The 71,013-nt window shown below is 33.4% G+C and overlaps 5 protein-coding genes, 1 long non-coding RNA gene and 1 other non-coding gene across 14 annotated transcripts in view; 3 read left to right on the top strand and 4 right to left on the bottom strand.

The window, feature by feature from the left end:
• The window catches only part of LOC105776933 (serine/threonine-protein kinase BLUS1), an 8,537-nt gene extending 157 nt beyond the window's left edge, over positions 1 to 8,380 (top strand). The window contains exons 1-23 of one of the 7 annotated variants that reach the window (XM_052622176.1): positions 1 to 214; positions 632 to 1,212; positions 1,343 to 1,597; positions 2,034 to 2,158; positions 2,286 to 2,330; positions 2,445 to 2,526; positions 2,639 to 2,707; positions 2,776 to 2,940; positions 3,037 to 3,102; positions 3,511 to 3,579; positions 3,696 to 3,839; positions 3,959 to 4,029; positions 4,306 to 4,563; positions 4,848 to 4,930; positions 5,028 to 5,098; positions 6,330 to 6,443; positions 6,544 to 6,586; positions 6,671 to 6,717; positions 6,813 to 6,839; positions 6,928 to 6,989; positions 7,066 to 7,117; positions 7,285 to 7,328; positions 7,896 to 8,380. The exon at positions 1 to 214 is cut by the window's left edge and continues 157 nt beyond it. In XM_052622176.1, coding sequence (XP_052478136.1) covers positions 1,045 to 1,212; positions 1,343 to 1,597; positions 2,034 to 2,158; positions 2,286 to 2,330; positions 2,445 to 2,526; positions 2,639 to 2,707; positions 2,776 to 2,940; positions 3,037 to 3,102; positions 3,511 to 3,579; positions 3,696 to 3,839; positions 3,959 to 4,029; positions 4,306 to 4,563; positions 4,848 to 4,930; positions 5,028 to 5,098; positions 6,330 to 6,443; positions 6,544 to 6,586; positions 6,671 to 6,717; positions 6,813 to 6,839; positions 6,928 to 6,989; positions 7,066 to 7,117; positions 7,285 to 7,326 — 2,058 coding nt within the window. In that variant the 5' untranslated portion in view covers positions 1 to 214; positions 632 to 1,044 and the 3' untranslated portion in view covers positions 7,327 to 7,328; positions 7,896 to 8,380. Of the gene's footprint in view, positions 215 to 631; positions 1,213 to 1,342; positions 1,598 to 2,033; positions 2,159 to 2,285; positions 2,331 to 2,444; positions 2,527 to 2,638; positions 2,708 to 2,775; positions 2,941 to 3,036; positions 3,103 to 3,510; positions 3,580 to 3,695; positions 3,840 to 3,958; positions 4,030 to 4,305; positions 4,564 to 4,847; positions 4,931 to 5,027; positions 5,099 to 6,329; positions 6,444 to 6,543; positions 6,587 to 6,670; positions 6,718 to 6,812; positions 6,840 to 6,927; positions 6,990 to 7,065; positions 7,118 to 7,284; positions 7,684 to 7,803 lie in introns of those variants that run through there. The other 6 variants (XM_012599910.2, XM_012599909.2, XM_052622175.1 and 3 more) reach the window with 6 other exon arrangements.
• An 848-nt stretch (positions 8,381 to 9,228) lies between these two features.
• LOC105776935 (uncharacterized) lies at positions 9,229 to 10,250 on the bottom strand. The gene is made up of 2 exons (XR_001128147.2): positions 9,849 to 10,250; positions 9,229 to 9,734 (listed from the first exon to the last, which is right to left on the bottom strand). It is a non-coding gene; the product is annotated as an uncharacterized LOC105776935 (long non-coding RNA).
• A 631-nt stretch (positions 10,251 to 10,881) lies between these two features.
• Positions 10,882 to 10,953, bottom strand: TRNAP-UGG (transfer RNA proline (anticodon UGG)). Its single transcript has one exon. It is a non-coding gene; the product is annotated as a tRNA-Pro (tRNA).
• Positions 10,954 to 11,154: 201 nt separating this feature from the next.
• LOC105776449 (monodehydroascorbate reductase 4, peroxisomal) lies at positions 11,155 to 15,631 on the bottom strand. The gene is made up of 7 exons (XM_012599104.2): positions 15,394 to 15,631; positions 14,004 to 14,055; positions 13,429 to 13,509; positions 12,911 to 13,029; positions 12,386 to 12,605; positions 12,158 to 12,276; positions 11,155 to 12,036 (listed from the first exon to the last, which is right to left on the bottom strand). Exons 1-7 carry the CDS (start codon positions 15,511 to 15,513, stop codon positions 11,305 to 11,307), a joined length of 1,443 nt encoding a protein of 480 aa, XP_012454558.1. The 5' UTR covers positions 15,514 to 15,631; the 3' UTR covers positions 11,155 to 11,304.
• Positions 15,632 to 26,122: 10,491 nt separating this feature from the next.
• LOC105776448 (peptide deformylase 1B, chloroplastic/mitochondrial) lies at positions 26,123 to 30,328 on the top strand. 2 transcript variants are annotated; one of them, XM_012599100.2, is made up of 7 exons: positions 26,123 to 26,386; positions 26,471 to 26,609; positions 27,120 to 27,312; positions 27,866 to 27,976; positions 28,702 to 28,764; positions 29,341 to 29,461; positions 30,053 to 30,328. In XM_012599100.2, exons 1-6 carry the CDS (start codon positions 26,170 to 26,172, stop codon positions 29,440 to 29,442), a joined length of 825 nt encoding a protein of 274 aa, XP_012454554.1. In that variant the 5' UTR covers positions 26,123 to 26,169; the 3' UTR covers positions 29,443 to 29,461; positions 30,053 to 30,328. The 2 variants fall into 2 exon arrangements, with proteins under 2 accessions (XP_012454554.1, XP_012454553.1); XM_012599099.2 differs by lacking the exon at positions 30,053 to 30,328 and adding an exon at positions 29,604 to 30,043 and having other exon boundaries at positions 26,128 to 26,386.
• A 2,005-nt stretch (positions 30,329 to 32,333) lies between these two features.
• On the bottom strand, positions 32,334 to 37,463 carry LOC105776446 (isocitrate dehydrogenase [NADP]). Its single transcript, XM_012599096.2, has 15 exons — positions 37,172 to 37,463; positions 37,016 to 37,059; positions 36,826 to 36,935; positions 35,756 to 35,793; positions 35,534 to 35,611; positions 35,179 to 35,232; positions 35,000 to 35,101; positions 34,809 to 34,897; positions 34,579 to 34,682; positions 34,380 to 34,448; positions 34,183 to 34,298; positions 33,872 to 33,906; positions 33,633 to 33,775; positions 33,189 to 33,311; positions 32,334 to 32,769 (listed from the first exon to the last, which is right to left on the bottom strand). The coding sequence occupies exons 1-15, from the start codon at positions 37,437 to 37,439 to the stop codon at positions 32,673 to 32,675; spliced, it is 1,470 nt and encodes a 489-aa protein (XP_012454550.1). The 5' UTR covers positions 37,440 to 37,463; the 3' UTR covers positions 32,334 to 32,672.
• Positions 37,464 to 54,057: 16,594 nt separating this feature from the next.
• On the top strand, positions 54,058 to 56,900 carry LOC105776445 (cysteine-rich receptor-like protein kinase 46). The gene is made up of 8 exons (XM_012599095.2): positions 54,058 to 54,468; positions 54,642 to 54,960; positions 55,056 to 55,181; positions 55,266 to 55,402; positions 55,501 to 55,711; positions 55,867 to 56,110; positions 56,192 to 56,342; positions 56,550 to 56,900. Exons 1-8 carry the CDS (start codon positions 54,058 to 54,060, stop codon positions 56,898 to 56,900), a joined length of 1,950 nt encoding a protein of 649 aa, XP_012454549.1.
• The last annotated feature ends 14,113 nt before the right edge of the window (positions 56,901 to 71,013 follow it).

Here is a 71,013-nt window from a genome sequence, read left to right as displayed (position 1 = left end):
TATTCGATCCGAGAACCTGAAACTTCGAGGTCTTTTTTTTTGTTAAAAAATATTTAAATGATGGTATTTGTGGGACAATAATTGTCATCGCCGAATCGAATCGTGGTGTGTGTAAAGTGATTTCTTGTTTCATATCGTAATGAATTTTTGAAGACGAAGAAATCAAAATTTGAGGCTGAAAACTGGAAAAGAGAACTCTCGTATGAAAGAGGTGGTAGGTGGAACTTCCATTTTTTAATGCATTTTTTTATTGTGTTTTCAGATTTAGTTGTGATTTGAATCTACTGAAACCCTAGGGTTGAATGACTTTAGCTCATGTTTTTGGGAAGTTGTTTTTGAATTTATCTTTAGTTTTAGTTAAGTAGTGGAAATGTAGAAATCTTGGAGTGATTTTATTAATACTTTAATATCTGACAGTTAATTCATTTGAGTTTGCAGTGGTAGTTACCATTTTGGTGCTTTTTAAGTTTATTTTTTTTAATTTAAGCTAGAATTACAATTAAATTGCCTTTTATTCATATCTTTACTTTGTTTCCCAAAAAAAAAAATGTGTTTTTCATTGGATTGTTTGGAAAAAGTGTTTGTGCTAGTAAGAATTAACAACACTCTCTTTCTTCGGCCTTTTTTACAGGTTAAAACTACCTTCTCTTGTTATTTCCCATACATTTTGGTTATTTGCTAGTTTACACCCAAATTTCAGCTGGCTTTGGATATGACTTATTTATAGCACTTTTCTGGGTGTCCTATCTGAGAGTTTGATTACAGAGTAGTTGGTGTAATATGTAAGACTTTTTTTGTTATTTACTAGGTTTTAGGGGTTTAAACTATTTCTGAATCCGAGGAAAAGGACGTGTAAGGCAATTATCTTGATGAAGTTAGTAGCATTGAATACTGCTGTGCACTAAAGGAGAGAAGAATATGCTCCCAAATTGGAAGAAACCCCACATTGGATTGATGCTTCAATATTTAGTTGAAATATTGTTTTTGATAATTGGGATATCTAGGAGTAAAGAGGGTGGTAATTGTATGCTATAAAATGAAACAATGGAGCACCCTTTGGAGAAGCGATATCCAGTCAGCGCACAAGATTACAAGTTATACGAAGAAGTTGGAGACGGTGTCAGTACCACTGTGTTTAGAGCTTTATGCATTCCACTTAATGAGATTGTTGCTATCAAGGTTCTTGACTTGGAGAAGTGCAATAATGATCAGGTATTTATATATATATATTTTGCTTACAAATGTATCTTATTATAAGTTCCATCAACCCCCCTGCATAAAATGTTGACTTCAAACATATTATTTCTGTCATATGAATGGGATTTGTTCATGAGTGATGCAGGATGGCATCCGCAGAGAAGTGCAGACCATGAGCTTGATTGATCACCCTAATCTCTTACCAGCACACTGCTCATTCACCGCTGGTCACTGCCTTTGGGTTGTGATGCCGTACATGGCTGGGGGATCCTGCCTGCATATAATGAAATCCGCTTATCCTGAAGGTTTTGAAGAGCCTGTCATTGCTACTTTATTGCGTGAAGTTCTTAAAGCTCTTGTTTATCTTCATGCACATGGGCACATTCACAGAGATGTGAAGGTTTCTAATTGCCCCTTCTTGTTTTATTTTTATACTATTTGTTTTATTGTCTACTTCCTCGGCTAATTTATTTTCAGAGACCAGGCTGATTAGTTATTGACCATGTTTGATTAATATAGACATTGAGGTATATTATATGACAAGTAATATGAAAAGCTATGGTCGTTCTTATAATGTAATTGACAATGTGTTAGAAATGCAGGAAAATTTGCTTCTGTTCTAAATATCCAAAACCTTATGATAATAGTAGAATGCAATTGAATGTATTAGCTACTATTTGATTTTACTTATTATTGTTGTTTCTCTGACAAGGGTAATATTTGTGTTAAGTATGTGAACTGTATACAACCTGTTATCTGCCTTTGTCTGTTTTATTCCTCCTCCAGGGTTTTTTTTCTCTGTTATTCTTATCTACATTCATAACTTCTATTTGCAGGCTGGGAATATTTTAATTGATTCTAATGGTGCTGTCAAGTTGGCAGACTTTGGGGTATCAGCATGCATGTTTGATAGTGGAGACAGACAGCGTTCAAGAAATACTTTTGTTGGAACTCCTTGTTGGTATTTGTTTTGCCTTGGCCATCAACTGTCTGGGATTTTAGTTATATTGATACTTTTGTTACGAAATTTGGATTTTGAGAGTTGACAATGACTTCAATGTGTCTCCTTATCATTGCTTTTATATCAGGATGGCTCCAGAAGTTATGCAGCAACTGCATGGTTATGACTTTAAGTGAGTCAGTCACTTTTCTTATCTATACTTCTTTTCTTTTCATTTCCTTCCATTATTTTTCTTTGTTATACCTTTTTAATCATTCTGTTTCATTTTCTTCTTTCCTGTAAACAGAGCAGACATCTGGTCTTTGGGAATAACAGCTCTTGAACTTGCTCATGGCCATGCCCCATTTTCCAAGTATCCACCGATGAAAGTAAACATCTCAGTTTTCTGATTGTTAAATGAGTTTTTTATTGCATGTATTTTGTGGTTTCATTCTTTTTTTACTTCTTAGTTTGATTGTGTACTCCTATTTTTGCTGGCAGGTTTTGTTGATGACCTTGCAAAATGCTCCTCCTGGCCTTGACTACGAAAGGGACAAGAGGTTCTCAAAGGTTTGTGCTATTTGATTGTGTCCATGTCAATTTTTAATATCATTCTGATAATGTTATACTTTTGGTAGTCTTTCAAGGAGATGGTAGCTACTTGCTTGGTGAAGGACCCAAAGAAACGTCCAGCATCCGAGAAGCTTTTGAAGCACCATTTTTTTAAACATGCACGCTCCTATGATTATCTTGTTCATACCATTCTGGATGGCCTTGCTCCATTAGGTGAAAGGCTGCTAAAGGTCTCTTGCTTACCTTTATTTATTTATTTATTTCATCTGTTATTTGTTTAAGATGGGGGATTAATGTAGAATCTGATCTGGTCTCTTATATCTCAGACAAAAGAAGCTGATCTTCTTGTACAGAATAAAGCTCTCTACGAGGACAAGGAGCAATTATCACAGGTAAATACCGGAGTTCTTACATTTGTCAAAAGTAACTGATAACACTAGGTTATTTCCTGTCGTACTAGTATTTTAGGTTTTTGTATTCTAGCGCTTTGTTACTCCAACTCTTAATATTTTCTTTAAGTATCAGTGTCCAAAACACATCTTGATACAAGTATGGGGATATGACCTCTAAATACATGAAAACAACTTGGAAATTTTGAACATACCTGTATTTGGATCTCCCACTTGAGTCATAGAAACATAATTTGAGGCTATCAGCTCCACATTCATCTCAGGTTTTAAGACTAAGATAAACTATTGCAGCTACTTTTAGTTTGACGGTTAATGCCCATGTATATCTGTATGTCAAAAAATATGATAATATTATATAACTTTGGAGATGAATTCCTTTTACCTTTGCAGCAAGAGTACATAAAAGGAATCAGTGCCTGGAATTTCAACCTAGAGGACTTGAAAAGTCAGGCTGCACTTGTAAGTAGTTTTAATTTCCCATGTTGATATTTTTACTTCTATTATTTATTTGGTCGTAGTCCAAAACTGCTTTATAATCTTAATCTCTTTAGAAATGCTGACTGCTCTACCTGCAGATACAATATTATGATGATGTGTCAAATGCAGAAGATCAAGATGGAAGCATGAAGCAAATGGAAAGGTCTGATGTAGAGGGATTATCAGAAGAGAGGATGTCCCCAGAAACAGTTACTACTTCCATTGCTGCAGCTAGCCAGGAGGTATCAGTTATAACCCAAAAATGATTTCTGTATAATTAAAGTTGTTCCCTTCAATCCTTTATTGATGCGTTGGTTAGGCTCGTACTTAAAGATTTATATCCTCCTTTCACTTGTTTCAGGACAGGCTAGGTCTCCATGATTTGGAGGGTTCTCTCGCTTCATTTCCTATTCAACCTCTCCAAGCTCTCAAGTATGACATTTTTGTGCTTGCATGACCTTGCTATTGCAAACAATTCATTGTTATAACATTATAGGGAATATCATTTTTCATATTCAAAGAGATTGGGAATCTTGATAGAAGTTTAATCTTCCAATTTTATTTTTATTTTTTGTTAATATTCTTCTGCATATATTTTAAGAACATATATGGCATCTCCTGGACTAATTACTGTCCTGTTTATTGGAAAGAGGTACGCTACTGTTTGAATTGTTTTTTAGTAATTGTTTATGCATTTAATCGGTGCAGAGGCTGTTTTGACATTGGTGAAGATGATAAGGGTGCAAACGGTTCAAATGGAAAAGGTTTTACCGGATCAGAAAGTGAACAATTAATTATAAAGTCATCAAGAGCCATGGACCAAAATGCTGGAAAGAATGAGGGCGAGGATTCTAGGCAAAGTAGCTCTCTACCACGTCAGGCCATTCCAGAGTATAAAACGTTTAGTGGTTCACTAATGCCTGATAACACCTTTTCTTCTAGAAAGGTTACAGGAGATGAGGACAGGTAACTCCGAGCTGCAAACTGTTATCATTAAACATGATAGAGCTTGAGTTATCACATAGGAATCTCTTTTTCCCCATTACCAAGCTCTAGATACGAGGAGGTTTTGAATTCTATAGATTGCAAGACAAGCTGAATCCTAGATGCATGATCTATTATGCCGGGTCTTTGTTCTTTACTTGGTCATTAATTCTGTTGTTTCTATGGTTGCATTGTTGTTGCCTTTACTTGAGAAGTTTTTATGTCATAATCTATGCTAAATTGGGCTTATTGGAAATGTTCTGAAGGAACTTTCCGCAGCTTAAATTTCAATCTGACCGCAACTACAGTGGTCCATTGTATCGCCAGAGGAGAGAAACAAATAATACTGGTATTCCTGGTTTATTTTCTTCCTTTCTACTTTTTAGTTCTTATTTGTACTCTAACGAACTTGGATTTTCTTTTTTTTGCTTCTCATTATGTATCAGACAATGCATCGGAGAGTGCAGTCGTTCAGCGGGGACGCTTTAAGGTGACTTCAGCCGATCTCAGTTCTAAGGTACATTTGCAATGTTATGAGATGCTTATCTTGTGTGTTTAAAGAGACTTCAGAACCTGTTGGGTGCAATTTTATGTTTGTGCAGTAACATGGAACTTTGTTCTGATCAAGTGTTTTTACTTGAAATCAGCAGCATGGTTAGGAATATATTGCATATATCATCCATCTTATATCTTGCTAGCTGTAATAATACACTACCATGAAATTTGTCAGCGTTGATAAACATCTACGTAGTTTGGTCACCGTTTTTTGGGCATCATGTAAAATACTGCATAAACAAAAATGACATACATCTAATGCCATCAACTGTTATATTATATTGAATAAATTATACTTTTGCAAAACTGTTATGTTAATGATTCCACAGCTGACTTCTGTTTCTTTAAATATGGTTGACTTGTGGTACACATGCATTTTATTCTATTTTACTCCGACTCTTCATTTTCCTTAGTGTATCTGTGCCTGACACATTTTAGACATGAGTACAAATGTATGATCCAAGTATATGGAAAAACTTGGAAATTTTCTAGTATACCTATGTCATACACATGCTGACACTCACCCTCAAGTTTGAATATCATTGATTTCATGTGTTTGTCCTGACGGATGCATGTTATCTAATTTCAAACTGTAATTTTTTGTGGAAGGTTTATTTGCTTTGGACCTATGTTACTCAAAGTCAGGTGTGTGTCAGATATGGGTATGTAACTAACATGAGCACGGATATCCTAAGTTTTTTCATGGATTTTAAAGACCTTTGAAGATCATATCTCCATATCCATGAATCAGACACGAGTGTTGGATATGGGTAATTAAAGAAAAATGAAGTCCTAGCAGCATATCTTTCGATTAAGTATATCCACTAATATCTAGATCTATACCTCTTGGAAATTGTGATTTTTTCTTTCTGATTGCAACCCATAACTATGTTCTCTGACTCTTCATTTTGCTTGAGGCATCTGTGTCCAGCATATATTTGGGTATATGCATGGAGATATGACCCTCAAAATACTTGGAAAAAATTGAACATACCTGTGTGGAACATATACCCATATATGAAACTTACACCAAGTCCGAGTAACATAGACCCAGACAGTGCTCCTTCAAACTGTCTTCTATGGTGTCTATTTGAATGTATGTTTCAAGGTGAAAGAATAATAAGAACAGAACTTGGCAATTTATCTTTTAGGTATTGACTTTGTAACCATTGCCATTATTTTGTCTCATTCAGGGGGCTACAAACTGCATTTTTAGCCCATCTACTGGAGGTCCATCTCCAAATGTTACAGCTAGTGCAATTCTCTCATCTCTACAATACATTTTGCAACAGAACACTGTGCAAAGGGTATGTTTCATTTTATATGTCCATTCTCGTGTCATAGAGATTACCTGTTGTAAAAACAGGAAGTATGAGGTTAAATTTGATAATTGCTAATTGCTAACAGGAAGAACTTATTAGACTGATCAAATACTTGGAGCAAACTTCTGGTAATGCCTATTTTGATTGTTCGCACTTTCTGCTGCTTAATTGTGGAATTACGAGGTTAAATTTAACTTCTCTTGCTTATACAGGTAAGCTTGGAGACTTGACAGAGGTTGGCACCAATGAACTTTTGCAGGTAATTATTCAACCGTAACTTCTTATTAACCGTGTTACTTTTCTTAACTAATGTTCCATAGTGTTCACCATGTTACTTTTCTTAACCATGAACAGTTGGAGCAACATAGCATGGGGTTACTGGTTTGTGCACTCCCATGCTGAGACGTTTTCTTGGAAAGTTTGACCTTATTAAAGATTTTATTTGTCTCTGTCTTAATTGTATGTTCAGATACCACCTTCTTCTGCAAGGGAGAGAGAACTGCAATCTCTGCTGTTTCAGCTGCAACAGAGGTATTTGGTAAAGCATAAACATTATTGATTGTCTTTGTTAATGCTCATTTTACTGAACCTTTATTTCCATTGTCAGAATCGGGGACCTTGCCGGGGAATTGCAAAATCAAAAAGTAAAAAACTTGCAGGTTTGCGTGTTAAGCTTGAATATTTATTTAGTCTTGCGTGTTAAGTTCTGAAGATTAATCATGCGTACTAATTACTTGGTCATTTGTTTTGATTACCGTTAAATTATTTGTTTCTTCTATTGATGGGAAACTAGAGTTCATTTTTACTTATTATCATCACCTTGCAGTTAGAGAAACAATTACATGCTTTGGGCAACAACAAAGTTTGAAGGTGAGATGGTGCTGTTTGTTGTATTTCTAGTGTATTGCCTGGATTTTGTGATGCCATTCCTCGAATCCCAGGTAACTTACTGTAATTTATTGACAGGATATTGTACTATAGTCTACAGTCTAAGTTGTAAAAGTAGTATATTTTTAAACCAGAGATGGTTATCAATTGGCAATAAGGAAGGCTTTTAAGTAACAAGATGGATGCGAGAAGTTAGATGCCTCCTTAGCATGAAATACGCTGTCGATTCATGTATTTGTGTCGTGGTGTCTAGTATTTTTTTTCCTGTGTTGTCATGTAAATATAAACAAGATAAAAATTATAAGACACATTAAAAGTATATATTGTATGCTCGTAATCCCATCCTTCAGGCAATGAAATACAGATATCCTCAGATTTTGGTTACTTAATATTTGTATATATATTGCATCCATTGAACAGTTAACTAAGGGCTACCTCTCATACTGTATGATAGCAGCAATAGGAGCTTGCATGAATGTATTACTTCGCATGATATCTATCTGGCCGCCCCTTGGCATCGAAATGACTGACTTGAACCTACTACAACAGTACTTTGATGTAGTATAGTGCTGGGGCTGGGCTACTATCCAATTCACCTAAGATGTAGTTGTTCCACTTCTATCTGCTATTCAAAAGGCTAGACATGTTGACACCCTGTTCTCTGCATTTAAAGAAAGATTGGAGAGTTTGGATAATAGAGGGAGCGTGGAGTCTTCTACAAACCTAAATCATATTATTGACCTTGTCCTTGACAATATCAGCTCCTCCGAAGAGGCCCTTGTCCCTTCCATCATCCCCATCCCCTGGAGGGAGAGATTATACAACTCTGTTAATAGCTTGCTGTCTTGGACCTTGTTGACTCAGAGTTCCTTATAGACCCCTGTTATCAAAGGTGTTAGAGATGAAAGAGCATAAATTACTGACAAGATACATGGTCTTATGAGAAATCCTTTTTCTCCTTTCAACTTATCTCTCTTTTTATGTATTTTTGTGATAGGCTTAATGGGTATAAATTATATTGAATTTTTTTAGTATATTAATTATATTAAAAAAAATGAATTTGGTTTTATTATTATTGAACTTAAACCAAACTTAGCAACTCGAGTTGAATTCAAATATTTCACTGTTTTGCTTGAACAACTTACAAATTGTTAATTATATAAATTCGATTATTTAAATTTGGTTTTGGTATATTAATTATATAAATTCGATTATCGTAATATTTTTTTGGGTAATTAATAACAAAGTCCTGCAAAGCTGAAGGAGCTTGTACAGCTTAGAATGAAGGGCACTAGCCTAGTTAATAGGACAACAATTTATACAAGTAGGTCTGCCACCTAATCTTTCACCCCCCCTTTTTTTTCCCAGAAAATTAAGTCAAGTATTTCAATTGAGTTCCTCGAAAGATGTAATCTTCAATAGTTACATATATTCAGTACTTACGAGAGTTGCAATTAGGACTTTTTACGATCGTTTTCAATAATAACAGTGTTCCAATTAGTACAGTGAATCAAAGATGAACTAGACTTAATTGTAGAGGTTCAACCATTAAGACGGACCAAGTCCTTATTAGTTGGATCCGGCCAAAATTTGAGCACAGTTGATTTTCCCCATATATGACGATCTTGACAAGTCATCAACATTAGAGCGGTTGGTGGAGGGAAGCAAGACTTTGCATTCATCAAAGTCAACACGAATGAGTCAAAGATAGTGTTGGTGAGAAGAGAGTTTCCGAGCTAAGCATCCTAAAGTTGGTGATAAGCTTGCCAGCCTTCATCAACCAAACCATTACGGCTTTTGAGTGTTACAAGAATGAGTCAAAGACAGGAAGATCACCCTACTTACTTTTAGAATTTCAAATAAGACTTGTAAATATAATCTGTTTCCTCTTATAAAGTGTACCTCTTTATTGCATCAATAGTGAATTACAAAATCAAAGTTTTCTCTTTAATTTGTTCTTTCACAAGGTATCAGTTTAAAAACCCAAGCTCTTGATGTTGCTTTTTATTTTATGGCCTCCTCAACTGTGTCATCCATCTTGCCAAGCGTACACAATCAATTGCCTATTAAACCAGACCCCCTTTTATCTTCACTTTTGAAGGGCATTGGTTGTAGTGTGCCAGCATCCTGAGACCTTTTTTCATCAATATTCTACGACTTCCAGACCTTATTTATTTAATTATTTATTGTGATGCCTCCTCCCTTTATTTTTTTAAGGAATGAGGTGTTCCCTTTATGAATATTTTCAGGTATCCCCTCCTTACAGTTGCTTTAATGGCATCCATCAAGTGAAGGTAGTCGTTTGTGTTGTGACCTATATTATTGTGATACAATCTCTCAACCGTAGACTTCTTTCTTTAATGACAAGAGCACGTGAGTTTAAGTATACTGAAATGCATTTATACTTCAATTTAAGAGTTGAGTAAGAATTATAAATAATTCTGGTATTATATTAATAATAATAATAATAAAGAATGTAACGAAGAATGGCATAGATGATACCTTTTTAAATATTCCGAGCATCGATAGTTTTGATACCTTATTGTGGCCGTATTTTTCCTCCATTCAGCAGCGCGAAGGTTTGGTTGCCCCTCTAAGTTAGGACTATGTTGACGTCTTTAAGAGGTCCCAAGAAGATTCTTCTTCTTTCCTGGGTTGCTTTTAGTCCTTCCTGGAATTGAGTCATTTTAGATTATACTGTTAGAAATCTTCTCTCACTCCTAGATCTCAACAATACCCTTGACAATATATTAAGGTGGTGGAAGAAAATTGTAAAGTATAATTGTTATTTTATCGCTGAAATTATGAAAAGGATAGATAATAAGTTTTTAGAATATTATTTTGATTTTGATGTTTGGGTCCACCTTGTTGGTGTTGATAATGGATAGCATATTAATTTTTTTGTTCTTGACAATAGCTCCCTAAGGGGAGAGATATAACTTTTTGTTAAGTTCCCATCTATGCAGTTAATTATTATAACAATTAAGTTACATAAAATATTGGGTAGACTACTTTTGTGGTTCACATCATTTATAAGGTTGGAGGTATAGGAAGTTGAGACAATGTTTGTGCTAGAAGCAACCCAAGTTCTTCTATATGTTGATGGAATGTATTTATAAAGTGAGATTGGCTTGGTATAGGTCTCAATCTTCAAACACTCTACTCAATAGGTGCAGATTATTAGCTATGATCACTATTGAAACCAACTTGACGTGATTAAGTAAAATAATGCCAAAGCTATGATGAGATGCTTTTTCTTCAAATATTTTTTTGAAATTGCATAAATTGTACATGATATTTAGTGAGATTAGGACTACCAAATCTTCATGTTGTTGAGTGATACGGCGAAAATCAAAGTTAGGTTAGGTATAAAAGTGAACTTATTTTTCAGAAAGCAAAGGAGCTGAACTTGAAGCTCGAATCTAGCTTTAGCTTTAAAATGAAACTCAACCTCCGGTTCGATCGACCGACCCCTTGTTGAAGCTGTTTCTGTTTGTTGGCAATTGAAAAATATGTATATCCAACAGGGAAAACAGGGGCGTTCCGAGAATCGAACTCGGGACCTCTCGCACCCAAAGCGAGAATCATACCACTAGACCAAACGCCCCGATTGACCCATTTTCTTACTATATTTACAATATGATAGTTCATTTGACTACATATAAATACGTACGCGGAGTCAAATTTTAGAAACACCATATAAATTAATGCATAATATGCATATATTTAATAAATAAATGTAAGATGTTTAGACAGATGCCGCCATATAGTTGTTTACTTTTCATGAAAAATTTAATATATTCAAGAATTTTGATGGAAAATATGATGTTGTATTGAGTAATACTAATTTTGAGCTATCGAGTGAGTTCGACGACAAATCATCACATATCCAGTATTTCAACAACACTTTTATTGTATCACTGCTACAACAATGGTGTTTTACATGGATGATGATTTCTCACCACCTTCGACGTCTCCTCCCGTACCAATATGCAAATCCAGCTATTGATGCTGCCAGAACAACTCCCGCTGCCGCATACCAAGCATACATCGGTTTTTCCAAAACAAGGCCAGAAGTAGAATGGCTGACTTCAATGGGTAGTGCCGGCTGTGGTTTCTTGCTAATTGTCAATGCGAAGTTTAGGCCCTGCTGTCCCAACTCAGCCAGATCTTCAACCGGCGGTTTGAGACTTGTGGCTTTCGCTATGGCTTCGTACTCCTCTTTGGTTCCCCCTTCAAGGAAAGACCCAACAAGATGACCCTTGCTTATCCAGTAAGCCCCAAAGGTACCACTCAAGTAATCCCCGAAATGTACTGCCTCTCCTACATTGTCCCCGTAAAACTGCCAAGACAATCCAAAGACTCTGGAATAGAAGAATGGGAGGTAGTCAAACTCGCCTGATTTCTTGGGTTCCATTATGGCAGCAACAGCATGTTTAGCAGATTTTCGGGCTGAATCAACATGCTCCAGTCTGCGAGTTTCACCAAATAGTTTGACTGGAAATGCTGCAACATCTCCAACTGCATAAACTGAGTCGTTGCTTGTTTGCATCTTCCCATTCACCTTGATCCCACCTTTTTCAAGTGTTAGTTGGCCTTCAAAAAGGCTCGTGTTTGGGCGTATTCCGATTCCAACCACGACCAAGTCTGCAGGTAGCTGACTTCCATCTCTAAGATTAACAGCCATAACCTGAAAAGCAATAAACATCAGGTTCCACTCCAAAATGTGATGCAACTTTTAGTAATAATCCAGCTACTATAATATTCTACGGCAAAAGAAATTCAACTTTAAGCATATTAAGATAATTTACCTTTCCACTAGAATCAAATTCAAACGACGTCAAGACAGTTCCTTTGACGAACTTAACTCCTTTAGCTTGATAATATTCCTCATAATAGTTTGCAATCTTCGGTGTAAACAATCGAGCCACTGCCACATCAAAAAAGGATTATGATTTACTTAAACATACTCTTTATGGTCCAGAAGCTTGAAAACAAGAACGAGATCAAGAAAAGAACACATCACTATGGACACTCACTACAATGTACTTCGGGAAAAACCAAGGTTACATTTATTTTATTGATCGCCAAAGATGCTGCGCATTCCATTCCAATGTACCCACCACCAATTACTACAGCGTTTCCACTGGAACAAGATTGCATCACATTAACAAGACCGTTTGCATCTGCTAAATCTCGTAAGTAACATACATTTTCAGCTTCTGATCCATCCACTCCAAATTCTTCAAGCTTCAAAGCCTACATTTAACACAAGAATAGAAGAACCAAATTAAGCCAGAAAAGTGGACACATTATCCACGAGAAAAATATCGGCACTCTACAATGCAAAGAATCATAAATTGTGCCAATAACGAGATAAACTCCAAAATTGACCATTGTGTTAACTCCTCCTGTTGAGTCTGATACAAATACCGTCCTTTATAGAAAAATATTTTTCTTGTTTTAAGCGAAGTTATTCTCATTTTTCTGAGAGGAGTAACAAACATATTGAACAAACAATGTGAGAGAAGGTCATAGGTGATTTAAAAGGTCAGTTTCAATACCCGAGCTCCTGTGGCAATGAGAAGGATCTTGTAACTTATCGTCTCTCCTGTTGCTGTCAATAGCTTCTTACGTCTGACATCAACAGACTTAACTCGAGTTCCAAGGACCAATTCAATCCCTAAAAAATGTGAAAACAATTTCTTTAGAAGAGAGAAAGTTCTAGTAGAATTTTGAAAGGTTTACTTTTCTTTCTTTGACTGCATATATGAACAGAAGGAAATATGACTACTAATAGGTTCATCTGTACTTTCAATTGATGTTAGTAGGACTCAGGGATCAGTGTCAAACTTGGGTATCTTCAGTTTTCCAAGTTTTTACATAAATTTGGAGAATCGTGCCCCCGAACCTATCCCCAAATATGTGTCGGACAGGTACGTCAAGAAAAATAGACTAACATAGCTTTCAATGATGATTTGAGATACATTTATATGTCAAACCAGAAAGTGACCGACAATCTTGCAATGAAGCATTGAGCAATCATTGAAGTAAAAGGAGTATGCTGTGAGAAAATATTTACCATGTTCCTTGTACCATTTAGGAGTTAACCTTTCCTCATTAGCACCAACGCATGTGTGGAATGATGGAAGGCGAGCAGGAGCTGCAGATTAATGCAAAATTTATCAACAAAAACCATAGAATATCAGGATAAGTGACGACCAAAAACACGTCTTTCTACTAAGATTCAAATTATCAGATTAATTCCACAAAAACAGGTTAGAAAATAGGCAAGAAACCAATGCCCACCCTGAACTCTACCACTACCAAAAAGCTACAAGTTGTTGGTTATCGGCCACTTTACTAGGTATTCTATCCCTATTATTAGTAACAACATTTTATAATTACAACTACAACTCAATGAACAAGACAAAGAGATACAGAACAGCTCTAGAGTATAAACAAGATATATTGTACTATTATCAGTAATTACCACCAAACAAATTCATCCGAAATGTCATATTAAATTCATTCTCTTCACTACTCTTGTTTCTTCAATCTTCTTCTGAGTGAAAGACCGGCATGGAAAATTGAATGAACCCAAAAAGAAAGTAAGAAACAACATATATTGAGTGAACAATTGAAAATGTTTCTTACATTCGGGAAGTAAAAAGCCTTTGCTTAAAGCAGGCCTCTCATATGGGGCAACCTGCCAAAAAAAACCCGTAATCCTTTACTAATATTGACATATTAAGGAATAAAAATACGAAGTACTCAAAAATTATAACATAACTACAAATCTGAATGATAAATAGGCATTAGTAATGAAACATGAACTAAGAAGAGAAGATAGCCTCTTGCAATGCATAAAGCCACACCCTTAAGATTTCCTTAATTACAGATGACTTAAGTTCATAAAATGCGTTAGTGTCCAGTATGTATCAGAAAACTTCCTATGTCAAACCTACAGTAGAAAAAAGTTTGATCAGGTATGTGAACTTTCAATCCATCCATCAAGTAATCTAACCCTTAACACCGACAATGAGAAATGCTTGGTCATCCACTGATAAAATTTGACAAGAGGCTGCCATGTATCATACATACTTTTTTTTTGAAAAATAAAACCAAAAACAGGTTTCTTTTATTTAAAAAATTTTCCTTCTTTTCTTTTTTTTGTCTTCTCTCATTTCCTGTTGCCCCACCCTCTGCACCTTTTATGGCCGGATCAGAATTTAATAGGATAAAGAACAAATCAAAACTTTCTTTAACGGTGTTAAGGATAGAGCTAACATAACAAAAGGACACAAAGTTCAGATGATTGATTAAGCATCCCCATAGTATAGGCTATGCTGCTCCAACTCTTCATTTTACCTAAAGTACCTGTGTTTGGAACAATCATATTCGATATATATATTCGAACACAGATGGTATGGTTTTCCAAATATACGAAAAAACCTAACAAATAGAGTTGAGTACCCGTGTCGGACAGAAATCCCTATTATATCTATTACTCAACACCAAGTCCAAGTAACACAGAGTATTAAGTGTATAACATTATCCATGGCATGCACTACAAAGAATTGGGGAGCATAAACCTCTCTTAACTACATATTTGACTGCCCAAATTCCATACATTTTCCAACTTCCAATACATGAGCCTAATTTTAGAAAATTCAAACTTCTTTCGGTAAAAGCAACCATATCCTAATTCACTTCTACACTCTAATTCTCCAAAATCAATTCAATTCAGCTTTGAAACATATCAAATATGCAAACAAGACACCGTTTTTCAGTTTTCACCAAATCATAAAAAAATCAAACGATACAGCAAGAATAAGTGTTGTAGTACCAAAAAAAAGGAAGAATCAGAATTCAAAACAAAACCAGAAAGACTTCAAGCAAACAAAGAACATAGATAACAGAGGCACCGAATTCAACAAACAGTAAATACCCAACATAGAGAAAAAGAAAATGAAGTGAAATATAAAGTTGAAAAGGAAAAACAAATTTAGAAAACTAGATTGAATTCTTAATTAAAAAAACTCACAGGTTCTTCAGAAATAATGCAAAGTTCACCAGGAGAAACCCCTTTTCTCGTAAATTCAAGAGCTGCATATCCAGCTGCTACACCTCCTCCAAGAATTACATACACAAACGCTCTTCCCATTAATTATCCGAGAAAATACGCCTTTTCTTTTCTATGTTTAAAGAAATTTTCGGTTTTTCTCGAAGGTGTTTGGCTTTTTCAGGCAAAACTCCAACGAGAAATGAAGAAAATAAAATTTTTGTTTAAAATTTAATATTCGAAAAGAAGGGTTTATTTACGACATTGTCCTTATTTAAATCTTGTGGGACTTGTTACAATGTGATCTCACCGAACGAGATCAGCACCGTTGGCTGACATGAGCATGTGGGACCGTCTTGGATTAGTGACACGTGTAGCCTTCGGTTTCTGTGCCTTGAAGGGGTTGTGTTGTGAGACCCAGTTATGTGGTGGATGTTGCTAATAAGATGTTGCCACGTGGTAGAAGAAGTGGTAGGTTGTGAAAATGAGGAGAAAAAAATCAATTTGGAAAAATAAAATAAATTTAATTGATAATGTTAGGAGACCAAGTTGAGGAATGTGGATGAGTTTCTTCATATCTCTCAACCGCAAAACCTTTTTTTTATTATCTTCTTTTAAGTTTCCATAATAAAATTAAATATTTATTATTAAATATGCTAATTTAGAAAATTTTATTAAAATTTGAAACCTCAATAGTGGCAAAAATAAATATGAGAAAAAATTTAATGATATTTTCAAACTTGTTAATATTGTATTAGTTGATGAATAGTTTTTCTTTCTAATATTGATGCTTATAATATTTATCTATATTAATATATACGTATAGAAATATATCTCAATTATAATATAAACATATTTATATGCAAATATAAAAGTTAAATTATTAATTATGTTCATTAGCTTAATTTATTGATTTTATTTTTAACATAATTATAAAAGAACAAAAATGGTCCAGATAAAATTTATTAAAAATTAATTTAAAATATTAAAATCTTGTATCACCGATGTAGACCAATATTAGCTTAAATGGACTGGAATGTTAGCATAAATAACGATTTACAATATAGAGCAGCGAAAAATATCGAACATAAATACCTCGAGTCATTGCTTGAACCAAATGCCTAAACCTGAATGTTATAACACCACTGTCGAGCATGTCAAACTGCCGTCGAGAACGTCGATTTTATCCGTACTAAAAACTAAAAACCGCCAAAGTCTTCTAAGCACTCGAAAACCTCACTAAATGGTATATATAATTCCCTATCTTTGAAATAATTTTTTTTGTGCCTAAGGACCTTATGCTAGTTAGTATTTATAGTGGCAGTTGCCCATAAAAAACCATCAATTACACATCCCAATATCACACATACAAAAGTGTGGAAGTAGAGAGTAGCAAAATGTGGGAATAACCCCACGAACCAAAGCAGTTCCAACATTCTCCCACTTGGTTCATATTGCCCATGAATACTTAAAGTCGAAACATAATGCACAAATCATGGTGATATTTTCTCTTAGAATTTGAGTAATATCTTCCTTGTATAACAATATAGCATGTCTCAATACTTTAGCCCAAATTTCTTAATGAATAAACCTAATGTTTATTCCAGGTCCAAACTTTAGTGACATTTCTCGAAATCAAATTAATGTGTACACAAAATATCAGAAACATCAAACTTAATTTCTTTATAATCGTTCTTATAATGATAATTTACAAGGTGGAAACAAGTAACATGATCCTTAAATTTGTGTGGTGGCATGCCTTTAGTCAAAGGATCAACTAACATCTACTCAGTGTTAATGTGCTCAATGATCACTTTCTTTTCTTTAACACGTTCCGTTATAGCTAGATACTTAATATCGATATGTTTACTTCGACTTCCACTTTTGTTGTTCTTAGCCATAAAGACAACAATTGAATTGTCACAATATACCATCAACAACCTAGAAATCGAATCTATAAGTGTAAGCCCAAAAAGAAAACTCTTCAACCATACTCCTTGTGAGGTAGCCTCAAAATATGAAACGACTTAGCCGCCATAGTGGATGTAGCGATTAAGGTTTGCTTAACGCTCCTCCAAGATATAGCTCCGCTAGCAAACATAAATATGTAATCTGATGTTGATTTTCGTGAATAAACTCAGCCAACAAAGTCTGAATCGGAGTAGCCAATCACCTCCAAATTGTCTAATCGTTTGTACGTAAGCATGTAGTCATTTGTCCCTTTAAGATATCTCAAAACTTTCTTCGCAACTTTCTAGTGGTCAATACCTAGATTACTCTAATATCTTCCCAACATTCCAATTGTAAATGCAATGTCAGGTCTTATGCAGGCTTGAACATACATCAGGCTTCCAACAACAGAAGCATATGGAATGTTTTCATTTGATCCCTCTCAATTTCATTCTTCGGGCACTAGTTCAGATTGAACTTATCACCCTTCACTATAGGAGCAATACTCGATGAATAATATTTTATCTAAAATCTTTCTAAAACTTTGTTAATATAGGTTTCTTGAGATAGACCTAAGATACCGCGATTTTTAGCACAATGAATCTTAATGCCAATGACATGAGACGCATCACCCATATCTTTCATATCACAATTTTTAGAAAGAAATTGTTTCACTTCATGTAGCATACCCTTGGCATTTTTTGCAAGTAAAATGTCATCCACATATAGAATAAGGAAACAAATTTTACTCCCACTGACCTTCTGGTATATGCTGATCCATGATATTCTTGACAAAACCAAGCGGAGAGATAACTTTATGGAATTTTAAATATCACTATTAGGATGCTTGTTTCAATTTATATATGAACTTTTTTAGCTTGCATACTAAGTGTTGACCATCACTATAGGATAATCCTCCAAGTTGTTTTATGTATACCTCTTCTTCTAGGTCAACATTGAGAAAAGTGGTTTTCACATCCATTTGTTGCAACTTAAAGTCAAAATGAGCTATTGATGCTAACACAATGCGCAAGAAATCTTTTTTAGATATAGGACTAAAAGTTTCAATATAATCGATTCTTTCTCACTGAGTGAATCCTTTTGCAATGAGTTTAACTTTATATCTTTCTATTTTGCCCATTGAGTCTCTTTTTATTTTGAAGACTCATTTACATCCAAAGTTTTTTACACCTTCAGACAACGACATAAGATCCCAAACATCATTACTTTTCATGGAATTCATCTCTTCATTCATAGCATTGTACCAAAATTCTGACTCTTTGCAACTCATGGCTTGTGAAAATGACTCAAGATCATTCTCAACTCCAATATTATAGTCAGACTCTTGCATATACACAAATAGTCACTAGAAATTGTTGGTTTCCTTTCTCTAGTAGATCTCTTCAATGTTGAACCAACATTTTCTTATGGATCATGTTATTCAACTGATTGTTCAATAATTTTCAAATTTTCTTGATCAGCTTGATCTACTGGAGTGTTTTCAGTAGCTTGTGAATTTTCATTGATTGATTGTTCAACACCCCGTTGAGCTTGAGGGGTGTTATGAATGATAATCAATCTCTCACCTAAAGTGGAAAGTTTGACCTACGAGAATCGTGTCTCGAGATCAATCACTCTCACTAATTGAGTTATTTTTAAGAAATTTTACATTTCTCGATTCCATAATTCTAATGCTATAATATGGATAATAGAATCTGTAACCTTTAGACCTTTCGGCATATCTAATGAAATACCCACTAATGTTCCTTCGATCTAGTTTCTTTTCTTGTAGGTTATAAACTTTTGCTTCAGATAGGCATCCCCATACGCGTATATATTGCAAACCCAGCTTCCAACCTTTGAACAACTTAAAAGGTATCTTTGAGACAGCCTTGGTTGGAACTCGGTTTAACATATACACAGTCGTTTCGAGAGCTTCAACCCATAAGGACTTAGGCAACTTAAAGCTATTAAGCATACTTCGCACCATGTCCATTAAAGTTCGATTTCTTCTTTCCACAACACCATTTTGATCAGGTGAGCCTGGCATGGTATACTGGCCAACTATACCGTTATCTTGAAGAAACTTTACAAATGGACCAGGTGTTTGTCTATCCTTATTGTATCTACCATAATACTCACCACCTCTATCGATTCTCATAATCTTGATTTGCTTACCACATTGTTTCTCTACTTTGGCCTTGAAAACTTTAAAGGATTTTAATGTTTCGCTCTTGTGATGAAGCATGTAAAGATACATATATAATGAGTAATCGTCTATGAAAGTGATGAAGTATTTCTAACCTTACACATCCATATTTGGGAAACATATATCAAAATGGATAGTTTCCAATATGGTCGAACTCCTCTTGGCACCTTTCTTTGATTTGTTAGTCTGCTTGCCCTTAATGCAATCATACAAGTATTGAAATCAGTAAAATCTAAAGTATTGAGTACCCCATCATTATTAATATATTAATCTTTTCAATGGAGATGTGTCCTAAACTCCGTTGCCATAAAATAGAGGAATCTTCATTTATAACACAACGTTTAATGCCAGTTTGAATGTGCATAACATTGTAAGTGGCATTATTTTACAAATTAAGAGAATAACGACCATAAGATAAAACACTATTTCCAACAAGCTCAAATTTATAAAATAAACTGAAACCAGTGTTTGAAAAACTAAAACAATACCCAAAGATAATGAGCTTCATTGATGTGAACTTCATGATTAGGGTGCTGGCTAATGATTTTTAAGAAGTTTTGAACTATTTTTCAATAGTTGTTAATAATTCTTGGACATTCTCATAATGCTCAATTGAGTCACGAACATATTTCATAATGCTCAATTGAGTCACGAACATTAGCAGGAACATTACTCTTTATGAACATGATACTTAAGCAATTAGATCGCTCCTATTTTTCATACAGAGCAATATCAACCTGAGTATTGGTTTCAGTAATATGTGGCTTGGATTTTCTTATGGCATAGTCAATATCCAAGTACCCCAATTGGAGAATAATACTCTCCTTTTAGAACTTAAAGTTCTCACTAGTTAATTTAGGGATATCTACTCTATTATCATACATATTCACATGTTGTAAAACTGCAAAATAAATGAACATACATGCTTAACAAAAATTTGAGGCAAACATAAATCATAATTTACCAATGCAAATTATGTAAATAATGAATCTAGTGTCATAATAAAGCATGTGGGCTGAATTTTAATTCAATTGGATCCATTTATGATAGAATTATTTACTATCCTTTTGATAAAAAATTATTAGATTCATTTTATAACTCATAAAAGTCATCTAATAATTTTATCTATTATGCAATGGAATTTAATACATATGCTTTCTCTATGTGATTTTTAACTTTAATAATTTTATTTAACTAGAGATGCTATGACTAGTCTTTAACTAAATAAAATTAAGAAAACCACTTAACTAGATATTAATCCTTAAACTTTATTCAAGACATTTGCTAAGCCATTATGTAACATCTATTGTCTATAAACCTTATAAGATCTTTACTACAATAAATAATTTAATTTAATTAAACCTTAAACTTTATTCATGATTGTTGCTAAGTCATTATGTAACATCTATTGTCTATAAACCTTATAAGATCTTTACGACAATAAATAATTTCATTTAATTAAAGTTGTTGTGGCTAATTTTCTAATCAAATAAAATTATTTGGATCTCTAGACATATATTCTAAACTTTTATTGCTAAATACCTCATGCAATAAGTCTAAAATTTTATGCACCTAAAAAATGTATGTAACTAATAACAACAAATTTCTAAAATTTTTCACTAAATTATTTATAACATAATTAATTTTAGAAATTTCACTTTAATAAAATCTAACGATTTTGCACAAAAGTTTGGAATAAAATTCTCAAAAATGTTTAAAAATAATTCAAAAAAAAACATAGCATTGTTATTTCGAGAATTTTACAAAATTTTAAAACCGGACAAGGCAAAGATAAAACTTAACTCGAATACCAAATGTTAGTATAAATAACGGTTTACAATATAGAGCAGCAGAAAATATCGAACATGAATACCTCCAGTTATTGCCTAAACCAAATGCCTAAATTTAAATGCTATAACACCATTATCGAGCACGTTAAACCACTGACAAGAACATTGAATTTATTCGTAGTAAAAACTAAAAACTGACAAAGTCTTTTAAGCACTCAAAAATCTCATTAGATGGTATATATAATTCCTTATCTTTGAAATAGAGTTTTTTCTTTTTTGTACCTAAAAATCTTATGCTAGTTGGTATTTATAGTGGTGATTCTCCATAAAAAAAAAAACCACCAATTACAAAAGTGTGAAAGTGGAGGACACAAAACGTGGGAATAACCCCACAAACCAAAGCAATTCCAACATGGAACACATTGAAATTTGAGTCGAAACAAAACATAAGCTCTAGGATTTTGATTTAGAATTGGAATGGAAAATACTGATGAATACCAAAATAAAATTAGCAACACTATCTATTACACTTCTAATTTTCTAACTCATATTTATATTTTAATATAATATTATAAATTTCATAATATAAATGTTATTTAATTAAAAAAATATTTGAAGCAAATCTCAATTCATTTTTATACCAACCTCGTTCTTTTAAATTTGTTTCTCGAATTGTAGATTGAGTCTTACCTCGATTAGTATGGACATTGTTATCAATATAAGAAGATATGTGTTCGAGTGCATTAAAACGCATTATCCTTCTATTTATGAGTTAGAGAGGGACTATGGGCAGTTCTAGGCATTATGTTAAAAAGAGCAAATATAATCAGAACCTATAATGAGATTATTAAAAAAATATTTTTCGAATTTAATATTTTTATTCAAGTTTGAAAAGAAAATATAATCAATAAAAAAAGTTATTTGTTTGATTTAATGTCATAATGTTATAAAATAAAAAGATAGTAAAGAACAAAGAGAATGGTAGAGCAAATAGAGAATATATTTTATTGATCAATCGGAATATTTATAATAATTATCCAAACTCTATATTTATATGTATAAGAAGTATAAATGAAATAGATATCTAATTCTAATGACTATTAGAATTTAAAGTATATGAAAACTTATCTAAAATAAAATATTCATAACACATAGGTTTAATTCAATATTCCACTCACTCAAAATTTATCTATTAAATTAATATTAGAGGATATTTGACTATTTTTATTTTTGATTTTATAAATTAAAAAGTCAATATAATTAAATTAAAATATTTTATTTTTATTTTTATTTTTAATTCATTTAAAATTAATGTAATATTTGTAGAATTAATTATAACTAATAAAAATTTAAGAAAACAAAGGAAGGAGACGTGGCTAATTCTGAGTAAGGGAGTTGGGATTGAGGTAGGGAAATGGCGCAGGCGATTTCTACTCTTCATATGTAAGTGCATATTCTAATATTGTAGGCGTCTTTCCTTTTTTGTAGACACAGATTTTACGGATTAACATAATTTTTGGACTTGAATACTTTCCAAAAAGTATTAATTTTTTATACCCATCATTTAAATTTATTTTATTTAGTAGACTTAAATTCAAATATTCGACTTTTTATTTTTATTTTAAAATTTTATTTAACTTGCTAAATAAAAACATTGAGCGGGTTGAAATAATTAAAGTATAGACCGGATCAAATTAATCATTTTTATTAAATAAGTTTAAATTAGAAAAGAGTTAATATATATTGTTTAAAATTATTATTTATTATTTAATAAAATTAATGGTTTTATAAACAAAATTTTTATTTAGAATCGAACTACAATTAAAAGAATATTATTTTTCATTACAGTAAATATTATCTTAGTTATAATTTAGATTTATTTAATTCTTTTAGTAGTACAAAGACTAAATTGATCCATTTCATAATAAATGGGCTAATTTAATTCATTTGCTATAATACATAGACCTCTCAGGTACTTTAATCAAAAAATAATTATAGAATATATATAACCAATTATTTTTGGTAATGGTAAAAATATATTTTTATTTAATAATTAGGGTAAACTATCCAGTTGGTCACTCAATTTTTAGAGCGCTTTCATTTTGGTCAACCAAAAAGAAATAATTGCAATTGGTTTAAGGTAAACTATAAAAATAGTTACTGAACTATGCCTTTGGTTTTATTTTGGTCATTCAACTATTAATTTTTTTTATTTAGTCACTGAACTTTTCGAAATTAGATATTGTAGTCACTCTCTTGTTAGTTGCCGTTAGATGAGTGGTGGAAAAATTACATGAGCTTTTTTATTGGTCTAGAACAAATTTAACCCTCAATGTTTACAAAAATTATCATTTTAGTTCAAATTTTAAAATTTTCAAAATATAAATCTAATTTTTTAAAAAAATTGTCATATTGTACTTGTTTACCACTTGCCCAAAGTTCTAATTTTTCTTAAATATTGAAATTTTAAATTTCAAAACATCAAAACCAACTAAATAAATTGTTAAAAAATTTTATCCCTTGATAGTGAGTTTTTACTAAAATGTTGGAATTAATTAATTTGATCTCCTTCTAAAATTTAAAATTTTATTTTATGTTTCCAATTTAAAATCAAATTAAATAACTCATTTAATAATTTTCTACAAAACTCAATTTTTTATTATATAATCTTAAACCTTCCATGCTAAGTTAAAAGTAAAAAAGAAAAAATCATTGCGATTAATTTAATTAATTAATTTTATCTTACATGCCAAACAAAATCCGAATTATTTTCATCATTTTTTACACAAAGGAAGAATGAGTAATTAATTTAATTAATTGTAAGGATTTTTCTTTGTTTTTGGGTTAATATGGAAGATTCGAGATTATATAATCAAAAGAAATTTAAATATTGTAAATAATTATCAAATATGAGTTATTTGAGATGATTTCATTTAGGATAATTTGAAAACATAAAATAAACTTTTAAAATTTAGAAGAAAAATACATTAATAAAATTAATTAATTTCAATATTATAGTAATGATTGATTGACATTATTAAGAGATAAAAATTCAACAATTTATTTAATTAATTTTGATGCATTGAATTTTAAAATTTTTAGATTGAAACAAAAATAAATTTAGAATTTTTGGCAATGGGATAAACAAATATAGATTGACAAAATTTTAATGTATTATTTTAGTTTCTATCACTTTTCACTTTAATCATTTTTTTACTCGGATCAAGACTTAAAAAAAAATTTGATGACCAAAATAAAAGTGTAAACAAGATATGAACATAGTTTGGCGTGTACATAATTTAATGTTTGGGTAACTAAAATGAAAGTGCCTTAAAAATTAAGTGACGGAATTGTAAAAATCTTTTTGAGTGACCAAAATAAAAGTGCCCTAAAATTTGGATGATGAGTTAAGTAATTTATTTTTGTTGTTTTCTTCCCAAAGTGCTATGGTGTGATAGTTTAATAAAAATAGTTAATGTAAAATGGATAACACCTTTAATGATATTAATAACACTAACATGAATTCCAATCAAATTTCTGAGCCAATGAAATAGGAAGTTTATACTAGCACAAAGTTTGGACCATTTTGTCAGGTGGTTTGTTAAATTTTTGAAAGTTGGATTTTGTTTGGAATTTCATTGTCATTGTTTTTAGTGCCACAAGAGTAAGAAACTGTAGAAAGACTCTTATCTTTCTTTATAGTTAAGAGCAGCTATGATAACAAGCCGTGGTCTCTTTTTCTCTCTAATAAAATTTAGGTTTATCAATTTTTCAGGGCTTTGTCTGTATGAGATCGAAGTTCTCGATTGCATTCTCCGTTTAGTGTACTTGAATATATGGCTTTCTTAAGCTTTATTTGTACGAGATTTTTGGATAAATACAATAAAATAATATCAAATTAAAGTAAAAAAAAAGTTAGAACTTTTTTAACGACACTAAATTAAACCAGAGAGAGAAAGCACCTGCCTCACACAAAAAAGCATTTAGGAAGTTAATCCCAAAAAGAAATAATTAAAAGGTGGTCCCTCGCCTTTTTCAATTTTTATATTGACTAAATTAGTCTCTTTAGTCTATTCTTTTTCAACTGTGAGTAATTAAAGATAATTAATCACAATGTTGATATTTTTATCAATTAATATTATACATGATTTTTTATTGGGTAAACTACCGCAAGTTTTCGTTTTAGTTACATAACTAAAAAAAGTTACAATTTGGTCATTGAACTATTCGAAAATTTTCATTTTAGTCACTGAGTTGTTAAGTGTTTTTTTTTAGAATAAGTTTCGCCAGCGAGCTCCAAGTGATAATTCGATGATCAATACCCATTGACAAGTAAAAGAGCATACCATAGATCCAAGTCGATCTAATGGTTAGTGTTGAAAGAAAAAAGTTGTTTGAATTTTGGTTTACGAATTTGTGATGTCTTAAGTATTCATGAAAAAAATTTGAACTGTAGAAGAGAAGAGGGAAGAGAGCTCTCAATTGGTGTAGACCGTGTGAATAGAGAAAACCATATAATATTTATTTTAACAACTAGGTGACTCAAATGAAAATTTTTGAATACTTTGATGACCAAGTTGTAACTTTTTTAGTTAAGTGATCAAAATGAAAACTTACCCATTGTTTAGTGACCAATGGTGAAGTTTACCCTTTTTTTTATTAGTATAATAACCAATGTCTAAGTTCAAAAATCAGGAAAAAGAAAATTCAGAAGGAGTAAAACGCAAAAAATCCAAAATTTTCGGAACATACTCACACAAAAGGTTTTTAGTTCTACGACAGTGATCTTTTTCCGAAAATCTTAGTTCAATGGCTTGCGCGAGTTGGCTCCACCTCCACTCTCCGTCTCTAACACGCGTTATCCTTCCCATTCTGCACCCCCCCACCGCCTTCCTTCACCGGGTCAACATTTTCACTTCACCTGCTCGGTTCACTTCCTCGGTAAACCAAACCAATCCTCTTCTAACTCCGGTCCGCGCACAAGCCAAGCGAGGTTTCTCTTCCAAAGACCACAAAATGGCTTCCGGTAAGTAAAGCGTCGATAAGAACCGGGTTTTCTTTGTAATTTACGCTTCTAAAGTTACATATTTTGTTTTGTTTTGTTTCGAAGCTGAGGATCTCCAGTTTGAGCCGCCGCTGAAAATAGTGGAGTATCCGGACCCCATATTGCGGAAGAGAAATAAACGAATAGACACTTTTGATGAGAATTTGAAGAAACTTGTCGATGAGATGTTCGACGTTATGTACAAGTAAGATTTTTATTTATTTTCTTTTGGCTATTACTTGTAATTATTAGCAACAATAATGACTAATCCAAATCTAAAATCCCAAATCCTTAAATAGGAGCTTAATACATTTTTAAGGGTACTCAAATCTACATCCTTCAGCCGTTGCTGTTGCAACAAATGCACAATGCGCTCGGGCATTTTTTTTTTTAATTTTGTAAATTTTAAAATAAAGTCGTCTCATTTAAATTCTATTTAATTGTTTTCTTCTTACTTTTAGTTTTTTGATTAGATATACACATTCACCGATAAGAAAGGCATCACTCTTTAGAGTTGTTTATCATAATGATATATCTCAACCTACATATATTTATTTATTTCACTCAAGCAAACATTTTTGGTGGCTTGCAGTGGAGGCAATATAAGGGTTTTAGCGCGTTGATCTTTATAGTCGGAAAAATGTAAAACTTAGGTATTTAAAGAATTCATGCAATTTTAGTGTGAAAATTGGTTGGCTTTCATTTGTTGTAACAGAACTGATGGCATTGGTCTCTCAGCTCCACAAGTAGGAATTAATGTCCAACTGATGGTGTTTAATCCCGTTGGCGAGCGAGGTGAAGGGCAAGAAATCGTTCTTGTAAATCCGAGAGTTGCGAAATATTCAAAGAAGATGGTGCTGTTTAATGAAGGTTGCTTATCTTTTCCAAGAATCTATGCTGATGTTCAGGTACTTGCAGCACCTGCTTCTGTTTACTCTGTTGTTTCATTGCATATGCATTATTGTCAAGGCCTTAGCGCCAAACAGCAGAAGTGCCTCAGACCCTTTCAGAGGTATGTTTGATTAGGTGCATGCCTGGTGCGCCTAGGTCTGGTTTTTTGGTTAGGCAATGAGCAAAATCTTTAATGCTCTTTGCCTTTTAATATTTGAATATTAAACAATTTATGTGAGACCATAAGGAAGAGAATTTATTGGTCAAAATAAAAAAAAATTGCATGTTCTGTGAGTAAATTAGACCACTCTTTAAGGTTTGTTATCATGATTATACCTTATTATTTATATTAGATACACACATTGAAAAAATACGGACATAGGTATTGCTCCATATTTCATTCAGTCTAGTGCTGTTTTTGCACCCTGCACTTTGGGCAATATAAAAGTTGTCAGGTCTAGAGTGTGCCGTGCACCATTGACAACACCGATCATATGTACTTCTATATAATACATTGTCTCTTTGCTCACTTGCCTTTACTCGTATTTCTTTTCTTTTTTCTGCTTTCAGAGGCCAGAATCTGTAAAGATTGATGCACAAGATATTAATGGTGCGACCTTTACAATTGATTTATCAGAGCTTCCCGCACGGGTTTTTCAACATGAATTTGACCATCTTCAGGTTCTTCCTTTTGTGTGATTGGTGATTATATTGTTCTTAATTTGTCAAGTGCTAGTCTAAGGAGATAGATCTTGTTTAGTTTTATATTGTTCATAAGGTAAGAATGTGCATAAACTAAGACAAGGCTGTTAATTACTTTCTTGCTATCTCGTGTTTGTTCCTGACTTCTGAGTACATCGGCCTTTACCCCCAAAATTCTATAGTAGCCAAGCCTTGTCTCAAAATCCTAGAGTTAAAGCCTATCAAAACCTAGTTCTAGCAGTTGTTGTATTGGTAATGTTGTAACGGTATGTTCTTGTATTTTACCCTCTCGTATGGTGTTTTCTATATACTAGATGTGGGTAAAAAACTAACGTGTAAAAGTATATTTAAAGAAAATTTATTTAAAAATCAAATAAGGCTTTGGTTTAATGAAGCTCTGGAGATTATAGTGTACTAGGTTCAGATCCCACTATAAAAATATTTTATATTAAAATAAAAAGGCCTAAAGCATCCTCATATTGATATTTGTTACTTTGTTAAAGTAATGGGCTTTTAGTCATTTCCAAACTGAGTTGGTGTCCGTTTGATAATCATGTTTAAGTATTTCAGTATGCTCTAAATTTTTACCTGTTAATAATTTGTATTAAAAAGATTTTGGAATATTCATGTATTCATGTTGTATTTGAATTATTTTTTAAACTATCACTAAATTCCTTTTCCAACTATGACTCTTGCATTTGCAGGGGATTTTGTTTTTTGACAGAATGACTGACGAAGTTCTTGACAGCATCTGCAAACAGTTAGAGGTTAGTACAAACTTCTATATTAATAAAAAAAATTTATTACTTGGATTAAGACGTGAGTCTTTGATAGGGTTTGTGTTTGAAAAAGACATTCATTTCTTCATTTTGTTCTTTAATGTTATTAGAGGAGTTTTAGAGGGTTATATCCCATACCTTTTGTTTTATGTGTCGACACGTATACTTAAAAGTAAAATGAAGAGTAGAACAAATAGCATGACCCTGAAGACTGTCCTTTCTCACTTGTATTGGTTGTTCTGTTACCCTTAAGATATGTTATGAAGAATAAACTATTAGATTTCACACCTTTTTTGTCTTAGTATGACGTTTTATATATTCATGTGAGTGTGTTTGATACAGGTTCACTTGACTATATTTATTTCTTTCTAAGTTTTTTTATGTATTTAGAGGGTTGTCAAGGAGTTATATCCATATACTTATGCCTTGATATATGTTGGATACGGTGTTGGTACTGCAAGGAAAATAAAGACTCGAATAAAATTATATCATAATATTATCTAACCATGACCTTCAAGATTAAATTCTTTGAGACCTGTTGGATGATACTGATCTAATTTGCAGGAATTAGAAAAGAAATATGAAAATAAGACTGGACTCCCCAGCCCTGAAAAGGTAGAAACTCGAAAAAGGAAGAAAGCCGGTGTTGGTTTTGGAAAATCATGAATCTGCTCTCACCAATCATGTAAGTTTCATATTAAACAGAAAATAATAAAACCTTTGATCAGATTTTGTTGTTAGGTTACTTGGACTCTGATCTGAGTGTTCAAGTATGAGTATATATCCAACACAAGTATGTTAATTTTTTCCCCACGATTTACATGTAGTTGGAGAATCATATCCTCACACTCATATTTGGACACACCATGGACACGGGTATCGATCACAAGCATTTCAAGGAAAATGAAAAGTCGAAACTATCATAGTTTGTTGTCATCTTATCTTACCTTTAATCTTTACTGTATGTTGTGTGTTAAGGTGCTTATTAGTCTACGTAACGCAGCAAAATGATGGTGTTGAAGCTGAAGTGCAAATGGAGATTGTTAGCTTAAGTATGAAAACCATTGAATTTTTAGGTTCAGTTAATGATTTAGCAAATACCAAGAAATTACTCTTCTTGGCTTGTTAATTGAGAATTGGGAAAAAAAAATGGTCTCCATACATCCTCGTTCTTTTTTATTTTTTTTAGGCATTGTATTATATTCTTTTTTGCTATCATAACCATATTTATATAAATTTTGATGTATTATTAGTTTTTTCCTCGTCATATTTGCAGTGTGTAATCTTCTTTCAGATTTTGTCTTTTTGGGGAGAGATGTGATTGGCAGCACCTCAAACCTGGCACTAAAGGGTCAACTAAGAGCTCCGACTGCTTACTCTATAGGATAGTTGGCGATTTTGGGCTCAAGCATTGTACAATTTTGGACAAGATATAAAAATTCAAATATTTCGAACATAAACATAAATATGGAGGATATTAAAATTAAAAAAAAAATTTAAACATATAAATACATCATACTTACAATAATACTAAATTATTTATAATTGTTTATCATGGTATTGTCATTAATTGTGCATATTAAAATATAAAGATATTGAACAAATCGAAATGAAGTTTTCGTTTAATGATAAAATTAAGGTTTTACCAATTCAATTAATGTGAGTTTAAATTTCGTTATATGTATATAATTATTTTTATTGGTTTTGTTAAAATAAAAGATAAAAGTATCATTGAATAATATGATTTATTTTAATTATCAAAAGATATTTTATAATTTTTAATCGAATTGATGCTCGGTTGATTCGTGATATCAACGCTTAAATAATAGTATAGATTAAAATAATTTAATAAACATGAAATGGGTTGAAATTTTGTATTGAAATGATTTAAATTGAATTTTTTAACATTTTAGAGCGATTAAAATGCAATTCTTAAAAAAAGAAAAAGAAAAGTTAAACCAATCATTAATAATGTTTGAGAAGGATTGAAGTTGCAGTTATACACGCATTATATTGAAGTTTACAACTTTATATTATATTTAAAATATACAAATATAGAGGTATCAGATAAAACATGCATTCCCAAGGCTTTGGTCCTCCACCGGTCTTCCGCCTCTCGCAGCCGGTAGTAAAGAGTTTTAAAATCCTAAATCTTAAATTAAAATGATCTTCCATTGCTTTTAAAAACAAAAAAACAAAACCATATTGGAAAAACTCTAGGAAATGATATCTTAAATTTCAAGCCCTTCAATTACACCAAAACTTGATCCAAGTAAAGTAACATGGTTTCTGCGCTCGAAAAATGGCTAAACAGCACCCAACACTTAAACATTTAATTCAATTCTTGATGCATGAATAAACCTATTCAAGAATAGAACTAATGAGAAAGGAAGAAAACTTGTTTAACCGAAAAAACTCGAAACCGACAAATTTCGATCCAATCCAACTCAATCGGATTTGATTTTTTTTTTTTTGAAAATCGGGTTCGGAGCGAGATGAAGCTAATTTTGTTTTTAAAAATTGTCGGGTCGAGTATTTGGGTTTAGAGTAAATCCACCTGCCCCAAGAAATTTCCAAAATTACACTTATTTATTTACTTATGATTTATCCCCTAAATGATTTTAAAGACTGGAACTTTATGTACCTACCTGATTTCTGTGGTGGTTGTTAGCGATGCTAGTTGAAATTTGAAATTGCAAAATTGGATCCTTGAAAGGGGCATAAACTCGTAGAAACGAACCAAATGATTCGTATGTGGCCATTTATAGATATCAATATTGTATTTGCCTAGCGCTATTTACACGGAGCCATTGTATAAACTCACCTATTGTACCCAAGTAAATAGCTTTAAACGTATTATATAAATTCATCTACTGCACTATTGTTCTTACTTTCTCAAATAATGGCTCCAAAGTGTTGATATAAATCTCAATAGATTCAGATTTAGCACAGCAACTACTATATTATCAAGTAAGCACATAAAATTTGTCAGGTCAGAATCGAATTTTTAATAAAATTTTGGAGTCGAATCAGAATATAACGAAAGATTTGGTTAATTTGAAGCAATAAAATGAAATAAATTTCGGGTCAGATTGAAATCGAGTTTTTTTTTTAATGTCGGAGTCAGAGGACGGGAGTAGAGCTTTGGGTCGAGATGGGGGCAGACAAAAATCCGCCACACCCCACCCCGTTACCATTAGTCCATTACTAAGTAGAACTTGTTCATGACCCAAACTATCCATCCAAGCGAAGATTTAAACAAAAATACTCGAAAAACGGACAAAGGCAAAAAAACTTAAGCCCGACTAAAAAAGAGCCAAGCCTTCCAACAAATATACAATGAACATAAGTGGCTTGATTTATCTACATACAAATAAGAGCTTTGAAGCTCATATTTTAAACCGAGTCCGACTTAAATAAACATAAATAATATCAATATTATATATAAGCCTGAATCTATAATACCTTGTCTCTCGCGCATATGACATCCACAATAACAAACAGACCAAAAGTAGGACAGCTTACACAGCATAAAGATACAAAATTTTCACCATCCATGTAAAAAGGAGACCCATGTTATCCGGGTTCTTTATTATTATTTAGTATACTTATTTGACATGAGTGAGGACATCAAATATAAAAACCCTTTTTTAAAGGAAAAATGAACATGCATTGATGCATGTTTATATCCTACAGCCACCCCCGACTCTAGCTAACATATAGCTGGAGACTACAAAATGTACCAGTTTCATAAAAATGTACATCCAATTGATTCCAAACTGCTCTTGGCATTTCAAGAATAGGTTCAACATTCAGTTTGTGGTTTATGCCTTGTCATGCGCCATAAAAAATGTCTTCAAATGTTGGAAATTACCTGAACAACTTAATGTAAGTGTCTACTTGCACAAAGCTGGTTCCTGAAGCTTCAAGTCAAGATTTACGGCAACAGCATCAATGAATTCTTCCGTGTTCAAGTAAAACTCTCTAGTTACCCTGAATTCATAAGTACCGAGTTAACTATAAGGTCATACGTTATTTTTGGGTCACTAAATGTTAACAGACATATAACTTTTTAAAGAAGACATATACATCAGGTGGTTGGTGCAGGTAAGGAAGAACCATCTGACGAAAGATCAGATTATGGGGATGAAATTCACCTATATTATTCTAAATCTTCATTTTTCTTGGAGTACTCATGTTTGACACCCATGTCAGATGCATATTTGGACAAGGGTATGGGGGATGACCCTCCAAATATCATCCCAATACATGGAAAACTTATAACAAAATTGAAAAAGCCCGTGTAGGACACATATCCGTATTCAACACTCAGTCACCCTGAGACTAAGTAACATAGAAGTTCAAATAAGAAACATCAGCAATGGAAAAATCATACAACGAGAGTAACATACTTGGGTCCATGGGTTAAAATGGCAAGATCCTTCGTCATTTTTCCTGCCTCAACTGTCTCGATGCAAGCAGCCTCTAACTTCTGAACAAAGTCCAGCAACCTTTCATTTTTATCTAGTTTAGCTCTGCATGGGAATTACATGGAAGTTAAAAAAAATAAAAAAACTAATTCCAATAATGCTAATAATACTTAGACAAAAACTAGGATAAATCAATTGAAGGCACTCATATGTTTCTTTCCCAAAACCTTAATGTAAAATAATGATAATAATACTTAGACAAAAACTAGGATAAATCAATTGAAGGCACTCATATGTTTCTTTCCCAAAACCTTAATGTAAAATAAAGGAAAAGAAACAAGGAGTTCAGTTGGAACAAATACAGATAAAAAAATTCCAAGAGGAAGCTGAATCACTTTCCTTGAAAGCATAAGAAATATAAAATACCTGTGCTCCAGCCCTCTTGTCCATGCAAATATGGAAGCAATGCTGTTTGTACTGGTTTCTTGTCCCTTTTGATGTAGCCTGAAATGGCGTGTTACAGTCCCATGAGCTGCCTCAGCTTCTAGTGTCTTCCCATCAGATGACAGCTGTGGAATTAGTGATTACAAAGATTTGCAACATTCAATGGCCAAAATGAAGAAGTTAATACAGAAAGATGAGAAACGAAGTCAATTGATACAAACCAACACAGAAGTCATAAGGCCCAAAGAACCAAATCCTGCATATGGCAAAAATACGTTTAGACTCCAGAAAAAAAAAAAAGATAATTTCAAACTCGAGCGCTGATTTGTAAATGATTAAGCTCATTAACATGAAGACTATATCCATTTAAATCAGTAGGCATTTCAAAAACAGAAACAGAAAATGTATGATTTATTATATTAATGGACAATCCATAGAAGTAAATTATTACTATCCCTTTTAATTTTTTTTGTGTGTGCGTGTGTGCGCATGCTTGTCATATATGATAAAAAGCTTTCAACATAAATAGCACCTTGAGCAAGTAGATCACTTTGGACATCTCCATCATAATTTTTACATGCCCAAACATATCCCCCTTCACTTTTTACGGCATACGCCACCATGTCATCAATCAGTCGATGTTCATACCTAGACAAAAAATCCATCAAATATTTCACATATCTAAACAGAAAACTTAAGCATACATTCCCTTGAATGCAAGAACCAAACCATATAGAATTTTCTTCAAACTTGTCCTTCCAGTTTTGTTCATACACCTCCTGGAATATGTCCTTAAACCTGTAATAAACTTCGTAAGATAAGAATTCAGCAGTTCTTCCGCAAATAAAAAATCAGAGTAACCTTGAATAAAGAGTCCAATATTGTAGGACATTCAGTGGAAACGGAAAATGAATAGTGAAAACATCACCTGCCATCATACTTCTTCAGAATAGTGTTTTTTGTGCTCAGGTAAAGAGGCCACTTCTTTGAAAAAGCCAATGACATAGAGGACTGAGCAAAAGCATGAATTGACTGAACAATCACAAAATGACAATTAAATTAATTAATCAATCAAAAGGATGCAAACTTATACATGTAAATATATATCTACACATGCACTACATTCATATTGGAAAAATGAACACAAATTTTACAAACCTCATCCACATTATACATAGCAAGTGCTACACCAGGTCCTTTAAAGTTATAGACATCAAGCTCCACTGGCTTGTCTCCACCTTCTGGGACTAAAGATGGAAAAAAGGCAATACAGTTACAATCTTAAGAAATAAGATTTTTCTAGACTAAGTCAATGGCACCATGCCAAGCATGTAGGTTAATCAGCTCACCAAAAACCATCTTGAGCTTTCCTGGTCCAGTAATCACTGTATCAGTGGCACGATACTGATCACCAAAGGCATGTCTGCCAATACATATGGGTTTCTTCCAACCTATATAACAGGGAGAAAAAGTTCACAGAAGCTTTCCACGATATTTCAGATTATTGTCAATCTGAAGAAATCCTTACCAGGAACAATTCTTGGTATATTCCTGCATAGGATAGGTTCACGAAAGACGGTACCTACAAAAAGAAGCAACCCTTCAATTAAAAGGACTGAATATACAAGGAAAAGACATCAGTAAAATGCGGAAGAATTACAGCTAAGCATCATAATTCATCTGTTCTAAATACAGTGGATAGATGATTTAAAATCTTATTTCAGCACACATCCACCAATGACTGGTTATGGAAGACAAACCTTTCAAACTTCAGGATACTATTTAAACAACTAAAGGAAATCAAATCAATTCATGCATGATGCCAACTATTCAACATTTATCCCGGAAATGAGAATACAATGAGATTATTTTGAAAGACAAACCGTTTAAGATGTTTCTAATTGTTCCATTAGGACTTCTCCACATAGATTTCAGCCCAAATTCTTTTACTCTTGTCTCATCTGCACGATAAACATAACCTAACTTTAGTGTGATAAAAAGCTGAAGAATTAAAAAAAAAAAAATCACCTTAGATGCTTTATATACAAGGAAACACATCAATCTGCACGACTCATAAATCATAAAAAAGCAGAAGAATGACTAACCAGGAGTGATTGTGGCACATTTGATGGCAATATTATACCTGAAAGAAAACAAGACATTCTTTACAGCTGCAGGTTTCAAGGCGTGAATAAAGAAAATATAACATTCTTGAAAACTTCAATCTTCATTTTCCTAAAACCATTGCAAAAACATTTAGCGTCCATTTGATATGAAGGAAAGAAAGGGTTAAGGAAAGTAAAGGTTTTTGATCTACTGATTGAGAGGCATAACATGTACTATTTTGCAACTCAACCATGATACTAGAAAATTTCCTTCCACTGTTCCCTCTTTCCAAAGATAGATAATCTTATTCTTCCCGACATAAAAAGTAAATAAATATTCCATCAAATACTAAAATAAGAACCCACTGAGCCTATGTTGTTTCAACTCTTCATTTTTCTTTAACATATGTATTTGACACCTGTATTTGACGCTCTGAATCCTCTAAATACATGGGAAAACTTGAAAAAAATGAAAATACCTAAGTCTAACACATATCCAATTTGACACCGACATCCAAGCCCTAATAACATAGCTATGAAGAACTCTCTCTTAGATCACCTCACCCCAGGCAAAGCTCCTTCCATAATCCAGACTCAATCCGATAAGTATAACTCAGCAAAATGCAAAATCACCATCATTAGTATTACCATATTTTACTGTAAATTCTCTTTCACTTGACATGATAATGCTATCTTAATGCAGACCCAATCTCAACAAAAACATATTATACCATTTGTCAGTCATGTTAAAAATGCAATTCTAGTATTCTACATACCCAAGATTTTGTCATCCATTGCCTCAAAATATCTAAATACCAATCTAGTCTTCCTTTTCTTGAAATATCCGTGATTGACAACAATATTTGACTATTTGTCCCATATCGTAATATAGTATGAGGATATGAACCTACAAGGTCTCTCATAATACAATAATTTTTTTTAAAGAAAAATTGAACATACCCGACATTCACACTAAATTAATACTATAACAACATAAAAAACCATTAATTATTATTATAACAACATGGCAAAGCTCATGTCTAAAAAGCCTGGTAAAAAAGACTACTCACTTTAGAGCTGCTTCAGCACTTTCAACTGTAACTTTGTCATCAGTCGCATCACGATTCAATATCCCTAAATCAAAGTATTTCACGTCCAAATTCAAATAAGGGAATATAAGCTGCAATTAAACAAACAAGCACTGATTAACCACTAGCTATTAATAGTTCTGGAAATGTGAAAAGAAATTCATATTCATACTTTGTCTTTTATCAAACTCCAAATAATCCTTGTCATTTCATCACCTAATTATTAAAAAGAAAAAAAAATCAAGCAAAAATAATAGTAAAAAGGAACAAGAAGAAAATGTAATCCAAAAAGTCCACATTAGGCGGCTTTTTAATAAGATTGTTGTACCGTCCATTTCGACGATCGGATTTAGAACTTGAACTTTATCGAATCCACTGGAAGAAGCGAAACACCGAAGGGAAATGGCGCGTGGGAAGCGAGGCGAGAAAACGAGTTGGTTGTTGAGAACTCCATTGCTGAAGAATCTAGAAGGAAGAAGAGAGGTAGGGTTGTTGCTTCTGAGGGCGAGAATCGAAGAAGAAGATGACAACATGGTCGAGGAGGCAGGTGAAGAGGAGCTAGCACCGAGTCGGACACGGAGAGCCTGCTTTAGCATTTCTTCTTTTACTGTGCGTTTAAACGCGGCTCTCTTTTTAAAGAGAGCGTTTTGCCGTATTCTATTTTGTGTAAATTACACCATTACTTAATTAATAAAGATTAATTTTAATCAAATAAATAATTTGACCATCAATTGAACCTAGACCTGTCCATGGCCGGGCCGGGTTCGGGCTGGGCCCGGAAAAAATTCAGCCCGACTCTTAGGCCGGGCCCGGCCCGGCCCGAAATATGGGCCTCAATTTTTTGCCCAGGCCCAACCCGAGAAAAAATAATAAGCCCGAGCCCGGCCCGGCCCGATTTTTAATAAACACAAAAAATATTTTAAAAATAAAAAAATAAAAAAATATATTTTTAAAGTATTTTAAAATTAAAAAATAAAAATAAAAAATATATATTTATTATATTCGAGGCGGGCTCGGGCCAAAAAAGTTGAGCCCGAGTCCGGCCCATTTTTTAAACGGGCCTCGTTTTTTTGCCCAAGCCCATATTTCGGGCCTATATTTTTACCCGAACCCTCCCATATTTCGTGGGGGGCCGTCGGGCCGGGCCGGGCCACCCAGCCCATGGACAGGTCTAATTGAACCTGTTGATATGATTTTGTTTTTGTTTAAACATTAAATTCAATTCTAAAAAACCTCACAAATCATAAATCTAAAATAATAATAATAAAAAAATGCAAAAACAATTACGTATAGGATGATTACTATATCAATTCATATCATCAAAGATAGAGATGGATATAACAAATCACTAGGTGTGATAGTTTTCGTTAAAAGAAATGACAATGCAATTGGAATATTAGGTCAATGAATGGTTATGGGATGTAGAGTGCAATGAAATTTGCCAAGTTAATTAATCATGCAAAAAAAAGGGAAGAGAAGAGGACACAACAATACGAGTCATGGTTAAGAATGTCTTTAATTAGTCAAATTAGTTGGTGAAAAAGTGATTGACAAATCGATTTTAAGGTGTTGATTTGGACAAGGGATTTATGTTGAATGTGACAACCATACCAAGAGACCTGCTAGTAAAGGAACGATGACATAGTTGTAAAGAAGCTTCGGAATATATGAATAGGTAGAGTATTACATAACAAGTTCCCAACATTGTGTTCCTTTGCGAGACAAAGCTTAAAAACGCCATGGCTGATTCGCTTGGAAAGAAATGGGGGATGCAAAGTTGTTTTATAGTGGAGTGTAATGGCCAAAAGGGTGGACTAAGGATTGTGTAGATAGTGGATGTGGCTTTACAACTATGCTTGTATTCATCTAATCACAGAAACATGGATGTATTAGAAGGTGGTAATAAAATAGTTCACATAATGGGCTTTTATGGAGAATGTGATGCAGCAAAGACAGATTCCTCATCGCTAGTACTCAATAGTCTTGTAGGGTAAATTACTAGTTTCTGGCTATGATTCAAGGACTTCAACGAAATTATAAGGGACTTAGAAAAAATTGAAGGGAGTATGTTGTGTTTGTGGAAAATGTCAATTTTCATGTTACACTCTAGACTTGATTCGGGTGGCGGATTTGGGTATAAAAATCACATTGGTTATCGAAGTAACCTAAACAAAACAAATTTAAAACGAAATATTTATTATGCATGATTAAAAATTTAAATTTAACATGATTAAACATAAATTCAAAGATGTCATGCATCATTGATGATGATCAAGCAATAACTCGACGAAAACGAGCTTAAGAACAACATTCGAGGCCTAATATAAAATAAAAAACCAAGATAGTAAGTCTCGAGACTTGAGGTACAAGTCTCAATATTGATAACCCCTGAAACATAAAATTTGAAATTGTCTGTCCGCTCTTGAAACTTGGTGCACAAATCTCGATACTTTGAGTAAAATCTCGACATTTGGTAATTAAGTATCGATACTTGTTCATCCAATATGTAAAAAAGACTTAACTTTCCTGGTCTTGAGATTTGAGCCCAAAAATGCATAAAATACCATTTCAAGTCATTCTAACTTGCTTCAAAATTAACCTAAACATGTCTGAACATGCCTCAAGAATATATGTTAGTTCCAAAACCGATAATTGCAAGCAAAAACTGAGCAGTACTAGAAGCAGTGCTAGGAGCAGTACCAGAAGTGGTATGAGCAATGCTAACTGCTTCAGACACTAGTGAAGAATAGAGCAGAAAAACAATAAACACTTGATATGTTTACATAGTTTAGTTTCCTTATATCTGCGAGGCCTTACCCAAAAAGATAATAAATATTTTAACACCTCGTACCACAAGTTATTACAAGCACTAATACTCACCAGATTAACGACCTCACTTTTGCGCCTAAGATCAAAGTTTTCTCCCTGAAAGCTTAGGATAAAAACCTAGTGACTTGATTACTTACAAAATACAATCTAAAAAACAAGTTCTAAATAACAAAATAAGTGTTAAAATTCTCCACACCTTTTTACATCCAAAAGCCTTTCAATATATAATAAAAATCAATTACAATAAATCTTCCCATCAAAATAGCAAGATAGTCAGCATGAATAATATCTTCATTATGACTTACGAAGTTACCCGATCCAAGTCAATCTTCTCAAACTAAGGAAGTCAATTTACTTGATCCAATCCAAATCAGTCTTCAAGATATATTCTCATGATAGGTTTGGATATCATAGAAGGATTTGCATACGTCCAAAATATCAGCAAATATCTTAACCCAACGATTTTGTTACAAAAAATTGTCAACTCCATATATAACAAGTTATAAGGCTGAACAATGTGAGAACTAGTGGGCAGTGCTATAGGCACTGCTCAAAACGACCTCAACAGTATATGCACACAATAAACGTATCAATCTATGTCTAAAACACAAAAATTTCCATCCAAAAAATGCTTAATTAAAATCTCGCTACTAAAATAAAATATCATGCATAAAATTATATTACTCAATATCAAATTTGATTCTTAAGTTCAAATAAACGCAAACCATAATACCAAATATGTTTTTACACGCTAAGACCAACATAGACATTCACTTATTAACCAACACATATCATCAATCTTTCAAAACTCCTAGTACATGCTCGTACACTAAGAAAAACAAAGTGACATTTAAAATTTTAAAAATCAAGATGAGACTCAAGCCTTGGATGTCAAGGATAGTCCAATCACAACTTAAAAGTACTTTCAAAGCCTATGCATGGAACAAACAAGCATTAAAAAGTTTAGTGATGTCAATAAATCTGAAGTAAGTAATAAAGCATACTAGAGATCAACGTAAACAACAAGCAATCATATCTTAAAAAGTCAAACATCATCATATAGCAACAATTTCCATAGTGTCCATATTACATAGCAACGGATCAATTCAACATCATGATTAGAAGGCAACGCCTTAATGCTTAATAGCATGTATTCAAGTATTAAAGTCTCCATTGTTTCAATTAACTAATTATGGAACCAAATACGGATACATAAATTAATCATTAATGCTCCACAGTAGTCAGCATAAACTTGACATAGTAAAACTCATTTACCAATAAACATATAACCATTAACATACCATCATCAACCCATCCTAAGCTAAATTGCTTAATCGAATCTATACTATGAAATTGAATTAAGCTAACACAAACCCAAAATCGTCTAGCCTTGGTGAAATTTTCCTTCTTTTTGGCCTTAAAGGACTTGCAACTTTTTTCACTACAATCATCAACCAAAACAATGAACATGATTAGAAAAAAATAATTAAACAAAAAATCCACCTAGAACTAATTATGTGATGCAATTCGATAAAGTAAGAATTCACCGCATCTATTTGAAACTCGATAGAACTCTAATCTAACCTATCCACACCTGAAATCTAACCTTAGAATCAAAATTAGGAAATCCTAAACACTAAATATCCACCAACACTCTTATCTCTAAAACACCTTAAACACTCAACAATAGAATCTTAAGAAACTAAGATCAAACTTGAATTTTTATCTTCCCATTCTGCTCTAAAACTAAAACTAACAAAAATCTAACTTAAGAACATCATAGAAACACTGCATTAAAACTTTTTCTCACTACTCTTAAAAATGTCAAAAATGAGAAAATAATAAGGATAAAAAAAATAGTTTTCAATGGTTAAACATCATAGATTAAAGTTTGAAAACAACTCACCTTATTGGAAAAATAAAGATTGAATCAAGAAATCAAAAGTTCAACAACTTCTCCGCTCCACCAAAGCTAGCCGAAAATGCAAAGAAAAGAGAAAGAAATTTATTAAGTCTGTAACTTGAGAAATCTTATTTAAAAGGAAGGATTTTAAAAAAAAAATAATAATCTTACCTTATAATTTGATTTAATAGAAATGAAAGGGTTGAGTTGAAAATGCCAAAAGAAATAGAGAGAACTTGAGAGAGTTTTGGGAAAAATAATATTTTGCAAAATAAGGTGAGAAAACCATTCCCTCCATTAACTAACTCAAACATGGAATTTTGCTAATAAGGACTTGGATAATTACCAGTTAAGGACCACTCCTTATCTAAGTGTTATTTTCTAGTTTTCTCACATTAACCACACTAATTTTTTCAACCTTACAATCTAGTCTATAGGCTTTAAATACTAATCAATTACTAATTCTAATTAATAACAATTAACCAATTAATAATCCTATAACTCACTATAGTGCCCATTCCCAAAAACCTCTCTATTTGATTTCCCAGAATCACTCAATTTAAGAAAATCTTCCTAAAATTAAATTTTTCGACACCAACAAAAATCGGATTGTTACATTTCAAGGATACCTAAGAACGATGTGGTTTAGTAGATTTAGGTTTTAATAGCAATTGTTACACTTGGACCAATAAGCGAAGGGTAGGGAGTTAATATGAAAATACGTTGATAGATTTGTAGATTAGTTAACTAGAAAAACTTCCAAAGGCCATAGTTGAACTCTTAACCTGCATTGCATCTAATTTTGCACCTATATAGATAGACTTATATAGGGGCATTGTATCTAATCATGCACCTATACATGTGTACTTATATAGAGGTTAGGTTAATATAGAGGTTAGGTTAACACCGGTGACAGAGGTAAGGGGAAATGAAAATAGTTTGAAGCCCTATAGACACATGAAACAGGAAGCGAGAAACTATTCAAAAATCATGAACCAAGCTAGAGATCAATGATATTCAAAGAAAACTGGAAACTATTTGGTATAATGTCAATATCGAGGATATAAAACTATGAAATAACGAGATGTACGAAGTGTTATACTCCTCATCTTGCTTCACATCACCTTATTAGAGACCTTGTAACGCCTTGAATAATTTATTTCTGTTTCTATAAATATCTAATACAAATGTGTATTTGCTTTAGTGGTTAAATGTTTTGGGTGTGTGTGTGAGGTCTTGGGTTCAAGTCTCACATTTGCCATTTTTTTTTAATCCTAGCCTTACCCTTATTGAGCGAGCTTATATAAAATTGTCTATTAATTTATATTAGAATGAGCATGCTAGTTCGAGTGGTAAAGAAGTTAGTGTGTTGGGGGTCATGTGTTCGAATCCTTGCATAAGCGTGGAGGTTAATTTTTGCCTCTATAGACTGCGAGAGTTTGGATAGGATTGAGAGTTTGTGTGAGAGGGTGGTTGAGGATGAGAGGATAGTGGGGAGCTGGGATATTGGGACTTATCAATTTTTGTTTTTATTTTTATTTAGTTTTTTTTTCAAAATTCGTTTTTCTCTCTCTAAAAAAAACTGACGTAAATTTCTTCTATTTTTCCTCTTTCTGATATTTTCTTTTCTCATTCTCTGCAAACCTTTGCTTTGTTCTTCTTCGTTTCGATTCGTCAATCTGTTGTTCAATCGTGCTATTGAAATTGTCGGGTTCTCCTTCTGATTCGATAAGTAGAACTCTGTTTATCGCTTCGGTTGGTTTTGAGATAATAGCGGTGTTTTGGAAACCTTTATTTGGTGTTTAATCGATAAAATTTGTGTTTAGGTGAAGGTTGTGAGGCAGAAGATTGCACTGCAGTGGCTTAATTCGAGGTCGTAGTTGTTTTTGTTAGCGGTGAGTCAGTTTTTGTGTTTTTGGTTAATTGTGTTAGACTCGTAAATTGATTACTGAAGGTTTTGGGTACTATTTTTTAAGGTGTTGGTGGTCTCGGAAGTGGTTTCGCGTTGAAACGTACCAGATGTGTACCCGAAACACGAAAAATTAAACTTTGGCGAAAGCTGAAAGTGCATTCTATCGATGCCATACGGGTGTGTGCCTGGCCATGTTATGGTGTGAGTGTGGCCGTGTGGGCCACACGGGCTAGGCCAATCTGGGCATGTGGACCCATAATTCTGAAATTTTTCCTAAGGTCACACGGGTCGTTCCGATCGACTGTGGGCCTACCCTAGGGTTGGTAAGGGCTAACCAAACATTATTTTGTGTGCTATGATATTCTGATAGATTAATATGAGTAGGATACTAAATGTATATCTGACTGTACTGTTTAAGCAAGCATGTTCAGTCTGTAATTTCTATATCTATATTATATACATGTATTCTATATCTGTATTTGGGGTGGGATTTGAATACGAGGAGGAAGTGATCTGTATTGGCGACATTTCGCCTATATTCTGACAGCTTGACTGCATATTTTCTATAATGTGTCGCATCGACACTATATGGTGTGAAGGGATGGGTGGGTGTTTTTAACCCCACATGGTGTGATGGGATGGATGGAGATAGTGTGTAGAGGATGGGGGTATGACTCACTACATTTGTTTTGTTTATCTGTTATCTGTATTTGTATCTGTAAAGGACTTTAGTCCGAGTCTGAATCTGAATTTGACTGTGTATGCGATATTTGTTTGTAATGCATGTCTATTTATGTTGGGTTACACACTGAGTTTACGAAAACTCACGTTTGTTTGTATGTTCTGTATAGGTAATCCATAGACTTAGGCGGATCGGTGCAACGACGTCTGACGGTGACCACGAGATCATAAACTGACCTTAAATATTAGTTTTAATTAAATTAAGGACTATTTCTGGGAGTTTTACATTTATTGAACTTTCCGGACTGTTGGTTTTTAATTTGGTTTTAGATGCATTTTTTATTCTGTATTTGCGATATCTGACTGCAAATATTGGTTTTAGGAAAACAAATATTTTTTTGAAAATACGAGCTAGATTTCCAAAATAAAACGATTTTAAGACTTCTGATGTAAATTATAATTTGACAACTAAATAATTAAATAACATTTTCAATAAAATTTGTAATAACAAAATTGAGTTACAAAGCTTCAATGAATTCGCACTGTTTTCAAAACTTTTTTTATTGTAACATTATCGGATTCGGCCATAATGTCTAGGTCGGGTTTGAGGTGTTACATTAAGTAGTATCAGAGCCAGGTTACAAAACTCGGATTGTGAATTTTGGGTTCTAAATTGTGTTTTAAAGAATTAGATTTCAAATAATTTGGATACTTTGAGAAAGTATGTAGTACATCGAGTCTCCGGTGCCGATCCTGTAAGTTTTTCTGAACTTAGATAGTATATTTTGAAAACACTGTAGTTAGTACTTTCTGAAACTATACTGAAATAGTTAGAGACTGAAACCTCTGAAAACACCTTTGAACTTCTGATAGTTTATGCATAAAATATCTGCTAAGAAATACTAGAACTAATGCATAAAATTTTATAATGTTGATAAAAATTTAAAATTTACGATGAGCGCTTGTGGAACTTGCGGATGTGGTATTCGTGGCCGTGGTAGAGGCCGTAGGAGGGTTCGAGCTAAGTCTTCCTCTCTGGGCAGTATGCCAAATTCAAATACAAGTGAGACACTGGTTTCACCTGCTACTAAGACTAGGTCTCAAAGTTGTTCGGCTAGGGACGACGCATTGTCCCAAGCCATGTTGAGGGTATTAGAGAGGGTCATTGGATCCCATTCTGGATCTGGGGGCCGTGGGTCAGTAATTAAACGACTCCGGTCTAATAATGCTGAGCTGTTTAGGGGTGCCACTAGAGTCGCCCCTACTGTGGCCGAGTATTAGTTGAAGGCCACCGAGAGGATCATGAATGATATAGACTATACTCTTGAGTAGAAACTTAAGTGTGCAGTATCTTTACTTCGCGTCGAGGTATATCAGTGGTAGTTATCGGTTGAGGAGGGTACTCAGCCTGATTATTTGAACTGAGACTTCTTCAAGACTGCCTTTTTGGGGAAGTATGTGGGGGCGAGCTATGTAGATACTCGTAGGTGTGAGTTCATGAATCTCACACAAGGTGATAGATCTATGGTCGAGTATGAGGCCGAGTTTCTGAGGTTGAGCCACTATGCTCGAGGTATGATGGCGTCTGAGTACGAGAAATGTATTTACTTTGAGGACGGTTTGAGGGATAATTTGAGGGTACTGATTGCTCCGCAGAGGGAGCGCGAGTTTTCTTTTCTTGTGGATAAGACAAAGATTACCGATAAAGTTAAGCATGTGGAACGCCAAAATAGAGACCGCGAGAGAGGCAAGAATAAGAGGGATTTAGAACCCTCTAGTTCTGTTCAGAGGCATAAGAAACGAGCCAGAACTGATGGGCAGGTTAGAGTAGGGATTCATGTTACTTCTATTGGGATTCAACCATATGAAGATTGTGGTAAGCACTATTTGGGTGAGTGTTGGAGGAGGTTAGGGGCTTGTTTGAGGTATGGATCTTTGGAGCGCCATAGTAGAGAGTGTCCACAGTGGGCTGATCAGATACAAGCTTCAGGACCGGGTTCTGTACAGCCTCAGAGGGCAGTTTAGCAACTACCTAGAGGTCGTGAACTGGCTAGGGGTGGTAATAGTATGGGACGATGGCAGAGAGTATCGGACAGAAGTGCTAGTCAACAGGAGACGAGACAGCCTACACTGGTTTATGCTGCTCGACGCCGAGAGGATAGAAACGCTCCTGATATTATTACTGATACTTTCTTTATTTTTGATGTACCTTATACTGCTATGATAGACATAAGTTCTACACACTCCTATGTAGCTAGTATTATTTCTGAAAACCTGGGGATTTCTGTTAAGAACACTTCTAGTGAGATTACTGTACTAAGTCCGTTGGGGCAGTCTGTTCGGGTTAATAAACTTTATAAGAATGTTCCGTTAGAGGTGCAAAGAGCTGTCTTTTTGGAAAATCTGATGAAGCTTCCATTTGGGGAGTTTGACTTAATTCTGGGTATGCACTAGTTGGTCGAGCATCGAGTTAGTTTGGATTGCGCGACTAAAAGGATCGTTCTGAGGACCGAGGATAATAATGAGGTGGTTGTGATCTCCACTCTTTTGGCTGAGAAACTGGTTTAGAAAGGGTGTGAGGTGTATTTAGATTACGTCCATGTTTCTATTTTTGGGGATTCTTCTATTAGGGATATGAGAACAGTGAGGGATTTTTCAGATGTCTTTTCTGAGGAGTTATCGGGTTTACCTCCAAGTCGAGAAGTTGAGTTCGGCATTAAGCTTTTACTGGGTATAGCTCCGGTGTCCATCGCTTCCTACCAAATGATACCAAAAGAGCTTACAGAGCTTAAGGCTCAACTTCAAGAGCTTCTAAATCGTGGTTTCATCCGTCCTAGTGTGTCTCCGTGGGGGGCACTGGTTTTGTTTGTTAAGAAAAAGGATGAAATCGTGATGATATGTATTGATTATCGGTAACTAAATAAACTGACGGTGAAGAATAAGTATCCATTTCTGAGGATCGATGATCTGTTTGATCAGTTCCAAGGGGCTTCAGTGTTCTAAAAAATAGATCTTCATTCTGGGTACCATCAGCTTAGAGTTAAGAAAGCTGATGTTCATAAGACTACATTTAGGACTCGTTATGGACATTACAAGTTCCTAGTTATACCTTTTGGTTTGACGAATGCTCCGGCTGTATTCATGGATCTAATAAACTGAGTCTTTTAGCCGTATCTAGATCAGTTTGTCATGGTCTCCATCGACGATATTCTGGTTTACTCAAAGACTAAGGATGAGCATGATGAACATCTTAAGGTGGTGCTTTAGATACTCTGAGAGAAGCAGCTCTACGCTAAGTACAGTAAGTGTGAGTTCTGATTGTAGGAGGTAACTTTTCTAGGGCACGTGATTTTTGCTGAGGGGATTCGTGTTGATCCGAGGAAGATTGAGGCCGTACTTGAGTGGAAACAGCTTAAAAATGTATCTGAAATTTATAGTTTTCTGGGTCTTGCGGGATATTATCGGTGGTTTGTCTAGGGGTTCTCTCTGATTGCAGCTCATTTGACTAAGCTTCTGTGCAAGGGTGTTCCTTTCATTTGGTATGATGCGCAACAATCGAGCTTTGAGAAGCTCAAGTCTGTTTTGACTCAAGCTCCTGTTCTGATACAACCTGAATCTGGTAAAGAGTTTATGGTGTATAGTGATGCATCGTACGTCGGTTTGGGATGTGTATTGATGCAGGATGGTAAGGTTATAGCTTATACGTCTCGTCAGCTTAAGACACACGAAGGGAATTATTCAACGCATAATCTTAAGTTGGCTACAGTGGTTTTTGCGTTGAAAATCTAGAGGCATTATATGTATGGTGAGAGGTGTATTATCTACACTAATCACAAGAGCCTCAAGTATCTCCTTACTCAGATGGAGTTGAATCTTAGGTAGCGTCGATAGATTGAGCTGCTAAAAGATTATGACTGCACAATAGAGTATCATCCTGGTAAGGCCAATGTGGTGGCCGATGCTTTAAGTCGAAGAATGATGACTGATTTGAAGACGATGTTCAGTCATCTTAGTCTGTTTGATTATGTAAGTCTGTTAGTCGAGTTACAAGTTAAGGCGACTTGGATTGATCAGATTCGAGACAAGCAATTAGGGGATGAGTCTCTGGGTTTGCGGTTTCGCCAGATTGAGAGTGGTAGTACTTTAGATTTTGGGTTTAACAAAGATGGAGTTCTGTATTTTCGAGGTCGGATCTGTGTGCCGAATGATTCTTATCTGAGGCAGTTGATTCTAAGGTAGGCATATAGTAACCCTTATGCTATGCATCCCAGTGGTAATAAGATATATCGAGATCTTTGTGAACTATACTGGTAGCCAGGTTTGAAAAGCGAGGTTACGAATTTCGTTGCTCGTTGTTTGATGTGCCAACAAGTTAAGGCTGAACACCAGTTGCCTTAGAGTTTGCTGCAACTCGTTAAGATTCTTTTATGGAAGTGGGAACGAGTAACGATAGACTTCGTTAGTGGGTTGCCCTTGACACCCACTAAGAAGAATTTTGTTTGAGTCATCGTAGATCGATTGACCAAGGCTCTATATCTCCAAGATTGTAAGACTGCATGGGGTTCTAGTTTCGATAATTTCTGATAGAGATCATCGTTTTACTTTTTAATTTTAAAAGAAATTGCATGAAGCTCTGGGTTCGAGATTGGACTTCAGTACTATGTTTCATCCTTAGACCGATGGTCAATCTGAGAGGGTGATTCAGATACTAGAGGATATGCTTTGGATTTGTGTAATAGATTTCTGAGGTAATTGGGAGGATTATCTACCGCTAGCTGAGTTTGCCTACAATAACAGTTTCCAGTCTAACATCTAGATGGCACCTTACGAGGCTCTGTATGGTCGTAAGTGTCATACTCCGCTATGTTGGACTGAGTTGAGTGAGCGTCGAGTTTTAGGTCCCGAGTTGGTTTCTGAGACTGAAGATAAGGTTAGACTGATTCGGGATCATCTGAAGGTGGTTTCTGATAGCCAAAAGTCTTGTGCAGATCTGAAGAGGAGTGATATTGAGTATTCTGCGGGTGACTTCGTTTTTCTTAAGGTTTCTCTGTGGAAGAAAGTTTTGAGATTTGGTCGTAAGGGTAAGCTGAACCCTAGGTTTATTGGGTCGTGTGGGATTCTGAAGCGTGTGGGACCAATCGCTTATTAGTTGGAGCTACCTTCAGAATTGGATCGTATCCACAATGTATTCCATGTCTCGATGTTGAGGCGCTATTGGTCTGATCTATCTCACGTTGTTTTTGTTGAGGAGATCGAGATTAGACCGGATTTGACTTTTGAGGAGAAGCCGGTTCAGATTCTAGATCGTGATATTAAGGTTCTGAGAAGGAAGTCCATCACATTAGTGAAGGTTCAATGGCGGAACCATGGCACTGAGGAAGCCACGTAGGAACCTGAGGACTCGATGCGTCAGCAGTATCCTCATCTGTTCTGATCAGTTAAATTTCGAGGTCAAAATTTCTTTTAGGGGGTAGAGTTGTAATGCCCTGCATAATTTATTTCTGTTTTTGTAAATATTTAACATAAATGTATATATGCTTTAGTGGTTAAGTGTTCTAGGTGTGTTTGTGAGGTTTTGGGTTCAAGTCTCACCTTTGCCAAAAAAAATTTCTAATCCTAGCCTTACCCTTATTGAGCGGGCTTATATAAAATTATTTATTAATCTATATTAGAATGAGCTTGTTGGTTCGAGTGGTAAAGGAGTTAGTATGTTGGGGGTCATGTGTTCAAACCATTGCCCAAGCGTAGAGGTTAATTTTTGCCTCGATTGACTGAGAGAGTTTGGATAGGATTGGGAGTTTGTGTGAGTGGGTGATTGAGGATGAGAGGATAGTGGGGAGTTGGGATATTGAGAGTTATTAGGTTTTGTTTTTATTTTTATTTTTATTTTCAAAATTCGTTTTTCTCTCTTTAAAAAAAATTGACGTCAATTTCTTCTATTTTTCCCCTTTCTGGTATTTTCTTTTCTCCTTCTTTGCAAACCTTTATTTTGTTCTTTTTCATTTTGATTTGTCAATCTGTTGTTCAATCGTGCTGTTGGAATTGTCGGGTTCTTCTGATTTGGTAAGTAGAACTCTATTTATCACTTCGATTAGTTTTGAGATAATAGCGGTGTTTTGGCAACCTTTATTTGGTGTTTAATAGATAAAATATGTGTTTAGGTGAAGGTTGTGAAGCGGAAGATTGCACTACATCGGCTTAATTCGAGGTCGTGACTATTTTTGTTAGCGGTGAGTCGGTTTTTATGTTTTTGGTTAATCGTGTTAGACTCGTAAATTGATTACTGAAGGTTTTGGGCACTCTATTTTTAGGTGTTGGTGGTCTTAGAAGTGGTTTCGCTTCGAAAACGTACCAGGTGTGTACCCGAAACACGAAAAATTGAGCTTTAACGGAAGTCGAAAGTGCATTCTGTCGACGCCACACGGGCGTGTGCCTGGCCATTGGCCATGTGTGAAACACGACCGTGCCATTGACGAGGGCATGGTCGTGTGCAAGACACAACCTTGTGGTGGTGTGAGTGTGGCCGTGTGGGCCACACGGGCAAGGCTAAATTGGGCATGTGGGCCTACATGGGCAAACAACATAGGCATGTGGGCCCATAATTCTAAAATATTTTCTAAGGTCACACGGGTCGTTTCGATCGACTGTGGGTCTACCGTAGGGTCAGTAAGGGCTAACCAAACCCTATTTTGTGTGTTATGATATTATGATAGATTGATATGAGTAGGATACTAAATGTATGTCTGACTGTACTGTTTAAGCAAAAATGTTAAGTCTATAATTTTTGTATTTATATTCTGTACATGTTTTCTATATCTATTTTTGGGGTGGGATTTGAATATGTGGAGTAAGTGATCTGTATTGGCGACATTTCGCCTATATTTTGGCAGCTTGACTGCATATTATCTGTAATGTGTCACATCGACATTATATGGTGTGTAGGGATGAGTGGGTGTTTTTAACCCCACATGGTATGATAGGATGGACGAAGATGGTGTGTAGAGGATGGGGGTAAGACTCACTACATTTGTTTTGTTTATCTGTTATCTGTATTTGTATCTGTATTTGTATCTGTAAAGGACTTTAGTCTGAGTCTGAATCTGAATTTGATTGTGTATGTGATATTTGTTTGTAATGCATGTCTATTTCTGTTGGGTTACACACTGAGTTTACGAAAACTCATGTTTGTTTGTCTGTTCTGTATAGGTAATCCACAGACTTAGGCGGATCAGTGCGACGGCGTCTGATGGTGACCACGAGATCATAAACTGACCTTAAATATTGGTTTTAATTAAATTAAAGACTATTTTTTGGAGTTTTGCATTTATTGGACTCTCCGGACTGTTGGTTTTTAATTTGGTTTTGGATGCATTTTTTTATTCTGTATTTGCAATATCTGAATGCAAATCTCGATTTTATGAAAACAAATATTTTTCTAAAAATACGAGCTGGATTTTCAAAATATAACGATTTTAAGACTTCCGCTGTAAATTATGATTTGCAACTAAATTAATTAGATAATGGTTTCAATAAAAGTTGTAATAACGAAAATGGGTTACAAAGCTTCAATGAATTCGCACTGTTTTCAAAACCCCTTTATGGTAACATTACTGGATTCAACCATAATGTTTAGGCCGGGTTTGGGGTGTTACAGACCTTGCCAAGTGTTCATCCTGCCTAGGCCCATTGTCTTATCAACAAAAAAAGCTCTGTCATGTCTCATTCGCCACTTGTAAGGCCCATCAACTTATTACAATGCAATTGTAAAGGCTTACCGAAGTGACACATAACTCAAAAGATCTACGTAAGCAAACATGTTAGTAAGACCACAAGACTCACCCTATAAACATCAATAAGAAGAAACTTGTTTAGCATTAGGTATATATAGTCACATCCCCCTCATTCTTTGCATTTCTCCCTTCCCACTTAAGTTACTTTAACACAAAAACTAACAAATTTCAAATGATGCCATTATTTAATCTATCTTTATAAACGCTTGAACAAAACTTCCAATTAACCCTACAAAACACCTTGCTTATGTAAGAATTACAAGTAGATCGTAAACTCCCCAAAACTAGACATTATCAAATGATGAAGAAACAATTCTTCCCACCTTGGTCATTACCCAGAATGCCTTATATTTAACCTTCAAACCTTACCACAAACAACCTTCAAACCCAGGTAGAAGGTATCAAACAACAATTACAAGCATTACAGCATGTTAAAATAAATGATGTAAAGTGGGCACTCTCTTCAAATAATTCTCTAGCCCTAAACATTGCAATTGAATACTTGTCACTCATCTTCAGACCTCTCAAAGAGAAATACAATTGAATAGTAGATCCTTAAAAATATCTCTTACGATATAATAATTATATGGATATTATGGATACCAATGTAGAGATTTCTTGATGACTCTCACTGATTGTACGAAAACTTGGTACTAATCTTTACCGAGCAGATCTATACGTACCTTCAAACAACTAGCTTGCCAATTTATGGAACACTTCTTGACTAATCATTCAATTTTTAAAAATCTTGCAAATATTCTTATTAGTAAGCAAAACAAAGGCAATCAGTTACCGACCCAATAGCCTATTTATATCTAGAACATTCAAAATAATATCATTCGGAGGATCCTAAGAGTAAAGATCAACAAGCTTATTTGGCAACTAGTGTATATCTACCCTCCTAATGGGGGTATGAGAGCTACTTCATGCTAGTAAACCTTCACTTAGCTCAAAGAGATATAAATGGACCGAAGATGTAGTAGACAACCCTGATCTTTAGATCTTTGCCTCACAAGACTTCTGAAGCACCTATGTATCATCAAACCGAAAAGATTGTTGAGTACCAGTAATAGAGCATTGACTTCCAACCATCCTTGTATCAAGAACAAAGGGCAATGATCGGATTTTATGAAAGGGAGATGATGTACGAAACTCAAGAAACATGGACTAACATTCCTCGATTGCTACACTCTGTGAAGCCATTCTTGAATAAGAGCATACAAAATGCATCCATACCTTCAACTAAACCAAGAAACCATGAATCTAATATCACTTAGTCCATTGTCGTTTGAAGCCTGACGAACATCCTCCATAGGGGTTGAATTATGCAAATTACCACCCTTTTTCTCATAGGACCACGTTAATTCATTAAAATCACTGAGGACCCCCGGGGCAAAAAAAATGATGACTTAATTAAGATAATGACTCCCGAGATTCCTTTTTGTGCCTCTCATCAGGGTTGCTGTAGAAGCTAGTAAAGCGTCACTTATCATAGCTACAAGAATAAACAATCTCAGCATCAATATACCGGTCATAACTCAAAAAGGATACAAACATACTCATTTTCTTTAATATCGTACATATTTCATGTGTTATAATTAATTTAAATTTTAAATACGTAACGAATGATATAATTTTTAGTGTGTACTTAACCAAACATATAATTTTATTAAATATTTAGTTTGAGAAAAGAAACTTTATTAAATATTTTCTATATTTAATAATTATTTGATATTAAAATATTGAATTTATTCCATCAATTTAATCTACCCTCTTATTTTGTTTAATTAAGCAAATCTCAGGACGACACATATCCTAAATAGAGAATCCTACCAAAAAAAACAAGAACTGGAAAATGAAACCAAAAACTAATATTTATTTGGGTGTATGTATATCCCACATCAAACCATTTCAGTAACACCATCTTTCTTTTTTTCTAAATATAAACCTAACAAAATATAAAGTCTAAATATAAGAAAATAATTAAAACGAATGAAAAACTAAACTAACAAAACCAAGAGTCTAAAAAATTTCTCACCTAATTAAAAAAGACAATACAAAAGAATCCCATCTTCATTGATCCTCTCCTTCCTCTTTCCATGGCAGCCGCAGCTCTCTTGATCATCTTCTCCTTAATCGTCATCTCCGTACGTTCTTATGCAGACACTCGACTCGATCTTGTTGCCCGTTCATGCGAGACGACCACGGTGCAGAACAAGGATGATTACTTGAAGAATTACGAGTCCATCCTTCAAAAGATGGAACCGGAGATGTATCGTAACAAGTTTGCGTTTAATGAAGCCGGAAAGCCGCCTGATAAAATTTACGTGTTATCGCAGTGCATGAATGATCTCTCGAGCGTTGAATGCGCCCAATGCTTTGCGAGGATCAGTAATATTTTACCGGCTTGTTTTCCGACCACCGGCGGTCGTGTTTATCTTGACGGTTGCTTTATAAGGGCCAACAATTATAGTTTCTATAGGGAAGTCACTGCAAATGGTGATATCAATGTGAGTTTCTTTACATATATATATTTCTCTCTTTTTTTGCCATAACCTTGAAAACTAATGCTTAATATATAACTTGCTATAATGCGTTCTCAGCTCATTTATTTGGTAATTGTGGTTCGTTTGATTTATAACATGTTATTAAATTTCCTGTTTGGGGATTGAATGGAAGGTAGAGATGCAGCGATGATATCGACACCGACGAAGATTTCAAGATGGTATTGAGAGACATGTTGCCCAGGATGGTTCACAAGGCTCCCGACAAAAAAGGGTTTGCCTTGTTCCAAGAGTCGAGGAATGGGACCACGGTTCATGGGATGGCTCAGTGCTGGAAAATCTTGGATAAGGAAATGTGCTCCTCTTGTCTCGCCGATGCCGTCGACCTCGTCTTCCGGTGCGTGCCCTCTAAGGAAGGTCGGGCGCTCAATGCTGGCTGCTTTTTGCGTTATTCCACTTATGATTTCGGTCATGACACCAATGCTGGTGCAGTCCGATGTTAGTTTCTTTGTCTTTGCCTTTTGCCTTTTAATCTTCTTTCTCTCTTTTAAATACACACACGCCTTTTAATTAGGTTCATTTGTGTTTTGTAGATGCCATAATATCGTTCATAATTTACATCTTTTTAACGGCTGTGGTCTGCACATTGGCCGTTGCCATTGGACTGCGTTTGGGGAAAATGGCTTACAAACAGATGAATCCTCGACGTGAATGGAAAGGTAAGGTTACCTACAAATATTGCCATCCCTCATTTGAGAAGGGATTGTATTTAATTTCTCCTTAAACTTGGCTTTTACACGCAGGGAAAGAGGTGGACCTGGCCGCACTGGATCAGGCCATGAAATTCTTGCAGTTCAAGTTTTCAACTCTAGAGAAAGCAACTGATTGCTTCAATGAAGCTAACAAGCTCGGCTCTGGAGGATATGGTGAAGTATTTAAGGTATACGCTATGACTTTTGTTTCAGTTTTACAAAAAGAAAATCGACTCCCAAGTTGATGAATGTATTGAGGTGTGAAATCTGAAAATTTGTACTGTAGGGAACATTACCAGATGGAAGAGAAATTGCAGTAAAACGATTATATGTAAATGGAAGGAATCGAAGTAGAGAAATATACAATGAAATGGATGTCATCAGTAAAGCCCAACATAAGAACTTGGTTCGTTGCCTTGGCGGTTGCTTTACCATTATTGAGAATTTCCTCGTCTATGAATACCTTGCTAACAAAAGCCTCGACAGCATCTTATTTGGTAAGCTACAAATGTGAGTGTTGTCTAATATGGGTTGAAAAGAATAGACAAATTCAACACTCACATGCCTGAATCCCAATTACTACAATTATTTCATTCAATTAGCTCAATACTAAAACAAAATGGTGACTGTTTTGACGCCCCCTGGAAGAAAGATCCTGAGAAGAAGAAAGAGTTAGATTGGGGAAAAAGGCAGAAAATAATTATGGAAACAGCCGAAGGTTTGGAATATCTACACAAAGGTTGCGAAGTTCGGATCATTCATAGAGACATCAAGGCCAGTAACATCTTGTTGGACATCAAATTCCGACCCAAAATCGCGGATTTCGGCCTCGCCAGGCTCTGTTCCCGCGATTCCGATAGGATTTCCCTCGTCAACAACACTGTGGCCGGTACTTTGTAAGTTGTCTTTCTCATCACATTCCAAGCTTATTCTCATTAAGTTGTAACTAATGCAACCTTTGGTTGAATTTTTTGTAGCGGATACATGGCTCCCGAATACATAGCCAAAGGAAGATTAACTGAAAAAGTGGATGTTTATAGTTTTGGAGTTCTAATGCTCGAAATCATCAGTGGAGTTAAAAACACCAAAATCGAATCCGACAATTATTTCGAAACCTTGGTGACTGATGTAATCATAACATCGCATCTTTCTTACTTTCATTCTCCTTTTTTTTCATCAAAATTCCCACGGATTCTAAATATCTTTTGGTTGTTAAAAATATGAAATTCTTCCACCCAAATCTTTTTTAGGGAACTTTCCCATCCCTTGTCAAATTTCTATCAGAAAATTCGTCTATCTCTTGTAGCGAATATAATATTTAATATTGATTTTCAGGCATGGAGGCATTTTCAATCAAACACAACAACAAAAATCATCGATGAAAGCTTGAATCCGGAGGATCAAATTGAAGAAATAAAGAGACAAATCCAACTGGGTTTGCTGTGCACACAAGCGGAGCCAACTTTAAGACCAAATATGTCCAAAGTTCTTCAGATTTTAAGACATAAAGACATGGATTTGCCTTCCCCGACTAAACCTCCATTTTTGGATGAATCTCTTATTTTATCTGCTTCTAGCTTCAATACTCTTCCATCAAAATCCCAGACCAATATTAATTTTCCAGAAAAATCCCAAACCAATGATAATTTACATAGACATGATCAACAAGATTATTCTAATTTGTAATTACGGTCATTTCCTTGTTAATTAGTTTTTTTTTTTGGTTTATAGCTTTGAAGTTTTGAGTGGATGTATATAGTTTGTTTGTTTAGGATTTTGAAGTTTTCGTTTAAATGAAATTAAAATATTTAATGAATAGATCATTTTAAATATTAAATAATTATTCCACCTTTTTTTTTTTTTGAGAAAGCATTATTTTACATTCATAATTACAAGCAAAATAATAAAAAGTTGATGAATTTAAAATGCTTATTATTATTAATTAAATAATAAAAAGAGTAAAAGAACAAAGAAATTAGGAGAGAAAAGAACTACAATATTTTATTGATCAATAGGGATGTTTACAATGTTTTTCAAAATTTATATTTATAGACATAAGAAGTATAAATGAAATAAAACTTTACTTCTAATGAATATTAAAGTCATAAAATACATTAAATTTATATTTATCTGGATGGACATCCACTCAATAATAAAACATTCATAACACTCCCCATTGGAATATCCAATGGTAGATAATATGCTTCTTAAAATTGTAACGACCCGATTTTCAGTGGTGTTGGAAATTACGGTTGCAAAATGTCATTTCCGTAAACCGTGTTCATAAATATTAAATAGTATAGAAATATATTAAAATTTAGTCTAGTAATTTTTGTTTAATTGATAGTTAATTAAGGTACAAGTGTAATGATTTTAAAATCAATGGTTGAGACCCATTTTTGATGTTTGAGACCATAGTTTAATTAAAGTTTGGTCCCTTAATTTTGTCAATCGGATAATTAATTAAGATACAAAGGCTAAATTATAAAAATTGTAAAAGTTAATTGCTATAAATTTTAATTGCTAAAGGATTAAGATGGTAATTAAACTAAAGTCTAAAATGATAAATAGACCATTTTAGACTAAAGTGGACGGGTAGGTGTGGTTTATGTTTATAAATTATGTTAAATTTCACTTAAAATACTAAAAATATAAAATATATATTAAACAAATAAGAAAGTGGAGAAAAGAAGCATCTTCTCCTCCACCATGCAATAAGGGAAAGAAAATAGATTTTTAAGCTTGAAACATTCGGCCTTGCATGATGAGTGATTCTAAGTCTATTTTTCATAAATATTATGTTTTTGAGATCGTTATAATTTGATTTAGCTAACTCGAATGTTAATTTTAAAATTGTTAAAATTTTTAAAAGTTATCATTGATAAATGCTTAAAGTTTTTGTGTTAAATTGTTAGAATTTAAGCTTAGAATTGAAAAAGTTAGTTTTTGAACATAGGGACTAAAGTATGTAAAATTCAAAATTGATGTTAAATTTCTATAATTATAGATAATAGAGGGCTGTAGAAAATGTAATTAAAATCGGATTATAAATCAAAGCTCAAATTTGAAAGATATAGTCATTTCAGTTTTAGAGACTAAATTGAATAAAATGTAAAATTGTAGGAAGATTTCAAAAATAAAAAGAATTAATATATTAGTACAATAGGCTATTATAAGATGTTTGAATTGATAAATTGAAATGAATTAGTATATATTTGGATTTGAATCAACTGAAAGATAATCGAAGAAAAGCAAAAATTGTGGAATAGTCCACGATGTTTTGTTGGTTGTTGTTTTCCGGTAAGTTCATATGAAACTTATTATATAAGTTTTCTAATATGTTTGATTATATTTAATGTTTATTAGTTTAGATTAATTATAATTTTGACGAACTTACTTAAAAGGGACTAAATTGTAAGCTATAAATTGTATGGTAAATATGAATATGTAATTGGAAGTTGGTATAATTTGATTGTATGATTTATTGTTGATAGATGATATGCTAGAATTATATAAGTTGAAATGGCAGTGTGGCTTAAATGATTAGTGGTTTGTTGGTATAGGTATGTTTTGACCATGTTTAAAATACTTATATAGGTGAATTGGTAAATTTGAGAAGTGAAATGGTATGGTAAATGCTAAATTGTGCCTTATTGAGTTGGTTGTTTTGGAATGATTATATAAATGAGAATGTTACAAGTTAGAAATGGTATGTATATAGGACTAATATATGTGTAATTTTGGATGGGTAACGTTTATATGAAAGTATGAACTTGACGGTGAATTGTTAGATGATACATGTATTATTGGTATGGCAAATTAGTGATCTTAAGATATGACTTAAATGTTGTGTCATCTTGTTATAACTTTTGTCTACATGATTTATATACTATGATGATGGTGTATGTATTTGGCTAAGTATAAGTAAATTATAAATAGGCTTGAATATGGTATGAAGTGCTATAATGGTAATTGAATTTAGTAGTCTTTTTTATTGTTCCGAACTCAGTTATGTGGCATGTATTTAGGGGATGTAGTGCATATATAATTATTTTGAAAGTTTACAAGTTGAACTACATGTGATGCTTAGTTTTTGAAACTTGCATATAATGCTTATAAGTATGTATAAGTGGCAAATGTTGAATGTGGCTTGTTTGAGCTAATGTGGTGTAAATGGAAATAAGGAATTAGCATGAAAACATGATGGCAATGTGGTAGGTTAAGCTAGAATGATTTAAGTAGTTGAGTAGATTGTATTGATACATTGATTTGTATTGGTGTCAATATGGCATATTGGTTAAATGTTTAAGAGAATGATATATGGCATGTTTTGGCTTGGTTTTGAGATGATTTGTGTAAATGTATGTTTTGAGGTTTTGGAATAGTTGGCTTGAACAGGGATCAAAGTGGTACATTTTTGTACCACACGAGTTGGTACATTGCGGTGTGACATACACGGGCTGGTGACATGGCCGTGTGATCACTAAAATGTAAGAGATTTCAAAACCACACAGTTCTCATTTGTTTCACAGTTTGGCCATATGGGTTGGTGACACGACTGTGTGACTACTGGAAGAATCGATCGATTTTGGTCCACACAGCCACAGTGAGTTACACGGCCTAGGCACACTATCGTGTGACCCTTGTTTTGCAAAATTTCCATTATTTTTGGAAAGGTTTCCAGTTTAATCATTATTTGTTCTCGGGTCAACTTAAGAGCTTTTGTAAACTCGTTTGAGACTCAATTTTGATTGTATTTCACATTATTCATGGAATTAAAACACGATTTGATTTTTAAATGAAATTAATTACTATAAATGGAAAGTGTTTTATTCTGATATTTGTGGTAATATTCTATAGCTTGGGTCCAGTGATCAAACTTGACAATCGGGTTTAATTACGAGGTGTTAGAGATTAGTTTTAAATCATTATTACGAGTATAATGATTTTTCTCTGTGAATTGTATTGAAGCAAGAAGAAGAAGTGTTGGTTTTGTTCACACAACAAGTTTATGATCGAGAATGTTAAGCTTGGTAACTTCAAGTTATAAGTATATGGTAGATATATGCATATAGATATACACATTTATTTAGGTAGAATTGCTAATATTAATATTATCTACTTAAATTATAGAAAAGCCACTGAATGTTTTCCTCGTCATACATATTGCTTTCTCCATGCACAAGTTAGATCTAATTTAGGATTTTCATGCATCGGCCACAAATATTTGTTAGATTTCAACGTTACTTATATTTGGCATGTACCTAATAGGTTAGGTTTTGTGGTAATTGAATGATGTTATAATCAAATGTTATATCTTATACTCTAGTAGTAATATATATATGCTGGATTTGTTGTATGTGATTAGGTGCATATATAAATTAAATGTAGATCTACTTTAGTATGAATAAGGAATGTATCTTTGTTGATAATTATCTTATCAATTATATAAATTTAATTGTGAATTGATTGTAGTTTCTTTGGCAACAAATGTGACACTGTAGCTTAGACTTAGGGACCGTGTTGAGTATAAGGTGTTACAAAAACTTTATTAAGATAAAAACCCTGTGAGAAAAAAATTCTAGTGAAGGAAAAAGAGTGCACTTATTTCTAATACGTGTAACATATTGCCTTATTAAAAACATTATCAAGGAAACCTAGTGAGACAAAACCTCAATTAAGGAAAAAAGAGTACAACATTTTTTTACTCTCCCTCATAACAACATCACATAATATCTCAAATTCTACGTATTCATTTTTTAATACTAGCTTTTCAAATGATCACTTGAAGAAGTTTGATAAGCATTTATATCACCATTCTTTTGAAAGTCATGAGTGAGGGAAAAAATGGGAAATATATTTTGGTCTCTTTAGGAGTTTCAATAATAATCATAGCAAACTTTGATCATGATTCTTCTATAAAAGGCATATGTTTAAATCAAATAAATAAATATTTATGCAAACGTATTGAACAATTTCCTCGAAATTTCTATATGTTTCTAGCATTCTAAATTCTTCTATGATTTTAATATAAACTTTCACTATATAGTTATTCATATGAAAGTCTATAACAACAATGATTAGACACATGTCAAATCTTTTGTAAATTGTCGGGCTAATAAGATATCTAAAGGTTATTGCATCCTCCACAAAGAATATCTTTTCAATATTAGGACTTAATGAAAAACTTCATTTATTTTGTTTGTTACAAAATTACTCATTTGTACATCACTAGCTTTATACCATTAGACATCTTGACTACTGGTCCAGAAACTTCACGAATTTAATTCTACTTGAATTGTCTTTCCATTTTGGTCAATCTTTTCCATGTCTGTATTTCTCAACAAATTCAAGATCCTTGTCATTTCATTATTTCAATAATACTATTGTATGCAAAATCGTTGTCGACAACCTTTATTTCCCGGTTCCACATTTTCTCGTATTGACATAACTTATTGAGATATCTTTATTTTCATTATTTTCATCTTCAGGTACCTAAATCTCTTCTAGAGTTTTAATAATTAGTTATGTCTTGGATCTCTTCAGGAGCACCTGCTTCCACTATATGACCATCCATATTTATTTTTCTTTTACGAGAGTTTTCATCTTTGGAAGTAATCAATCTAGCATGCTTCAAACATATATTAATTTCATTTGTTCTAACATATTTTATTACTAAGACTTCGATTCAAATCAAAACATTAGTTGTCATAAAATGCTTGGTTATTCTCATCAAGTCAATAAATGCATTTAGCAGTTAACTTGCAATAAAATAAACTATTATTTTTGAACTTCGGTTCAAATTACTTTTTATATCTAGATAATGATAGTTCATCCTAAGTAATTTATTTCATCCATCTATTATTTCTCTCCCTCTAATGTTGGGAAAACTATCAAATCAAAATAGTAATCACAAAATCATGTCATAATTGAATCTCCAATTTGTTCAAGATATTTATTAATAAAAGGAGGCTCATAATTATTATTTATTCCCAAATTTCTCTCAATATCAGTTTTGTAATTATGGTGGACTAGCTTGAACATATTTTGCACATTCAAATATTCTAAAATGGGTTGTATTTGGCTCGACCAAAAACCAATTGTAATAAAAGTATTTATCACAACTTCGACATAATACGTACAAATGTCGATTCATATAAAATATCATATCCTTATACAAAATTTTGTTCTCAAAAGATATATTTTGCTACTAATTGGAGGCATTAAATCACTAATTATGCTAAACCATTTTATACGTATAAGCAACAGGCTTTATGATAGTTATTTGCATCAATAATCTAACATACAATAATCATTAAAAACATGAGAAATAAGCTCACAAACATTAGCAAAATTGTATCAATTGCATAATCTGAAAGTTTTATTCTTAATCAAATCATTGAACAATAAATCTCGCAAACGACAGGTTTCAAGTTGATAACTCACATGTGATTAACTTGTACATTCATCTACCAAAATATCAAAACATTCACTTTCTAGATAAATGAGCCAATATTTCTTTTAAAAATGCAAGAGATTCAATCTTGACTTTTGTTAGTAAGGTTCTAATAAATCACCTTTTTTAGAATAATTAGCACATGATAATTCCTTAAAATGAAGAATCATCAAGTTCTTTAATAAGTATCCATGTAAATTCTCATTTATTGCATCACTATTGATTGGGATAATCTAACTAATCATATCAACTAATTAATATACTTGGTCTAGTAAATTTCAAGTTTATCGTGCATGAGATTCAACAATACTAATATAAACTTTTGGGTTACCATCTCATGTGATTTAACCATACTAATATATGCATTGTACAAACTAGAGAAAAGACGATAATTTTTCAACACAAAATTCCTACCCAATATAATAGATATAATATATAGAAATCAATCATATCCTCATCCACAATCTCAATATGATATTTGTTACAACGTATATCCTTTTAAAACACAATTTCTTTGAGACTGTCTAAAACATAATGCATTAATTATCATTTTGTTTCTTCTAATAACAATGTATTGGCTCTTCTTGAGCCTTGAATTAATTTTGTAGTATTAACATGTTTCATTATCACATTCAACATAAGTAAATAATATTTTAGCTCTTCCGGAGCCTTAAATTAATCTTGTCACCAAATATTGGTTTATTTCATTATCAAACAAGAGAAATACTATCCCTAAGGATGGTATGTACTATTGTATTATCTCTTGGACATATGTTTCCTTCGTTTTAAGGAATAATAATTGAATAACTAAGATATTCATGTGTACGATATAACAACTTTTCATAAGTTGTCTCTCTTATGTTTTTCTATTATTTTTCTTTATATCTTCACCTCTAGTGGTGAGAAGAATTATTATTAGTTAGAAATCTAATAATTAATTAGTGTCACTGCAACATCCCTAACTCATATCCGTCGCCGAAATAGGGTTACAGAACATTACCAAAATTTACAGACCAAATACAGTTATTTCCTATCATTTAACATTCATATCATAAATCAATCGTGTTCAATCATTTTGTCCCTTACATGAGCCCTCGAGGCCCAAAATATGCATTGAAAATAAGTTGGGACTAAACCGGGTACTCAGAGAATTTTTCGCAAAATGTCAAAATTTTTCCTAAGTGCAGAGGATACACACCCGTATGGCCAGGCCGTGTGGCTCATAAGGCTAAGAGACACACCCGTATCTCAGGCCGTGTGGGCATTCAAAATTGGGGCACACGGCCGTGTCCCATCCTGTATCCGTGTCCGTGCCCGTGTAACTTACTGCCTTAGGTCACACGGCCAAGCCACACGCCCGTGTGGTAGGCCATGTGAGCAATTTGACTTCCACTAATTAGATGCAGGGGTCACACAGCCAAGTCACACGCCCGTGTGCTAGGCCGTATGGATTAGTTTGAGCATTCTGGTTCTCAATTTTAAAGATGCAGGGGACATATGGCCAGATCACACCCCTATGTGCTAGGTCATGGGTCACACATGGCAGAGACACACGCCCATGTCTCTGCCCTTGTGGACGAAAATAGGTCATTTCCAAGGCCACTTTTCTCACCCAAATTGTCTTCCACCTACATCAACACTTTAACACATTCACAAGGCAATACCAATCATTCAAATCAAGCAAAAACCAAGCTTAGTACATGTTATAACATTCCATATGTCTAAGTATTCAATTTCCCCTAATTGACCCAATTCACATACATGCATATCTTACCAATTATAGTAACTTAAATCAATTAATTATAAGCATATATAATTTTCATAATTTAACCAATTCAAAGACTCATCAAACACATTAAGACCATATATAAACATATCAAAATATGTCATTCATAAGTCATTCCAATAGCTAATTACAACCAAACATTTATATTGCCATCATTGGTCATATTTAACCTATACATGTCATTATAACCAAAATTAGTTTGTTATATATACCGAAAAGTCTGAGGGATAATGTGATGTAGCTCCGACCAACTTCCAACCTTTACGAGCCTCCGAGTACTATAAAACAAAGGAAATAAAACAGAGTAAGCATTTAATTCTTAGTAAGTTCATATAACGGAAAATTAACTTACCATTCATTTTCATTAAAATAAATATACAAAATGCATCCAAGCAATTTGGCTAATAGCCTAAACACACAACTTCATTAAACATGTTAGTCATTTATTTCCCGTGAATATAAAAAACCATGTATGAGCTCATCAATATCAAATTTCAATGTATTTTGTATATACAGGTAACGATTCACTTTGAATTCATACATTTTCTTATATCAGGATAATACTCGTTGAATCATTTAAAATATCGATGGATACCCGGGTAGTACACACGAAGTGTACAAATCTGTAATCTGTCAATTCATATTCAAGAATGCTCACACGAGCACATAAACAGGAAGCTCTTATGAGCCATGTAACGGGAAGCTCCGAAGAACCATTAACGGGAAGCTCATACGAGCTAATGTCGGGAAGGTTCAAGCGAACCAATATTAAGAAGCTCATGAAAGAGCCTTTAATCGGGCAGCTCCAAAGAGCTATATATCAGAATGCTCATAAGAGCTGCGATGTGTCCACAACACATGTAGGATCACAATCAGTCGAGATACTCCGAAGAGCTATTAACGGGAAGCTCGCAAGAACCATATAACGGGACACTCGCGAGAGCCAAATATCAGGATGCTCATGAGAGCTAATAACGGGATGCTCTTTCGAGCTATGATGTGTCCGCAACATATGTAGGACCACAACCAATTCGGGAACCCTATATCCATCGAATTCATTTATTCAAGCGGGACATAAGACTTGTCGGATATATTTAGATGTGTGTTAAATTTTTATACATGTCAATTACACAATTTAATTCACATACACAACATTCAATTCAAAAATGTATATACAATTTAGTTACACAAACTTACCTCGACAATATTCGTGTATACAAAATCTACTAATCTGACACTTTTTCTTTTCCTCAATCTAACTTCGTATTTGATCTATCCAGATCTATATGAATGAATTTAACATTAATTTAATACAATTCATACTCAGTTCTATCTAATACACATCTTTGGAAAAATTACTATTTTTCCCTATGCTTTAATCAATTTCGATTTAGTCCCTAGGCTCGAAAAATGAAATTCATGAAATTTAATCTTTATTCTAAGCCTATAAATTTTCATATATAACAATAGAAACCCATGAATTCCATAAAATTCAAAATTTCCCATGAATTCAACATCTTTTCAATTTAATCCCTAAATCATGATTGCATCAAAATTCTTTAATAAAATACTTTTAAATACCCATGAATATCTCAAATTAATCATCTAATAACTAAAATCATATGAATTCATCAATGTTAACTTCCAAGATTTTCAATAAAATCAAAAACTAAGGTAAAGGTTAATTGGACCTAATTGTAACAATCTCAAAAACATAAAAATTTCAAGAAACCGGTACGAATTGAACTCACATGAAGCAAAAATTGAAGAACCATCCTAAACCCTCTTCAACGTCTATTCTTAGAACTGAAAAATGATAATGAAATGTCTAGAAATCTTTAATTTTCCATTTGTTTTAGTTTAATTTTTCAAAATTTACAATTTTGCCATTAATTGATTTTTATTTTATTAATTTCCCAGGTTATGCCGCCTCATCCACCTATTTTAGGCAAACCCTAAACCCTAAACCCTAAACCCTAAACCCTAAACCCTAAAACCCTAAACCCTAAACCCTAAACCCTAAAACCCTAAACCCTGGATAGAGGATCAATCTACTGTCATTTCTCTTAACGCCTGAACTCCTCAAACCAACCAATCCAGGAAACCACTCTCTGATAGACGCCATTGGCATATCTGTATTGTTCCCAACGAGGGATGGGGGAGTGAATAAGAGAGAGCAACCAATCACGATAGAAGAGGAATTTCCACTATATAATCCAAAATGGGCCAGCTTTCTTTTATTCGTATGAACATGAAAGCAGAGAGAGAGGAGAGGGACTGGCACAGCAATAGAACGAGAGGCGTCTGTATCACGGCTAGATGCCGAGTAGGTGACAGAGCCTTTAGTCACTCAAAGAAAGTGTAAATGCCTTAAGTCCTCCCCTATTTACTAGTTAAGCTATTTAATCACTTACCTATCATAATTAGCAAGTTTTGCACATTTTTTAATTTAGTCCTTTTTAACTAATTACACATGTAATCGGTAAAATTTCTTAATGAAATTTTCATGCAACATTCCTATTATACCATAGACCACAAAATAATATTAAAATAAATTTTCTTTCGACCTCGGATTTGTGGTCCAGAAACCACTGTTCCGATTTCACTAAAAACGGGTTGTTACAGTCACAATCCACAAAAATGATGCAATTCATACTTTATGTTTAGGTGTAAAACAAGTATGCAACCAATAGTCTTTCTACCATATCAATAACATAAGTTATCTTCACCCCTTAAAGGGTTCTCTTGAGAATTCTTGTTCTTCTCTTATTTATCTTCAATTTTCTACTTCTAGTGGTGAGAAGAATTAATATGATCATCTCTTTTATGATTATTATATAGTCACTTACTACATTCACATCAAAATTTATGTCTTTGTATAGTACTACATTCTCTTTAAAGAATAGAGCAAATCTAATAGGACAAGCTTTATGGTTTTTTCATTTAATAGTTTGTTATCTAATAGCATGTTTGAAGTATGAAAAGTTGAAAAAGTTTTCTTTAACAAGGTCTCATTAGTAGTATTCTTGCGCACAATTTTAATTGAGAACCTATCCTAAATATTGTAAAGTTATTATACTAACTCCAATTTTAAAGTCTTGCAACTTCAAGTGCACTCAATCATCACGAGCTTCAGATAGGAGATCTTGCAACTTTAGGTGCATCAAATTATAAAATTATCATATTCTGATGGTCATATATTTCTTTTAAATTGATCCACAATTCAAGTGGGTCTTTCACAATCAAATATTTTGCTTTCAACCCTTCATGGGGATGATGAGAAAGAAAGATCACGGAGACAATCACAATTAATTTAATAGCTAATCAAATCTTTAAGCATAATTATCTTGCATTCAATAACCAAATATTTCTCTATCCTTTTAAAAATCAAAACAGTCAATATTCATAGCAAGAGTGATTCATACCAAATATTATTTTTCATTCATAATCTTACTATGAGATCCATTACGGTGAAAGTCTCTATAAGATTATGCATTAACCATCACTAATTATGTTCCTTCATATACTAATATATTAGCTATTCGGAGCTTTCATCTAATTTTGTAGTACCAAATATTGATATATTAGCTAGCTCGTTTGGAGCTTTTATCTAATTTCGTAGTACCAAATATTGATATATTAGCTCTTTTGTAGCTTTCAACTATTTTTCATATCACTTTGATAACATAAGTTATCTCAACCCTTTGTAGGGTTATCTTGAGAATTCTCATTGTTAACTTATTTATCTCAATGTTTTCACTTTTAATGGTTATTATTATGTCACCTATCACATCCATGATTATATCCTTAAATTTTATGTTCCCATTCACTTTGGAGAATACAAGAAATCTAGTAGGATTTATTTCTAAGCGTCTCAATAGATTCTTTATTGAAAAGAACCAATATCACAAAAGCTTATCTTTGAGTCGGCAATTAGTATATATTTAAAGAATCAAAGAATTTTTAGATACAATTTATCAATATGTATTTAAAACAATCAATATTTTTTAGATAATCCAAAAAAATTACGATATGTACTAACATGATATTAATATATTTCTACTAAAACATGTGCTTTTAAATTATTATTAAAAGAATTTTATTATACAACATTATTCTCTTTTTCTAAAAATATTATAAGACATTAGAAAATCATTTGAAAATAATATATTATAAAGGTTCATTAAAAACCTTATGAACCTATCAAGATTTAATAATATAACTTAATAATTTGATTCGATTTAGAACAAATAAAATAATAATAATCACAATCTAAAAAGAATATGTTGAAACTCTTTACCAATCTAAATTTTGATCAATAATCTGAACCAAATACAATGTTGAGATCAAATCTTTAACCACCCTCGAAAAGATAGAAATAAATTAATCAAATCAATCATTGATATAAAAAGAATCTCAATATGAATCATTAAATAAAAGAAACTTCCTATAAATCTCTGCATAACTTCAAGTCTTCTTTAACAATTTTGGCTTTCTTTTCTTCTTTGTGGCAAGAAACAGATAAATATATTTGTATATATATTGGCATTAAAGCTTCAAAATTTTTTATGTTCCTGTTAGTACATATGATTTTTTTTTTTTTGGTATGGAGATTCTCAGAGATAGAAAAGCAAATAAATTGTACCTAAGTCAGAAGGGGTATATTGAGAAAGTTCTTTGCAGGTTCAATATGCAGAGTGCTAAGCCTGTTAGTACTCCTTTAGCAGCCCATTTCAAACTTTCATCGTCTTTGTCTCCATAATCAGATGATGAGATTGTGTACATGTCACATGTTCCATACTCTAGTGCAGTGGGATCTCTCATGTATGCTATGGTTTGTTCACGTCCAGATTTATCATATGCAGTCAGTGTAGTTAGTAAATAAATGGCGAATCTCGGTAAAGAGCATTAGAAAGCAATTCAGTGGATTTTAAGATACTTACGAGGTACTACTGATGTTTGCTTACAGTTTAGAGGAACTAGAGATGGAGTCATTGGGTATGTTGATGTTGATTTTGCTGGAGACCTTGATAGAAAAAAATCTCTCACAGGTTATGTCTTTACAATCGGAGGTTGTGCAATCAGTTGGAAAGCCACTTTGCAAACTACAGTTGCTTTGTCTACCACTGAAGCTGAGTACATGGCGATTACTGAGGCTTGTAAAGAAGCCATTTGGTTGAAAGGACTTTTTAGTGAACTCAATGAAGACCTTCAAATCAGTACAGTATTTTGTGACAGTCAGAGTGTCATCTTCCTTACAAAAGATCAAATGTTTCATGAGAAAACAAAACAGATTGATGTTCGGTATCATTTTGTTCGTGATATTATTGCTCGTGGTGATATTGTTGTGAGCAAAATTAGTACTCATAAAAATCCTGCAGATATGATGGCTAAGTCACTTCCTATAACCAAGTTTGAGCATTGCTTATATTTAATTGGTGTTCATTGTTGAAATTAAACCCTTAAGGGGTTTTATGGAAGAGGTGGAGAACTTGTTCGTTGAGAGTTCACGATGAAGAAATTGTTCATTGAGAATTTGTGTCAAGGTAGAGATTGTTAGAATTAAGTGACCCGAATCTTTATTTAAATAAAATACAGTGGAAAAATAAAATAAAAGTAAAATCCCTATAGAATTACACTTTTTTTATTTTATTTTAGAATAAGGTTTAAAAACCTTATTAAACTCCATCTATTTGATATTGATTAGAATAAGGTGTTTCAATCTTACTACATTCCTATTAGAACATGGTTTTACAAGTCTATAAATAGACATAGTCTACTCCTCTTGTAATTATTTGAATTCGACATAGTGAATTATCTTCTCCTCTGCCCTTGATTTTTTTCCCGAAAGGGTTTCCACATAAAATCTGTGTGCTCTTTATTTTTCTCTCTCTTTTTCTTTGTGATACATTGCCATTACCGACATTCTATTTCTAACAAATACTACACTTCTTTTATTTTATTTTAGAATAAGGTTTTTTAAACCATATTAAACTCCTTCTATTTTATATTGATTAGAATAAGGTGTTTCACTCTTACTACACTCCTATTAGAATATGATTTTACAAGCCTATAAATAGACATAGTCTACTCCTCTAGTAATTATTCGAATTCGACATAGTGAATTATCTTCTACTCTGCCCCGTGGCTTTTTCACGAAAGTGTTTTCACGTAAAATCTGTGTTTTTTATTTTTCTCTCTCTTTTTCTTTGTGATACATTGTCATTATCGACGTTCTATTTTTAATAAATTGGTATCAAAGCTTCTGGGTTGTTTATCTCAATCACGATAATGGTGTCTTTGAAGCATGAAATTTCACTATTAGATAGTAACACCAGATTCGCGTTGTGGTAGATAAAGATGCAAACAGTTCTTGCACAGATGGACTTAAAGAAAGCCCTGCTAGGGGTAGATAAGATGCCTTCTGTAACACCCCTTACCCGTATTCGATGTTGGAATAGGGTACGAGGCATTACTAGAACACATACATTTGCATACGTATTAAACCGAGTTACAAAATTTCATTCAAATTAAGGTTTTCCAAATTATTAACATGT

The sequence above is a fragment of the Gossypium raimondii genome, chromosome 10 (assembly GCF_025698545.1).
Source record: "Gossypium raimondii isolate GPD5lz chromosome 10, ASM2569854v1, whole genome shotgun sequence".
Classification (NCBI taxonomy): domain Eukaryota; kingdom Viridiplantae; phylum Streptophyta; class Magnoliopsida; order Malvales; family Malvaceae; genus Gossypium; species Gossypium raimondii.
Note: the sequence above shows the minus strand (reverse complement) of the source record. Positions and strands in the feature narration are given on the sequence as shown.

What these genes read in the sequence shown, in the direction of transcription:
- LOC105776449 (XM_012599104.2), bottom strand. Translation starts at nt 15,513, where the DNA reads ATGGGAAGAGCGTTTGTGTATGTAATTCTTGGAGGAGGTGTAGCAGCT. An exon ending in GCATTATTTCTGAAGAACCT is followed by an intron (nt 14,056 to 15,393) that starts GTGAGTTTTTTT and finishes TTTTTTTGGCAG; the next exon opens with GTTGCCCCATATGAGAGGCC. An exon ending in TCATTGCCACAGGAGCTCGG is followed by an intron (nt 12,606 to 12,910) that starts GTATTGAAACTG and finishes TGTTAAATGTAG; the next exon opens with GCTTTGAAGCTTGAAGAATT.
- LOC105776448 (XM_012599100.2), top strand. Translation starts at nt 26,170, where the DNA reads ATGGCTTGCGCGAGTTGGCTCCACCTCCACTCTCCGTCTCTAACACGC. An exon ending in AGACCACAAAATGGCTTCCG is followed by an intron (nt 26,387 to 26,470) that starts GTAAGTAAAGCG and finishes TTTGTTTCGAAG; the next exon opens with CTGAGGATCTCCAGTTTGAG. An exon ending in ATGTTCGACGTTATGTACAA is followed by an intron (nt 26,610 to 27,119) that starts GTAAGATTTTTA and finishes TTGTTGTAACAG; the next exon opens with AACTGATGGCATTGGTCTCT.
- LOC105776446 (XM_012599096.2), bottom strand. Translation starts at nt 37,439, where the DNA reads ATGCTAAAGCAGGCTCTCCGTGTCCGACTCGGTGCTAGCTCCTCTTCA. An exon ending in GGAGTTTGATAAAAGACAAA is followed by an intron (nt 36,936 to 37,015) that starts GTATGAATATGA and finishes GTTTAATTGCAG; the next exon opens with CTTATATTCCCTTATTTGAA. An exon ending in AATTAGAAACATCTTAAACG is followed by an intron (nt 35,233 to 35,533) that starts GTTTGTCTTTCA and finishes TTCTTTTTGTAG; the next exon opens with GTACCGTCTTTCGTGAACCT.
- LOC105776445 (XM_012599095.2), top strand. Translation starts at nt 54,058, where the DNA reads ATGGCAGCCGCAGCTCTCTTGATCATCTTCTCCTTAATCGTCATCTCC. An exon ending in CAATGCTGGTGCAGTCCGAT is followed by an intron (nt 54,961 to 55,055) that starts GTTAGTTTCTTT and finishes TGTGTTTTGTAG; the next exon opens with ATGCCATAATATCGTTCATA. An exon ending in TCGAAACCTTGGTGACTGAT is followed by an intron (nt 56,343 to 56,549) that starts GTAATCATAACA and finishes ATTGATTTTCAG; the next exon opens with GCATGGAGGCATTTTCAATC.